Source organism: Gorilla gorilla, chromosome 5, assembly GCF_029281585.2.
Source record: "Gorilla gorilla gorilla isolate KB3781 chromosome 5, NHGRI_mGorGor1-v2.1_pri, whole genome shotgun sequence".
Classification (NCBI taxonomy): Eukaryota; Metazoa; Chordata; class Mammalia; order Primates; family Hominidae; genus Gorilla; species Gorilla gorilla.
The window spans coordinates 20210231-20282319 of NC_073229.2; the positions used below are offsets into that span (position 1 = coordinate 20210231).

A 72089-nucleotide genomic window follows, 5' to 3' on the forward strand; every position below is an offset into this window, starting at 1 on the left:
ACACAGAGGCAGAAATAAGCCTTCACATTTTGAAAATTATATTATGAAAAAGAATTATGTATAACTCTGTGGTAATAAAATGGGAAATTGAAATGCAACTGAATTGAGAACAAAGAAATACAGAAAATTAGAACAGACCAATACCATGGAAGAAATTGAGAAAAGATGTGAAATAAATTGCTTCAAAAAATTCTATAAACCACTTGTTTTATGGGCAAGTTCTTTTGAGCATTTAGGGAATAATAATAATGAATAATTTAAAAACAAGTAGAAATAGGAAAGTCACATCAGGTAATTTTACTGGCAGAAGGAGCAAAAAAGAAAAGAATCTATAAGTAAATCTAAACTTTGAATATCAATGCATAAACTCACACTTAAGTAGGGTTTATTCTAGAAATTAAGGCTGATTAATGGTAGCAAATCAATCTGTGTCTTTGATCAAAGCAGATGAACACAGGGTGCTCCCATTAAGGGTCTTAGCAGATAGACTGTAGGCATTTGGTAAAAGTCAACATCCTTTTAGAATGAAAACTTTCAGAAAGCCAAAACTGGATACTTCTTTAATAAGATAAAGAATATTTCAAACCAACAGCCAACATCATACTTGATGGTGTCAGTTAGAGACAATTCTATCAAAGTTAAGAAGAGGAGGCTCATGCTGACCACTCCTATTTACTGTTGTCAAGAAGCAACAGGGTGAAGACAGAGGAGTAAATATTGGTGAAGTGACAGAAAATTATCCTCAGGGATAAGGAAATTCAGAGCTATTCACAGACACTAACAAATGAGTTGAACATTGCCTAAAATATTTTAGGACAATTAGCTCTTGTAATGAGGCATCTAGCTGCAGCAGAGAGTTATGAAAAATATGCTGAAAATGTTAAACAGAACTGCAAAAATGTTCACAATAGCTTTAAAAATGTGAAATGTCTACAAATTAAACTTATTTTAAGAGGAAATATAGAAGGTATTTATTTAGAAAAAAGCCTTAAAAACTTTATTTTATTTTATTTTATGAGACTGAGTCTCACTTTGTCACCCAGGCTGGAGTGCAGCGGCGCGATCTTGGCTCACTGCAACCTCCACCTCCCAGGTTCAAGTGATTCTCCTGCCTCAGCCTCCTGAGTAGCTGGGATTACAGGCATCCGCCACCATGCCCGGGCAATTGTTGTATTTTTAGTAGAGACAGGGTTTCACCATGTTGGTCAGGCTGGTCTCGGACTCCTGACCTCAAGTGATCTGCCCACCTTGGCCTCCCAAAGTGCTGAGATTACAGGCGTGAGCCACTGTGCCTGGCCAAGAACTTTATTAAGATTAAAAGAAAAAAAAGGCGATAAAATGGAAAGGCAGATCATGTTGCTGAGTGAGAAGATATAGTACATCCATGTAAATTATCCTCAAATGGAACGTAAAGTGTTAATGCAATCTCCATTACAACCCCAATATTTTCTTTAACTTTAAAAAGTGATTACAAATTTAAACTTGAGGAATAATTTGGGAGGAATAACTAAGAAAAATTAATAATAATACCTGAAAATGATGATAAGTGTATTTTTATTATTACATATTAATGTGTATTTTGCTACACAGTTAAAACAGGTTTCTGTTAATGTAAAAAGAGACAGAGCAGATTTAGAAAGATCATTCAAAAATCCAGAAACAGGCACAAGTGCATATCATTATTTAATATAGGATAACTTTGGCGCTTTGTATAAACAAGGAAAGGAAAGATTATTAAATGTACCAGGAAACCTACTTACCTATCTGGAAAAAATTAAGCTTTTTACCTTACTCCAAATATCAAAATAAATTCCAGATGGATTAAAGAGATAAAGTGTTAAAAATGAGACCTTACAAGTAGTAGAAGAAATTTAGCTAAATATTTATATAATTTGGGTGTTTGAAAGGCCCTTTCTAAAAACAACATTGAATGCGGGGATTGTAAACTAAATTACCAGTATCTCTGACTGCATGTGATAAATTCCATAAATCTCCTGAGCAAAATGAAATGTCACTTCACAAAGCAGAAAAATACCTGCCATATGTATTCCAGATACAGGACCAGCATCCTTAAATATAAAGAGCTATTGCAAGCAGTATGTAAAAGACAGATTCTTTGGCCAACAATTCACTTCCTGAAGTTCATCCCAAGGAAATAAGCCTGGAGGTGGTCACCACAGAGCTTGCCCTTTTAAACTCCCTGTAGAGTTGATCAGAGAATCCACCTTTCCCAGGAGAGAGCTTCAGCAAGACCAGAGTGAGGGGGAGTCAGGGGTGCTGATGACGGTCTACTGGAAAGGATCTTTTGGGGGCAACATTGTACACCTCTGGTTGCTGGAGAAAAGGGGACACTGGGGAACTAAAAGAAGGCATCATGTAAATGGGGTGTCATGCTTGGAGGGATGTCAGAATCTAAGGACAAAGACTCCCACTTTGGGGGCCCAATAAAAAATGGCAACACTCAGCCAGAGTGGCATAAAAGGCTGCAAAGAATCCTTGAAACAACCTTATGACTTATGAGTAGTTAGTGTCACCTCTTTTGTTTTTATTTATTTATTTATTTTTGAGACGGAGTCTCACTCTGTTGCCCAGGCTAGAGTGCAGTGGCATGATCTCGGCTCACTGCATCCTCTGCCTCCTGGGTTCCAGTGATTCTCCCACATCAGCCTGGCGCTAAGCCAGGCCCTGGGAATGCAGCAGTGAACTAGGGAACATAGACCCGTCCGCTAGGAGCTCTCAGATGTTCACCAATAAGCACCACAATAATGGTATAATTATACCCGTGGCACCTGCCGTGAAGGGAATTCCAGGGAGCCACATGGGCATGTGGCAGGGGTCCCAAGTGCATTCAGTTAGCTCCCACCAGGGTGATACATTTATTCAAGGACACAGATTGGGCTGGACATGGTGGCTCACGCCTGTAATCCCAGCACTTTGGGAGGCAGAGGCAGGCGGATCACGAGGTCAGGAGATCGAGACCATCCTGGCTAACACGGTGAAACCCCGTCTCTACTAAAAATACAAAAAATTAGCCGGGCGTGGTGGGGGGCGCCTGTAGTCCCAACTACTCTGGAGGCTGAGGCAGGAGAATGGTGTGAACCCAGGAGGCGGAGCTTGCAGTGAGCCGAGATCGCACCACTGCGCTCCAGCCTAGGCAACAGAGCGAGACTCTGTCTCAAAAAAAAAAAAAAAAAAAAATTACACAGATTGCCCTCATATCACCTGCTGTTTTATGTAGCTGGCCCAATTGGGACCAATAATTCTGATTTCTCCATCTTGTCTCTCTAGAAGGAAGTCCCTTCCCATAGCCAGCCACTGCCATGCATGTGGAGTGACGGCAGAGGCCCATGTGGCCTGTGTGCACTGTGGTGTTCTCTGCATCAACATGGACAGAACGTGTGGGAAAAGTAAGAAAAAGAATGCAATGTACACCATAATGCCATTTATCTAAATTAAAGCACATACACATACAAAACAGCCCAGTATGTTATATAAAAAAATCCATGATTATTTGGTTATTTGAGGACTTGTATAAAACACCTTACACTGGGTCTGGGGATAGAAGCAGGGGGATAGCCACGAAATCAGGGGTAAAAGGGAAAAAAAAATACAGCAGGAGAGGAGCCTTGAACAGATTATACTGATAAATGCAATTGATTAAATCTGTCTGTGAGGTCCCCAAAGTAAACAGAAGCAAGAAATCATTTGGCAAAGCAAACAGCCTCTTGTACTGTACAGAGGGTGATCTTTAAATGCTGGCCCTAAGCTTAAGGCAGAGAAGTTTCATGATGGGAAACCAGGTCAGGAAAGATAGAAGCAGAATGGAGGAGAAAAGAAAGAAAGAGAAGAAGAAAGAAAGAAGGAGGGAAGGAAGGAGGGAGGGAAGGAGAGGCAAAGAGAAAGAGAGAGACACAAACAGAAGAGAGAAGAAAGGAAGGAAGAAAGAAAGAAAGAAAGAAAGAAAGAAAGAAAGAAAGAAAGAAAGAAAGAAAGAAAAAGAAAAGAAAAGAAGAAAATACACAGAGAGGCAGAGAAACAGTAGGAGGGAGGGAAGGAGGGAGGAAGGAAGGAGGGAAGGAACAAAGGAAGGAAGGGAGGGAGGGAGGGAAGGAGGGGAAGGGAAGGGAAGGAAGGAAGGGAAGGAAGGAAGATGACCAACCTAAGTGAACTCTGGGAACAATGGTGAATGTTTGTGTTTATATAAACATGTTACTTTAAGATGGTTGACTCCTTACAGACAAAGGCCATATTTTCATCACTTCCTATAAAACCTCTCTACAATACCCAACAAAGTGAGAGGTCCTTGGTGTTCCCAAAGCATTTAAGAGATAACAACAGTAATGTCCATGTGAGATCCTCGCGCTAGTGTGTGGTTTCTGAAGTGCATCCTGCAATGTGAAATGGTAGCTGCTATTCGGTGTTGATAACCTCAGTTCACTGTGGATCCCATCCGACAACGCGTGAAGTCAAGAAAAGCCAACTGTGACCCCACAGAGGGGGAAGCATCTAGTCTCTGCTTCCTGAACAGACTTCCAAAAACGGGGCTGTCGTTTCAGTTACTTGCAGTAATAAAACCACCGCGACCCCATATCCATCCTTCCACATTCCCCACCTCCCATCCTACCCAAGGTCATGAATATCAAACTTGGAAAGGAAAAGAATGAAGGACGTCTCCCCCAGCAATTAAAATTAAGTCCTTTTTCTTGCCTCCAACTAAAATCTTGGACGTGATGGCAGTTGCATTTAGCGGGATCCCAAATGCTGCTTTTATATGCCAGCATTCCATTCGGGGGGCTGATTTGTAGGTTTAAAAATATGCAATGTATGAAAGAGAGACTCATTTATTTATTTCCTCCCTTGACTGACCTTGGGCCTTGATTTATCTCAAAACCAAGAGAATTTTCCTCTTGGTAAAGGAGGACTAATTCTTTCAGTGAGTCCTTGATAGCTTCTGCCATCAAAAACAAACCATAAGCTGAATGTAGAGAAATGCCCAGCATTTAAGAAAGATGACATGGGGAGTAGTAAAAGCAGGAGGAAGAGAAGTGTGAGAAGAAAAAGAAGCAGGGAAAATCAGGGGGAAAGTGATGTTGAACAAATCATGGACAGTTCAAGATTTTTTAAAAAGCAATGCGTTTGGGGATGGATAGCTGTCACCCTTGCCACCTTGGAGGAAAGTTTTGCTGGCTAACTGGCTATTGTCAAGCAGGCCGGGGTGGTGGCCTCGGCGGGCTGGCTGACCTTCCCCTGACTCCAAGAGGAAAGAAATAGTGAGGCTCTGTGTCCTGCGAGTCGGGCCTTCCTGTGACCTGACTGCAACATCTCAGCCCCTCTCCAACAACCCTCCAGCAAAGCTTGCTGGAGCTCTTGGTTTATTTTTTCAGGTGAGTGAACGCCGTATCAAATACTAGTTTCTCAGTTGCTTTTAATTAGGCTTCTGGGTTCCACTCTTTCATCTCGCCTGAAATCTGCATCACTTTTCTCCAGCTATTTCAGGTTCTAAAGCCACGGGTTTGCTTTCATTCAGCTAATTGAAGGCACACAGGAAAGGAGAAGGGGGATAATCCCAATCATTGGACATTTTTTAGGGCTGCGATAAACCACACATTTTTTAGCAACAGAAAACCACTTTCAAAAGGTTAACGCTGCGGCCTCTGCTCAGGGGCTGGAGGGCCTACCCCTGAGGCTTCAAGGTTCATGTCATGTGGGATTCTCTGAGACCCCTGGATGCAGGTAGAGAGCAGGAGGGTAGGTGAGATGCCGTGACGTGACCGAACAGGCCCATCACTGTCCGTTTCTGGTGTCGAGCTACTGGGAACATCGCTGTTGAACTGTGTATCTGCAAAGCTCTGGGGTGGAGGCCCAGCCACACACAACATCAGAGAACAGAGCTGATGCTGATGTCCCATGAAGTGTCAGCCAGCAGCCAGGTGCTTGCTTAATCCCAGAAAGGGCAGTATATATTTTTCAGTAAAATTTTATTAAATCCTAATAGCAGATCTTTTTTTGTGGAGCAAAAAACTCTTGAAAACTATATTCATGAGGTATGTATAATTTGTTGGTTTTACCAAGGCTTTTTAGTAAACAAGCTTTAGATCTTGCCAGAGTATTCAAAATAGGTTTATGTAGAGCAAATATTTAAATTTATCTGTTATTCTATTTTTATAATTAATGAATAGGATTATAGGCATTTAATAAAACTTCTACAAAATAGAGCAGGGTGGGGGGTGAATCCTACTTATTTGCTACCAAAAGAATCAAAATAACATTTATATTTATATCTCAATATATGGTTCTTCAAGTCATTTCAGGAGATGAAACAGTATATGTTACCAACGGCTTTTAATTATAAAAACAAAGTGTTTAAATGGATCCAACACAGTCAGTTGACAATAAATCTAAATTCCACGTTATAATGGCCTTTGTAAGGCAACAAATGGGAAAAGTACTTGTAATTCATACACTGTCAAAGAATACCTGATACCTAAATAGCTCCCACAATCAATTGAAAAAAGACCAACTATTGGGAAAATGACACTTTCCAGACAAGATCACAGAAGTTCAGATAGGTGAGAAGATACTCAGCCTCACTCATGATAATTAAAATGCAAATTAAACTATACTGAGATTTCATTTTCCAACTCCCAGGTTGTTTAAAAAAAAACAACAAACCTAACAGGTTAATATGCTGGTGGCAATGGAGTAGAGGAAAGACATTTATTAAAAGCTGAAGGGCCCAGCACTTTGGGAGGCCAAGGTGGGCTCATGATGAGGTCAAGAGATCGAGACTATCCTATCTAACATGGTGAAATCCCACCTCTACTAAAAATACAAAAATTAGCTGGGCGTGGTGGTGCACACCTGTAGTCCCAGCTACTTGGGAAGCTGAGACAGGAGAATCGCTTGAACCCGGGAGGTGGAGGTTGCAGTGAGCCGAGATCATGCCACTGCACTCCAGCCTGGCAACAGAATGAAACTCCACCTCAAAAAAAAAAAAAAAAAAAAAAAAGCTGATGGGAATATATATTGGTTTCAATTTCTATGGGAATTTGGCAATACGTACTAAAATCATAAATACAAATGCCCTTTGACCCAAACTTCTTTTTCTAAAAGTTTATTCGACAAATACATTCACCTAGAGGAAAAGTTCCTCTATGTCCCCACTTTCCATACTGTGCTCTTTGGAAGGAAGTCATTATCTGCAGCCCACATTTATGGGGTGGGGAGTTAATACTCCCCATCCTTGAGGGCAGAGTATCTACAGAAATTATTTGAAATTTTCTGCACAGAGCATTTGTCTCTTTTCTTCAATTCATTTATTTTTTCAATCATTTGTTGATATCAGTATGAGTTCGTGGTTATTTATTTTATACTTTATCATCCAAAGCTACTTTATTTACTTAGCTGAGTTTTTGATTAAACGGAATGATTGTTTTGGCATCCAGTAAAAATTGGCTTAGAACCCAGAGCTCATCACACAGCTCTGTGACCGAGTAGTCTCTTTGTATGTGCTCATGGAGCACCCATGTCTCCAGTCATTTATTGGTTTGTCAGGTGTGTACCATGCACCCTTTACTGTGCTGGGGGTACAGCAGTGAATGGAAGAGACTGCCTGCCTGCCTGCCTGCCCATGGGAATGATCAACCTAATGTCTGACCGATTTACTGTATACATAGCATGGCACTAGAAAATCTGGGGCAACAACAGAGGCAATATTATTCCTTTGGAATGATAGTAGTCATCTGGGCAGGCTAGAGGGACACCCAGACTCACACAAGACTAGAGAGAAAATAGGTGTAGAATAAATATAAGCCAAAATACCAACACCTGTCTGGTGTGCTGAAGGATGAGGTGAATCAAAGACAGATTTCTTGAGATGGCATGGAATAGACGCTCTTATAAAAGTTTTGTTAAAAGGAATTAGGCAATCATTGGAAGGATGGGGTCAGATGTAGATTTTCCTATGCAGCATTTAAAAAAATAGAACAGACAGACTATCCATAAAACGCAGGAAGAGGAGGAGGCCATAGGAGACTGAGGCTGTAGCTGAGAGGTCACCCATAGAGCAGACACTTCCAGCCACAGGTGGGGCAGAAGGTTTAGTTTTGGAGGATGAATGTGGAGAAAAGTAAAACACTCAACATTTGATGTAAAAGGGAATATGTATTGTTAGGCTCTCTGAGAGGCAAAACAGACCATGAATTCTTAACAGCTTCTTGTGTGTTGGAAAGACCTGTGAAAAGTTTCATTAAGTTTTGGGGAAAAGCAGGTAGGGTAACTCCATAAATCTAATGTCGAGCTGCTGTGGTGTTTCTTTGAATGGTGAAAGATACATTTTTTCCCTTTAGTTTGCCAAATTTTACTGCCCACACTCTTACCATTGCTGCCGGGAGATCTGATATGTTGAACTCTTAATATGATGAATACATGTCTGAGGATTGAAAGAAAAGCAGTGGCATTAAAAATGTCAGAATAACAGCAGTGTAGTTTCAGTGTTCTCCATGAGCTGTCACTCCTAACAATGGGTTCTTGCTTGTCAAACCTCATACATTGCTTTGTAGAAAGCAAATACACTGACTGGGATCTGCCTTGAGAAAAGAAAACAAAAACAAGGTTGAACGATGGGCGTTTTCGTTTTCAGTCTGAGCTTTGAAGGTAAATTTCGTCCTTGATTGTTTTGTTATTTTCTTCGGGCTCAAACTCTTGGGCTCCATCTTTCTTTGGCCAAGTCCAGGTTTCTTGGGTTCTTTCCATTTTCTCCAGGATTATCCACACGTGTGCTTCCTTTCCCACTGTCTCTACTAAACAGATACTGGACGTAGAATTACAAAGTTACATAGTCTTCTTTAAGACTTTAATTTTTTAAAGCAGTTTTAGGGCCATGGCAAAATAGAGAGGAAGGTGACGAGATTTCCAATACACCCTCTGCACAGCCTCCCAGTGATCAGCACCCCCACCAGAGTGGCATACATGTCACAGTCAATGAACCCACCCATATTCACACATCATCACCACCCAGAGTCCATCGTTCACATTAGGTTCACTCTTGGTATTTGGACCAATGTATAATGATATCATCCACTATTACAGTATCATACACAGTAGTCGCACTGCTCTAAAAATCCTCTGTGCTCCACCTATTCATCCCTCCCTCCCCCTAACTCCTGGCAACCACTGATATTTTTACTGTCTTCATAGTTTTGCCTTTTCCAGAATGACACATAGTTAGAGTCACAGTATGGAGCCTTCTCAGATTGGCTTCTTTTAACTAGCAGCATGTACTTAAGGCTCCTCTATGTCTTTTCATGGCTTACTAGCTCATTTCTCTTTAGTGCTGAATAATATTCCATTGTCTGGATGTACCACAGTTTATTTATCCATTCACCCACTAAAGAACATCTTGGTTGATTCCAAGTTTGAGCAATTATGAATAAAGCTGCCATAAATGTCTGTGTGCAGTTTTTTGTGTGGACATAAGTTTTTAACTCCTTTGGGTAAATACCAAGTAGCATGATTACTGGATTATATAATAAGGGTATGTTAGTTTTGTAAGAAACTGCCAAACTGTCTCCTAATGTGGTCGTACTGTTTTGCGTTCCCACCAGCAATGAATGAGGGTTCCTGCTGCTCCACATTCTCACCATTTGATGTTGGCCATTCTAACGGCTGTGTGCTGGTATCTCATAGTTTTAATTTGCATTTCCCTGATGACTGTGATGTGGGGCATCTTTCCATACAGTTATTTGCCATCTGTATACCTTCTTTGGTGAGGGATCTGCTAGGTCTCTTGGCTCATTTTCTAATTGAGTTGTTTTCTTATTGTTGAGTTTTAAGAGTCTTTGTCTATTTTGGATACCAGTCCTTTCTCAGATGTGTCTTTTGCAAGTATGTTCTCACAGTCTGTGGCATGTCTTCTCATTCCCTTGATAATTTTTTCACTTACAGCTTTGCAAATGTTAGTAAATGACCATAATAGGGCTCTGCAGCAACACAAGCAATGTCCTCTCATGAGGCTCCAGGTGGCAGTGATTGCTCTGAATCCCAGCATTGCTGCTGCAGCCTGGCCAGCAAGTGATTCATCACTGTCAATGTTTTCATATCTTAACTTCCTTCTGAGGAGTGTCTGAGAGTCTGGTAAATGGTACCATGAAATCTCCACCCTCAGTCCAGCTGGCTTCGTGTGGACCAGCTGAGTGGTGTGGGGGACCAGGAAACTGGATTTCTACCCAGTTGTCATTCTGTGTCCAACGTATTGGTAGGAAATAGGCATCAACTCAAGAAACCAAATCCCCCTAAACTAACATCAATTAGTTTGAGATCAGCTCTCTCCCCTTCTCCAAGTGTTATAGGTACATTTACAGTTTTAGTTCTGGATTTTGTAAACTGCATTCTCCTGATCATAGGGGACAAGTTCCTATGCCACTTACTGATATGTGATGACAATCATGATTAAGAAGAATAATAGTGACAATTTACATTTCTATGCACATTAGACATACAAAGTGGCCTCACATGTTTCCTCATCTTGTGATTGTGGGACCTTCTTTACAAGCTTTGTCTTTGTAATGATCGTAGTTAACATTTATGGAGCCCTCATTGTGTTCCAAATTCTGTTCCATGACTTTTATTTGGACTAATTCATTTAACCCTTATAATAACCTCTGGCAGGTACTGTTACTATTCCCATTTTACAGATGAGAAGACCAAAGCATGACACCTTGCCCAGAGGTTGTTTGTTTGTTTGTTTTGAGACAGGGTCTCACTCTGTCGCCCAGGCTGGAGTGCAGTGGCGTGAGCAGGGCTCACAGCTCACAGCAGCCTTGGAGTCTTGGGCTCAAGCAATCTTCCCGACTCAGCCTCCCAAGTAGCTAGGAATACAGGCATGTACCATCACACCCAGCCAATTTTTAAATTTTTTGTACAGACAAGGTCTCTCTATGTTGCCCAGGCTGGCCTTGAACTCCTGGCCTCAAGCAATCCTCCCATTTCAGCCTCCTAAAGTGCTGGGATTACAGGTGTGAGCCACTGTGCCTAGCCCTGCCCAGAGCTGAACATACCCAAGGCTGTCCGGTTTCAGTGCCTGCACCCATATCTGCTCTGCTACCCTGCTTGGGTTCAAATCTCGACTTGCCACTTACTCTCTGCATGAGCTTGGACTACTTATCTAACCTTTTTTATCTCAGCCCCTTCATTTAAAAATAAGGATAATAATAATATCAGTTACATAGGGATTTGATTGAATGGCATAATTTTTGTGAAGTTTCTGCTATGTGCTAAGTAGTGTTAGGTATTATTTTCATCCTGGACCATGTATTCTTCTGATAAACATTGAGCACACATTCTCTGCCCGGTGCTAGGCTTACACTGAGGGTCCCAGGGTATATGAGTCTCCTACTGATGCTATAACAAATTGCCTGAAGCTTGGTGGCTTAAAACAACACAAGTCTGATTTATAATCCTTTGGGTATATACCCAGTAATGGGATTGCTGGGTCAAATCTTATTTCTGATTCTAGATCCTTGAGAAATCTCCACACTAGACTGGATGAAGAAAATGTGGCACATATACACCATGGAATCCTATGCAGCCATAAAAAGGGTGAGTTTACGTCCTTTGCAGAGACATGGATGAAGCTGGAAACCATCATTCTCAGCAAACTAACACAGAAACAGAAAACCAAACACCGCATGTTCTCACTCATAAGTGGGAGTTGAACAATGAGAACACATGGACACAGGGAGGGGAACATCACACACTGGGGCCTGTTGGGAGATGGGGGGCTAGGGGAAGGATAGCATTAGGAGAAATACCTAATGTAGATGACGGGTTGATGGGTGCAGCAAACCACCATGGCATATGTATACCTATGTACCAAACCTGCAAGTTCTGCACATGTACCCCAGAACTTAAAGTATAATAAAAATACATATATATATGTACATAAAGAAAAAAAAACATGACTCTGTTGTGTGAGAGTGGAGGTCAGAGTCTGAACTGGGTTCCACTATACTAAAGTCAGAGCATCAGCAAGATGATTTTCCTTCTGGAGGCTCCAGGTGAGGATCCATTTCACTGTCTTTTCCAGCATCTAAAGGCCACCTGAGTTCTTCAGCTTGTGGTCCATTTCCTCTATCTACAGTACCAACGATGGCAGGTTGAGTCTTCACATCCCATTATTCTAAACTCTGCTTCCATGGCCATATCACCCTCTCTGGCTCTGACCCTCCTGCCTCTCTTTTACAAGAACCCTTGTGATTACGTGGGACTCACTCATACAATCCAGAATCATCTGCCCCTCTCTGGAGCCTTAACTTAAGTATACCTGAAAAGTCCCTTTTACCACATAAGATAAAATATTCACAGGTCTCAGGAACAAGGATGTGGATATCTTTGCGAGCCATTCTTCTGCTTTCCGCAAATGGTAAATTAGACACTGTCTGACTTAATGAGGTTTGCTTATGATCACCAAAAAAAGGTTAACAATAAGAGGTGAAATGGTTTGCAGAGGCCACTGAGAAGGCCAGGGTTGCTAAGCATTGTCAGACCAACTATTTTAAGATTTGGGAAATTGAGCTTTTACAAACTACTCAAGGTTCTTCTCTAAAAATATAACATCTCAGATTAAAAAGAAAGAAAAGAGAAAGAAGTTAGTGTTGTTAAAGATGTCTATTATGATACTCTCATTACCTGCCCTTTTAAAAAATGTTCCTGATACTTAAGATGTAGTGTTAATACACTCTGATACATTAACTCTGGAGGTGCTATTTCAGGAAGATTTTGAAAATATAACTAAAATTCTTCCTCTGAAGAGAGATTTTTTGAGCTATCTTATTTCTTCCTAAAATTAGTCACATTTGCTCTCCTGTCAGGGGGTTTAATGTACAGATTACTTCATCACTCAGGTACTAAGCCTAGTACCCAATAGTTATTTTTTCTGCTCCTCTCCCTTCTCCCAGCTCCACCCTCCAGTAGGCCCCAGTGTCTGTTGTTCCCCTCTTTGTATCCATGAGTTCTCATCATTTAGCTCTCACTTGTAAGTGAGAACATGCTGTATTTGGTTGTCTGTTCCCGCCTTAGTTTGCTAAGGATAATGGTCTCCAGCTCCACCCATGTTTCTGCAAAAGACATGATCTCATTCTTTTTCATGGCTGCATAGTATTCTGTGGTGTATACGTACCACATTTTCTTTATCTAGTCTTTCATTAATGGGTGTTTAGGTTGATTCCATGTCTTTCTACTGTGAATAGTGCTGCAATGAACATACACGTCCATGTGTCTTTATGATAGAAAGATTTCTATTCCTTTGAGTATATACCCAGCAACCGGATTGCTGCATCAAATGTTAGTTCTGTTTTTAGCTTTTTGAGGTGTCACCACACTGCTTTCCACAGTGGTTGAACTAATTTACACTCCCACCAGCAGCATATAAGTGTTCCCATTTCTCCACAACCTTGCCAGCATCTGTAATTTTTTGACTTTTTATTAATAGCCATTGACAAGTGTGGATGGCATCTCATTATGGTTTTGATTTGCATTTCCCTAATGATCAGTGATATTTGAGCTTTTTTTCATATGCTTGTTGGCCACATGTAAAAAAATAAAGTTTATAAAAGTGAGAGTCCATCAGCCTTGCTGTACTTTGTAATGACTACAATAGCCCCTCTGCTGTTGTTTGAAATCTCTGCACAGCCAGAATTATTCAGTTCTGCTTGTATATACTTCATGTAACTCCTTGTTTGTCAATTAATGTGATATTTTGACAACTCCTTCCAAAAGAACATTCTTGCTAAAGAAAAAATGTAGCCCATGACCTCTGCTTTCCACGCACTGAATAAATATGCACAGATTTTTCATGAAGCAGGCCTGCCACCGAGGGCCACAGAGACGTAACCACGCCAGTGTTTCCCTTTTGGTAGCTAAGATGCCTGGGACCTAAGAATTGGCTTTCTCGTAATAGATCCCAACTGACTTAGGTAAGAGGTTGTAGCACATACAACACCATGTCCACAAATCAGTGGGCAACTGATTCTCAAGGGTGTTTAGTGTGTAGGTCAGTAAATTTGAGGAAATTGCCATTCAGTTAAAGAATTGGAAGAGATCATAACGATCATTGGCCTCTATTTTATTATTTTCTGAATGGAGTAACTGGGGCCCAGGAGGCTCAGGTGACTTGCCAGGGCCACCCCTCGAGTCAGTGGCAGAGCCAGGATGTGCCTGGGACCAATGAATCACATCACACTTTCCTGGGTTCTAAACTCAGTGGAGGAAACTCTTTGTTTTAAAAGTTAAATTTTTCTCTTTCAAGCTGCTGAACTTCCTGCATCTGTAGGGAAAATAACGTGTGCGTGTGTGTGTGTGTAGCCAAGAAAAAGTAGGATAAACAACACTCCATTTAAGAATTTTGATGATGATGTCAAGGACAAGAAGAAGAGTAGAGAAAGACTTTTTTTAAATTAATTTTTATGACATTCTGGAGAGAAGTAAAGGTTTTAATATGCAAACATTATGCTTCCTCAAGTTCATATCTGAAATGTACATTAGCTCTGTGCTCTCTTCTCCTTGTCCTGCTCCTTAGCCTCTACCTTTCAAATCCCATATTCCCATCCTTCCCTCAAAATAGGCTCCAGACATGCCTGACAGTAGTGCTCATCAGGTGGGCCACCTGTTTGCATTCCCATCTCACTAGATATTTTCCACCTCTCTGCATGAACACATCTCTTCTACACTTGCTGAATTCCAGCTCAAGCATCACCTCCTCAGTGCAGCCTTCCCTGATGCTGGGACAGAATTAATCAATCCCTCCCTTGTGCCACCATTGTACCCATCTTTTTTTTCTTTTTTTTTTTTTTTTGAGATAGAATCTTGCTCTGTTGCCCAGACTGGAGTGTGTGGTGTGATCTCGGCTCACTCCAAACTCCACCTCCCAGATTCAAATGATTCTCCTGCCTCAGCCTCCACAGTAGCTGGGATTACAGGCACCTGCCACCATGCCCAGCTAATTTTTGTATTTTTAGTAGAGATGGGGTTTCACCACATTGGCCAGGCTGGTCTCGAATTCCTGATCTCAAGTGATCCGCCTGCCTCGGCCTCCCAAAGTGCTGGGATTACAGGTGTGAGCTACCACGCCTGGCCCATCATACCCATCTTGATCTCCACTCTAGCACTCATGGCCTTGTATTATGGTTATTTGTTTACTTGTACATTCTCCAGTATCTGACAAAAAGAAGAATCCAAGCATGTTTGATAGATAATTGGATACTGATGTGTCAAGTTTGGAGGTGGGGCCTGGTGGGAGGGGCTTGGGCCACGGGAGGGGATCCCTTGTGAATGCTGTGGTGCCCTCAGCATGGCAATGAGTGAGTTCTCACTCTGTTGGTGCTCTTATAACAGTTTACATGACAGCAGATTGTTTAAAGGAGTCTGAGATCTTCCCCTCTTTCTCTTGCTCCTTCCCTTGCCATGTGAAATGCCACCTCCCTGTTTTGCCTTCTGCCTTGATTGTAAGTTTCCTGCGGCCTCCCCAGAAGCAAAGCAGATGCTGGCACCATGCTGTACAGCCTGCGGAACCATGAGCCAAATAAACCTCTCTTTTCTGTATAAATTACCCAGACTCAGGTATTCCTTTATAGCAATGAATGAACAAAATACACAGAGGTTTCTGAATTTAGCCTGAGGCAAAAAGCAGTGAAGAAAAATGATCTCAGTTGAACAAGCCATCCTTGCAATGGCATGGCTAATTCCGAGGGCAGTTTGACTTTTACAAGCATCATGCAGTGATTCCCTAGGGAATGTGGGCATTCAGGGAGCCTAAAGTTAAGCCGTGGGTGGGCACTGTTGGCTCCCAGGCATTTCTAAGCGGAAGCAGCATCCTGAGGAAGTCAGTCTGTTTGAGGATTTTCTCATGCTTTGTCCTTTCCAAGCCTTAAACGTCATTGTGTATTCGTGCAGCAGAAACACACCAGATAGAAAAAGCTGGGAGCAAAACGACCTAACGAGGGGCAGAAACATCAAGGGGCATGACAATGCCACAAGACCTGAGACAGAATTTCCAGAGTGACTTCACATTCTGAAGATCCACCCAGGCTCAGGGGACTCCTCAGCTCTCAAAATAATGTTTCCTATATATATTCAATAAGAGGCTAAGTGTTAAAACATAGACTCTGGATGCAGACCAACCCGGGCTCATATCTCAACTCTACCACCTGCTGAATATGTGATGTTTGATGTGCAGCCTCTCTAAGCCTCCAGTCTTTTCTCTTTGAAATGGGAGATTACTGAGAATGTTGAGAAAATGCAGCTAAGACATTAAGCACAGTGACTGGCATACAGGAAAGTGACCAAAATGTTAAAAGCTAGAGAGAATAATCTGGTGACAGTCATGAAATAAATTTTCTATTTCTGAACAAGCCAGTGGCTTGAAATACGTCTCTAGATAAATGAACTATATAACCAAGACTACTGAAATGGCAAGAAAATAATCCTTTTCTTATAAGTCATGATTAATGATTAATTTGCCTCTGTTAATTTTTTGGTTATCTCAGTGACTGGTAAACGGATTTTCTTGATATTCCAAGAATTTTGATTATCTGTTGCTGCATTAAAATACTGCCCCTAAACCTCAAAAGCATATTAGTAAGTGAAAGAAGCCAATCTGCAAAAGTTTCATACTGTGTGATCCCAGTTATACAATATTGTGGAAAAAGGCAAAACTATGGAGACATCAAAAAGATCAGTGGTTGCCAAGGGTTAGAGGGAGGGAGGGATGAATAGGCAGAGCACAGAGGATTTTTAGGGCAGTGAAAGTGCTCTGTATGATACTGTAATCGTGGATACTGGACATTATACATTTATCAAAACCCATAGAATTTTAACACAAAGAGTGAATCCTAATGTAAACGGGGGCTTTAGTGAATAATAATGCACTGATACAACCTTCTTAACTGTAATGGCTGTACTACCCTTAGTGCGAGATGTAATAATTGGAGAATGTGTTTGCAGGGAGCAGGAGGCCTGAGAACCCTCTGTACTTTCCAGATGAAAGCCCAGATTCTAAGGGAGAGCAAGTAGATTCCATTCCCAATATAAGGGGTGGCCAAGAGTGTGTGGCTATCTTCAACTGGCTCAGCAAGTTGGTTATGTCTTCAGTGAGTAAGGTGGTTCTGCTGGAAAAGAAGGTAAAAAGACAGAGTTGCTCTTCTTAAGTCAAAATAGGGCAGGTTTCCCAGGATGCTTTGTAAAAGCTCCAAAGTCACATTAAAGGACTCCTGCCATAACCCAGCATGACATAATGTACAGACGAAGGTTGATCAGTGTGTTCAAAAAATTCTGTTGCTAGAAAATTGTAGGAAAGTTGCATCGTTTCCAAATAGTTAGCAAGAAGGGTGATTTAAGTTAATGAAAATTCTGAATTATAGCCTCATAAAAAAGCAATATTATTACTTTCAAGCAAGAGTAGTCATTAGACACAGGCTAATGGTATTTTTAATTAAGTCCTTAATACCGCAGCAAACATCTCTTCCATTAAAACTACTAGGAAGGAATTGGTGGGTACCTCCCATGGCCTCCAGGACAGCTGAGCAGCTCCAGTTCTGGCCACAACAGGGGCCCTGGAGTCTTGGAGAGGTACCAATGGCTCAGTGGCCCAAATGCACCATTCCACCTGGGGTCTCCTGGAAAACCTGCCGGTTCCCTCCCCACTGTGCTCCTAGCCTCATGGAGTCTCTCTTCTAGTCTGTGGGGGAATCTGTACATCATACACTCCAGCTCTTGGCCAGTGCATTTGCCTGTATCCTAACTCTTTTCTTCTCTAATGACTTATAGCTTTTGTACTGAAAAGCCAAAAGTGTTCCTAGACCATTTTTCTTTGTGATTTGACATCACCTCCTTCGAGACAATGAAGATACCCTGGCAGATATCTGCTAGAGTTGAGAGCAAGAGGAAAACACAAATGCAGAGGGGAGAAGCATGCGTGGGTTAATATGTCAACAATACCACATTTCCATGCACAGTTGTGTCAGGCTTTCCCAGGGAGGAAACATGGCCAGCTGGGACACTGTATCATTGCCTCACTAGAAGCCCATATTTCCAAGCCATGGGAATATTCTATCAGAGAGACGTGAGAGAGTGAACAGACCACGAGGGATGCATATGCTGCTGTTCCTAGACCACATGCCAACCCAGCCGAATGGCAGAGACTTGGAGCAGAGATGTAGAGAACGTTGGAATATCCCGTAACATTCAACGCCATGAAAGGAAGAGACGCCAGGATGGACTGGGATGGAAAAATCCACTGGCCACAGAAGTAATGGAACCACAGGGCTGGGGGAGAACTTGAGTGCACCTATCAAAATGGGGTTCATTTCAGAGCTGACAAAAGGCTGAGAGAATCTTGAGAGGAAGAGAAGGGGGAGGAGGAAGAGGAGAGGACGGTAAGGAAGATAGGCAAACTCTGTGCATAGTAGTTGGAGGAATTCTAGCAAATTTTGACACAAGACAGTTTGAAATAATATGCTGTCCAAAAAATGCCTTCTTTTCCAGGGTGATAGGGGCCAGCAGTACGCAGAGAACCACGAAAGCAGGGCTGGGACTTCAGTGGCTGGGGCTAACGGAAAACAGCTAAAAGGTGAAGGACAGCAGCGAGGGCGGCTCCCAGGAAGCGTGTGCCCTGCCGCCTGAATGGCTCACATTCAATGGTAAGGTTGGCACTGCAGCGGCTCCCTGCTTTACAACAAGGGACTCAGTACAGAAGAAAGTCACTGGGAATGCGGAGAGAAGAGAAAGACCATACATCCATCCCACCCTAGACCCTGTTTTTGGAAAGAAAACCTTTCCTTATCCTTTTTCTGGATGGTAGTAGCCAATCTTATCCAAAATAAACGAATGAAGAATCAAGCAGGATGAGCCGCCTTCTCGGTGCCTGAGCAGGCAGGCAGCAACAAGAACTTCATTTAATAAGCTCAAGGTTTGTAGTTAGTATGTGAACTACCTAGAGATGGTTTTCAATTGTTTAGAGTATTTTATTACTGTCAGTAGGTAGATATTCTACCACATTTACACTATTAACAGAGCCCCTTTCTTTGGAGAGAACAAAAGTAAATGTTAGTTAATGCTTCCAACCCAAATCTCAAATTTGGTAATCTGCACACTTTTCCTTCTCTTTGTACTATTTCCATTAGCATGATACGCACCTATGACCCATATCACAGCGCAATCATCACGCATGTCACTAAGATATACTGCATGCTTTGAGAATATGCGGGAACTGATGCCAAATGGTATTTGTAACTAGCTAGTAAGGGGTTTGCCTCTGGAGCCCAGTTACTCAACTTCTGAAAATCACTTCCATGTGAGGCAGGTTTGGGGGCCGAGTTTGACATGAGGGGAGAGAGTCAGCCAGTAATCTGATCTCAAAAGAAATTGTCACAATTATCACCTATGCCGGTGGTCCTGGCCCAGGTTCACACTGACCAGGAACAGAGAAAGAATCCACTGCTCTCCTTCGTGTTCTCAGAGGCATGGATGGGGTTTCACAGATGTAATTAAGGTCCCAAATCAGTTGACAAGATAGGGAGGGTGCCTGGTGGGCCTCACCAGCCCCACGAGCTTTTCACACCTGGGTGTAGAGGCCCGAGGTGGAGGGGGTCTGAAGTGGAAGGAACATGAGAATTCCATGCGCCACTGCAGACTTAAAGATGGGGGGGCCACATGCAAGGAAGGGGCCTCCAATTGCAGAGGGCGCCCCCAGCTGACAACTAGCAGAGAAATGGGGCCTTCAACCCTACAGCTACAGGAACCAAATTCTGCCAGGCACGAGAAAGAGCCTGGAAACAGATTTCCCCCAGAACCTCCAGACGAGAACTCAGTCCAGCTGACACCGTGACCTCAGCCTTTATCCTGGGCAGAGAACTTAGCCATACCGTGTGGATTTCTGATCTACAGAAACTGTGAGATAAGAGATGCTTCATGGTCATAAAGATGAAAATAATAGGCACTCAGGACTCCAAAAGTGGACAGTATGGGAGGGCAGCAAGGGCTGAAAAGTTACCTGTGGGTACAATGTTCACTGTTTGAGTATTGGGTACACTAGGAGCCTAGTGCCCACCAGTAGGCAGTATACCCATGTAACAAACAAGCATATGTGTCCCCCCAAGTCTAAAATAAAATAAAATAAAATAAAATGGAAACAGATCCACAGAAACAGTTGAGAAAGAAGAGAGAAGTGTGTATTGCTTTAAGCCACTAAATCTGTGGTCATTGATTACTCTGCAATAGAAAACAAACACAGCCACCTTTGTGTCTTCTTGTATTTGTCTTTCTCCTTCCACCTCACTCTCATTCTCTATCACTGATGTACAAAAAGCAAAAAGTAAGCCAGACACACAAGAATAATTTTGTCTGTCGAGGTCTAAAAGGAGAGCCCTTCATATGTTTTAAGATAGAAGTCATATTTATATAACAAGTTTTTGGCACTTAAGATTTTGTGTCTTAAGAAAAATATAACAAAACAGCTCGCTGACTGTGTAAAGTGTAAACAGGTGATTCCCAGTGATGTGGCTGGCTCTCCTCTGACACCCACAGCCTCAGCTTCCTGGAGTCAGGAAAGGTGTGGCCGGGACTGGGGTGCAATGAGTGAGGCACTTGCCATCAGTGCAAAGTTTAAGGGAGCACCAAACACTCAGTCATTAAGAAAAGTAACATCTTTTAATTGCAGTAAAACATACACAACATAAAGTTAGCCATCTGAACTATTTTTAAGTGTACGGCTCAATGGCACTAAGTATTCACATTGTTGTACAAATATCACCTCCATCTACCTCCAGAACTCTTTTCACCTTCCAGAACTGAAACTCTGTACCCAGTAAACAATAACTCCCAAGATTAAAGTTACTTTTTCTTAGGCTATATTTTTGAGAGCAGTTTTAGGTTCGCAATAATATTGGGCAGAAGGTGTAGAGAGTTCCCACATATCACCTTCCCCAACATATGCACAGCCTCCCCCCTGTCAACATCCCCAACCTGTGGGGTTCATTTGTCACAGCTGATGAACCCATATTGACACATCATGATCGCACAGAGGCCACAGTTTATAGCAGGGTTCCCTCTTGGTGTTGTCCATTCGGTGGGTTTGGACAAATGCATAATGCCATGTACCCACCCATCGTACTATCACACAGATGTAGTCTCCACACCCTAAGAACCTTATTTGTCCCTTTCCGACTTATTTTTTACTCTTTGCTGATCTTTTTACTGCCTCTCTATTCTTGCCTTTTCCAGAATGTCAAATAGCTGGAATCGTACGGTGTGTAGACTTTCCAGATTGGTTTCTTTCACTTACTCATATGCATTTACATTTCCTAAAGCAATATTTTTTAAAGATCAAAATTAATGCCAAAAAAAATTCAGGATGAACAAAATACCATTAGTGTCTGCCCTGTCTTCACACTTTAGCTCACACTGCTATCTGATAAAGTAACAGGGTCCGTCCCCTAAGAAAACTGGGGCATTTCCCTTTGACCATTTGCTGCCAACATTTTGTGCTTATTTCAGGAGACCTTCTAAGTGAATTACTAAGTCGGCCGTGACAGTCTGGAAACAGAGTCTGGCGGCTGCGCAGACCGTGCCAGAGCGCTGGGTGCATTCTTTCTCGTTCCCACCCCTCCCCTGCTGGACGTTTCTGGGAAGTTTCTAGGTGGTGGGTGGTGTAGATTACAGCTGAGAAATTAGCTCAGATCATGCAAATAAATAAGAGGAATGGAGAATCAGCATGGAGCTCTGTCCTCGGCTTCCAGCACAAGCTCCCATCACAGTTTCCAGAGCTTTTACTGGCGTAACTTCAAAATAAGTTCTTTCTGAATTTCAGCAGAAAAGTGCTTTCAAGGATGAGAGAATTACTTAGTGATTGGGGAAAAGGAAAAGTACTGAGCCTTCACCAGCTGAGTCTTCTTCCTTTCCCACTCCGCACCCAAAGGGTGCCATCTGAGGTTAGGATCGAGGGGCTGCCGGTGCTGGCAGGTGCTCGTTCTCTCCTGTAATGAGGAGGGGCTCAGACCGGGATGACATCTTCAGGGGGAGACAGCCGTGGGGCCAAGGCTCCCCTGAGAGGTGTGTGGGTCATCAGGCTGCACATTTCAAATGAGTGTGAGAGCTCATTGCAGTGAATGGAAAGAAAGGATGAAATTCCTTTTGAGCCTGGTACAGGGAGAGACGTCAGAAAGCTTCATTGCTAATCCCCCTCTGACGGAAGATGGTTTCTGGGCTTCTCAGATGGCAGGGAGTGGCCTGGTCACTGTTGATCTTGAAGGGTGTGGGACCCGTGAAAGTGAGGGAGGAAATGCTCCAGACCTGACAGCAACCGCAGTGGGGAGATGGGGCAGGAACTGAGGGGTTGGGGCCGACAAGGCCGGACCCGGGAGGGGAGAGGAGCCTGTAGCAATCTGAGGCATGCTGTAGCCCCCTTAGAGCGGGCCTGGCCCCTGGCTGGCAGAGTGGCTCCATGCCATCAAATGCCCTTTCTCCCTCGGGAGACAGGGAAGCAAAGCACTTCCCCTGCTTCCAGGGAATGTTCCTGAAGAGGTCAAGTGGATAGATCATCAGGGACCACAGGAAAGACCAATACCTGCTACTTTCTTATGTTGATTCTTCTATGTCCATTATGAATGTGCCAGTTTCAAAAGAAATGCATATCATTTTCATTGTTGATTTTCTGGAAATAGCGCTCAGCTTTTAGGGCAGAAGCTACTTTAGTTTTATAGTATCTTATCAAAGGCATGACTGAAAACCTTGCATCTCTTGTCAGCTTTTATAAGTCTTCATGGGCTGTTGGGGGGATAGATTCCACATCCCTCCCGGGAGTTGTAAGCCACTGTAGGCCGTTCCTCAGAGGCAACTTCCCTGCAGAAAAGGGAGACAGAGGCAGAGCGTGGGTCAGAGCCACACGCCCGTGCTCGGGCACTTTACATTGATTTCATGTCTGCCCTAGACAGCAGATTAGTCTCTGGATTTTACTGATGAGCAGACAAGTGCTCAGAGAATTTTAAGTCAGACAGTGAACGACTAGAGTTGCTGGGAGCCCAGCCTTAGGAGGGCTCAGGCCTCTGTGCTGGCTGCTCCTGGAGAGTTGGATTTCCCAGAACAAGGGCAGCGTGGGGGCGGGAGGGAGAGCGGAAGGGATCCAAGCGACATGGGTGCTTTGTGAATGAAGTCAAGTCGCACAGTGCATTCGTCCAATATTCTAAGACTTCCTTTTGAGAAATGGAATATTTTGTTATGCGTAGTGCTGGCCTGTGTGGGATAAAATTAAAAGGGAAATCTGGGCTTTTGGTTATTTTTCCAGAAATGGCCATTCTGGGATTCTCAGGACCTAAATCAAACTGGGCCTTCCCTCAGAGACAGCAAAGGCCTCAGAGATCTGCTGGTGGCTGATGCAGCTCCCCAGTGCCACCCCACGGCTCCCCGTGACCCAATCCAATCCCACCAATGCCCACAGTCCGGAGGCAAGAAGCAGGACACTTTATCCCCTTTGATGCAAGTGAAAAATGAGGTTCAGAGGGGTTAGCAGATTTCCCCCAGTAGCGGGATTTCAGCCCAAGTTTCCTGACCACAGGTTTCTATTCTAGCATGGTGCACTGAGAACGGGCCACCTGTTCATCTTGAGGGCCTGAGAGAGGGCTTGTTGTTGAATGAGGAATCTGGGATCCTCTGAGTCTCTGTCCCAGGACTGAAGGATCCAAATTTTCTTTCCTGTTCCTGAGAGAAGAGCCCAGTGCAGCTCCCCAAGCCTGCCAGATGGGCCTAGACATAGGGCTGGGAGATCCAAAGAGCCCTGTGACATTGAATCCCTCCAACAAGGTGAACACGATGCATTCATGTTTCTGCAGAAGTGAAAACTCACCCTTGGAGCTGCCCAGGAAGCAAATGCAGTGGCTTTTTCCCCCTGGAAAATCGACCCACGTTGAAGTTTGTCATACAATGAATGTAGCAGCATGCTGCCATTCATTTAATTAAAAATAGCAAAAATGCACTGGGCTCTCAATCGTCTATTTTCCCAACAAGAAACTTCGCTGAGACAATCTTCAAAACGGCACATCCCTCACTGCCGAGATTATCTCTATTCCCGAACATGAATGGCAAAGAAAAGAAGCAAAGGCCAGAAGGAAAAGGGAAACCCTTCAGACCACACAGGTGTGTTTCTGTTTCGTCCTCTTTCACAGGGAAGTTCGTACAAAAACAAACAGCACATAAAAATACAACCTCAAAACTTGTATGTTTGTTCCAGCTCTGTCCCGATTTGCATTCCTGTTTTGATTCGTCTTTGCAACATCCTGGGCCTATGATAGTGATTTTTCTTTTCTTCCTAGCAGATTTTCTACTCTTTTGAAGTTAGGAAATGTCCATGGTTTCTTTCAAGCATCTTTGGGTGAGATTTTTTTTCTTTTTTCTTTTTTTTTTTTTTTAAGAGTCAGAGCAGGAAAAGGCCATTCAGCTTATCTTGTCCACTTCCTGAAATCCAAACAAACTCTCAGAAAACTGCCTCACACCCTATCCATTCAGCATATGTCTCTGTACTTGGACAGGAGATTTCAGAGCCATTTCGACTTTATAAAAACTTTTGGAACTGGTTTGAATAGCCTCCAAAGACTTTGAGAAATAACTTAGAAAGTTTGAGACTAAAATTGGTGTGGTTAGTTCCCTCCTAAGGAAATGATTCAGAAAAAAATCCTTTCTTTTCTCAGAGAATTCCATCCAAGTTGGCTGCCCAAAACTTCCAAGCAAACTGATGGCTGATATTTTCAAACTCTTGTCCAAATTCTATTTACCCGTTGAGTGGAAGATCTCGGCCTATTCTTAGAGCTTCCTTTACCCTAACTGAAAAATGGGCTGCGTGATTTGCATGTGATAAAAATGAAGGCTCTTAAAGGAATCTATAATACTTGCCCGCATCAAGTAAAATGTAGCTTAGACTCATTTACAGAATATTAGCGTTCTCACTACGCAAAACAAACAAAAAAGGTAAGAATTTCAGTGCAAACTTCCCCACCAAAATAGTCAAAGCTATCTATCTTAAAAAACAGTTACCAGAAAGCAGGTGATCTGTACAAACCAACTAATTTTCCAAACACAGTACCACCTCTTAGTGAATACTCAGTGCCCCTCCTAACAGATTTTTTCCCATTCCAATGTGGAAAAGCAAAAACGTCCAGGAAAGCATATTGCTAACGACTAGGGAGCGGGAAACAGACAATGACGAATTTTCTCATTCGACAGACTGTCTTAGACCATACCTGCTGTGGTCTTGGGAACATGACAAACTGTGGGTTTGTGTGAGTAAGTTCTCAAAGCCACTGCCATTCTGATAAAATTAACTCAAATGGCCATGTTGCTGAATCAACGCGGTTACTCTAGAGGCCTGTGAGGGTTGTGTCCAGTGCTTGCCACCAGGAATCTGTTCGTTGTTATCAGTCCAGACAGTAAATGTATTCATCCATCAACTCTGGCTATTCATGTGGAAACCCTAAGCCAACACTCATCAGAGGAGTCAGGCTGGGCCTGGGCCACAGAGTGAGCCCAGCCTTACAATGTGGGATTTTTTTTTTTTTTTAAATCACACTATCAGACCACAAGATTTGCAGCCATATTTTATTGTCAGAGTTGAAAATAAGACCCAATTCCCAAAAATCATGACATCCAATTCCTTCTATCAAAATATGATTGTTTGGTTTTTTTTTTGAATGAATGAATTCCAGTGACATTTATCAAGCATCTTTGATGGAGGAGAGACTATTTATGAGTGAATCATTAAGATAACTTTTGCAAACTCTTGAAGGAGCACATTTTTATTTTTAATCTTAGAAATTTTGGTTACATTTTTTTTCCTGAAATATATTACGAAGTTCCTAACTCTCTTATGAACTGATTTCTTTTTTGTGGTAAAATACACAAAACATAAAATTTACTATTCTCACCATTTTGAAGTTTAGAGTTCAGAGTCATGAAGTATATTCGTCTTGTACCACCATCACCACCATCCATAAGAACTGATTATTTTAAACATAAATTAACCTTGCCTGATGAGTTTTGTGCCATGATTACAAATATCCAGTCCTGTGCTGGGTCATTATAGCACTCACAGGGATGAATGAAGTGTTTATGACACCTTATCCAAAATATGGGGTAACCTCAGGATGCTAAGCTTTCTGAGGTCTGGAGATGTTTTTGTATTCCCCTTAGATTTGTTGTTGTTCTTTGTCTTCTTCCATCAGGTTGTAGGCAGTCATTTTTATCTACTTTCAATGCACTCGCCTGAGGCATCTACCCTTTCCTAATGACTGCGGGGGAAGCCAATAATCAAACTGGTTAGAATTATACTCAACCAGGAGTCCCAGTGTGGAGAAAGACTCCCTGTGAGTAAAGGTCAAAAACATCCTGGCAATGCACCCCATGATGTGCATCTGGGCACTTTGTAAAATATTTTTGCTTCTTTCAGGATCTCAACTTGGTCTCAGAGTGTAATGATTGACATATATCTGACCTGTGGATGAAGGAGGACTTATTCTTGTGTTATCTTGGTTGCCTTAAGCTTCCCTTAACATCAAAAGGCAAACTACACTAATAACATCTGGCAGCCCAGTCCCAACTGTGAAAGCAAGAGAAAATTCAATTTAAAAGACAGAAAATTTAAGCAAACCTCCCCTTTAGGTAGCTATCATTTCCTGCCATAGAAATAAAAGACAGATCCTTTCTATATTTGCTCTCGATTTGTCATGAACATAATATTTTTCTCCTGAAACTACTCCTACATACGTACCCAGGTAGAGAAATAAACCCTGGCCAAAGCCTAAACATTTAGAGCAACCAGAAAGCAGGCAACACTAGAAGGGACTGAATCAGGTGGGTCAGCGACGCGTTCAAATATCTTCTCTTTTCGGTTTCAGTATTTGCTGGACGGACAAGTATTTTCTCTGAGTATCTGCCACCAGCACTTAATTTTGGTCTTTAATTAAGTCAGTGGTTCTCAACTGGGAGTGACTTTGTCTGCCCAGGGGACATCTGGCAATGTCTGGAGACATTTTGATTATCAGTGCTGGGGAGGAGGTGCTCTTGGCATCTCCTCTTGGTAGAGGCCAGGGATGCTGTTAAATATCCGCACAGGACTGCACCCATAACAAAGAAGTGTTTGGCCCTGATGTCCGAAGTGCTGAGGGTGAGAAACCTCACTGAGCCGCCGAACTAAGCGAGCCAGGGAGTAGTAGGAGGAAGAGGTGGGAGCCGGGGGAAGGAGAGGAAAGTGGGCACCCTAGCACTATCAGTAGGTCACAGAGGTGCAGCGAGATTTACGAAATGTTTGTGGGTAGGAAGAGTCCCTAAAAGTTGATTTGTGAAGCTAGAGGACTATTGCTTATTGAGGTTTGATGCTCAGTGTGAATGTGAACGGTCGTGGTAAGGAGTTGGGGCTGCAGGGAGGAGCCCAGCCGAACACTCCAAGAGCTGCCTCTAAGGGCAGGGGACAGACGTTGTCTCGGGTCTGGAAAAGGGACTTGACTCCAGCTTGATCTTTAAAGAATGTGATGCTCAGAAGAAACCCAATTAATCAATAATAATCAAAGAAACACTCAAGCTCTTCATAATCAAGAAAACACAAATTGAGAAATTGGAGTGCCCTTTTCACCCTTCAAATGGCCACATTCCTTTTTTTATTTTTATTTTTTTGAGACAGAGTCTCACTGACTCTGTCACCCAGGCTGGAGTGCAGTGGCGTGATCTCGAATCACTGCAACCTCTGCCTGTTAGGTTCAAGCAATTCTTCTGCCTCAGCTTCTCAAGTAGCTGGGACTACAGGCGTGCACCACCACACCTGGCTGATTTTTGTATTTTTAGTAGAGACAGGGTTTCACCATGTTGGCCAGGCTAGTCTTGAGCTCCTGACCTCAGGTGATCCACCTGCCTCAGCCTCCCAAATTGCTGGGATTACAGGCGTGAGCCACCGTGCCCCGCCAAAATGGCCACATTTTAAAAAGTCTGACAATATCAGCTTGTGTTGTTTGTCTCTCAATATGGTTTTGGTTTTGCAGAGACTGCGTACTCTTCTATTACTTGTGTACTGAAACAGTCATAATTGTTATCTACAGGATCAAGTCCATCTGACAAGTTATAAAATGCCAGTCAGGACCCACTACATTTATTTTGTGATCCGTTCATGTTCGTGAACCGTGGTCTGAAAAACACGCCCCTAGAGGAAGGAAACTTGTATGAGGACGTGGTTTCAGTGTTGTGTTGTGTGAAGGTTAATTTTAGGTGTTCATTTGGCTAGGCCACAGTACCCAGACATCTGGTCAAACACTATTCTATATGTTTCTGTGCAGGTGTTTTTTCATGGATTAATTTACGTCAGGAGACTTTCAGCAAAGCAGAGTATCCTCCATGATGTGAGTGGGCCTCATCCCATCATTTGAAGGCCTTAAGGAAAAGACTGACCTTCCTTGAGCCAGAGGGAATGTTCCCAGCAGATGGTCTTTAGACTCAAAGACAGCTTCCCTAAGTCCCCAGCCTGCCAGCTAAACCTGCACTGTGGGAACTTGCCAGCCCCACAATGGCATGAGCCAAGTCCTCAAACTATACTTCTCATGCTCTCTTAAATGTTGAATTTTGTTATGAAAAATACCTGGGTCACCTAGGATAGGATGCTAACATCTGTCCTTTCTAGATGGTGGTTGTAGTGGGTTGAATAGTGTCCCCCCGCAAAAAAAATACATCCACCCATAACCTGTGAATGTGATGATATTTGGAGTCTTTGCAGACATAATTAAGTTGGGGATTGGAGATGAGATCATCTTGGATCAGAGTGGACCCTAAATCCAATGACAAGTGCTTACCATCACAGACTCCAGTTTTGCTTCGAAAATTCTGAAACTATTCTAAAAAAATATGTTAATGTATTTGAGAGAAAATGAAGACACAACCTAAAGGTGTGATGACTCTATCTGACCTGCACAGCAGCTCTTAACCAGCCCTTGTACCTCTTGGGTAGAATCAATTTATACAGTAGAATGTATACATTCTAGTTTATACATTACAATATGGTCTTAGACCTTCCCGCCAGTCCTCTCACCCCCTCTCCCTCACTTTAGCAATGCTGGAAGCCAGGGGCTCCAGACGGCCCAGCTACAAGATGGAAGTGGCAAGGATCCCGCTCACCCGAGGAGAGTTGGCCTGGAGAGCTGCCTGACCCAGCCTTTAATGAGCAAGAGGTAAACTTTTCTTACGTCACTGAGACCTTGGGGTTTGTTTCCACAGCATGACCTGTTTTTCCTGACTCATACAAGCCCCTGGAAGCATCTGACTCACTAATCCATTGACCTTCTCTAACATCAGCACTTACGGATCCTGCCATCAAAATTCTTCATTCATTATGAGGGCTCAGTCAGTTCTCCTTAGGATTATTAAACCATTAGTAAAAGTGCATTAAAATCAGTTTATAATCTCTTCCAGTGGGATTTCACAAATATCACTCCATAGCCAAATGGTTTACCGTTCTCTTCTGACTCAGAAAAGCATATTGTAATTAGAACACTTTTTGCACAATAATAAAAACAAAACAGCTTTCACAGGTTGCGCTGGATGTCAAACGTGGGTAAACCACTCAATTTTGAGCCCAGCTCGGCACAGGTTTATTTATTTACAGGCACTTCAAAAAGAAGGGGGTAGGCCACATCTACACAGCCCAGGGTGTGGAGCGTGGATGTGTCTGTCTGTTTGTTATGACTAAGTCTTGCTCAGTCCTAATTCTTCCTGGTCAAAAATTGTTATTTTTAAAAGACTCCTTGAATACAAAACCCTTCAGATGTGATGGAGATGTGGCCAAGGGAAGCAGTGAAGTGTAGTGATGTTGTGATGTGAATGCAGGCTCTGAGCCCAGATCCCAAATCCTGACACCCACCTGCAGCTGTGCATGTTTGAACTTATGAACCCATTTCCGCAGGTGGAAAATGGGCGAGTAAGCTTACCCACGGCCTTGTCAGGAACATGAGAAGGCCTCAGTAGGGAGCCTGGCTAGTCCTGCCCCCAGGCTTAGCGGCGGCTCTTCCTGAAGTCCTGCTGACCAGAAGGAACGTCACAAACATCTCCTGCCCACAGGTGAAGGAGGCCTGGGGAAGATGGAGGAGGCGGCCCATCTCTAGACACCTTCCACGGAACACCGGCCCCCACACGCCAACCGTGCAACAGCCCCGTCCTGGCAGCTGATCCCTTAGCTGTCCGGGAATTCCAAGCGCATCTTTGGAAGAGCTAGTTGGGTCCTTTCCGGGGGCATGGAAAGGAGGACCAAGGTCTTATCTGACTGAGGTGAGGAGCAGACACCACGGGGAGTAGGGAAAGAGAAAGCTGCAGCCCAGAAGGCGCTTCCTTTGCAGAATCCCGAGGCCAACTCAGGCAAATGTCAAGAGCAGGAAAAGCCACCAACTTCAATTCAATTAAATGCATAGGACCGACTTTCAAGAAGGAATAATCTGGGTATTGACAAGCTTGAATTCAAGTTAGTGCAAGAAAGACAGGTCTTGAAGGATATTCATTAAACTGTTCCTGGTTATCCCTGGATGGCGGCATTTGGGGTGATGTTCACGTTTATTTTACAAAAGCAATTAAGCTACTTTGAATAAAGGAGGAAAAGGAAATATGAAAGAAGTACCCAAGTTCTGAATCAGAGATCTGACTTCAAATCCCAATTCCACCACCACCAGCTGTGACCATGAGTGGTCCCAGCATTAGTGAGGGCCTCAGTTTCTGCATCCGCGGAATGGGAATAACAGTATCTACCTCCTAGGATTATCGAAGCTTAATGTGGATAATTTAGGATATGCCAAACATCTGGAATCGGGCTCAAAAAGTGGCAAAGAATTTTGAAGATATTTTTCTTTAACACTCCAAAACAACTTTCAGGGAAAGTCATTTTTCATGGAAGGTGCTGACTTTATTGGAAACTGACCATCTCCTCATCACAGTCTACTCCAGAAAAATCAGAGGGAGGTGGGGAATGTTTTACCCAACTTTCTAATGTCTCTAAGACGTGGGTGGCAAGGGTAGGCTGTTAGCACTCCAGAATAACATTGCTATGCACCCATTCAGGGCTTAGCCTCACAGCCAAACTGAGATCCAGACCCCAGAGAAGCTGCGTGAATCAACAGCAACTCTGCAGCCCCCCACCCATGCAACCCCACCCCAGCCCTGGCGTCCCACTCACTGAGGCTCTGGCCCGGTGGCGGTGACTCAAACCTTCTCCATTTTAACTTGGCATCTCAGAGCTTTTGGACAGAGTCCACAAATACATGAGACAAAAATAGTTCAGATACCCTCCCTTGCCAGGCCCTCATTGTTGAGGGATGAGATGAGGGCTGGGCAAGCGGTTACACAGCCGAAACCAGGGCCCTAGAACCCAGCTCTGCCAGCATGGGCGCCCCACAGCTCTGCCCACAGTGTCTGCTCTTTATTCTTGGTTTCTTCTCTGCTTCTCTTCCACTTCCCATTCTTTGTGATCCATCTTTTTCCAAAAGTTGACAGGTTGGCTGGAGACAATTCCCCCTGCCAGCTTTTCTGTCTCTTTCACCTTTAGTTTAAGTTGTCCATGAGGGCTGGTGATCCATTTTCGGTCCTCCATACCTTCCTGGGCAATCCCTCTGGGCCCTCACACCTCCACACCCTCCGCCCTCCCAGCTCCTTCCTCCCAGGGCCTCGAGCTTTTCCCTTTTTTCATCCCCTATGCACTGTTTCACCCCGACATGTATGTTATTGTTTGATTGTGGCATCAGCCATTCTTGGAGACTTTTCCCAGGGCTTGCAATTTTGTAGCAGAGAGAGATTTTCTATCTAAAGCAAAATGCTGGTCTTGTTTAAATAAATAATAAGATAAAAGAATCAGGCACTGTAGGGGTATTTGGCCCACAGCCATCCTGTCTCAGCAGGGTCCTTTTCATTGAGGGAAGCATTTTTCATATCCATAATTTGCCCCTTTCTCTAACCCAGGGTGCACGCTGCCGTGGCCCTTGGTGACAATGTCCCCTGTGGCCTTCCTCCAAAGCTTGCTCCAGCAAGCTCTGACATGGTGTCCTCCCTCCCCTTCTGGGCTGCGGCTTCTCCAACCTCCCCCAGCTCCTGCAGACAGAGGAGAAACAGCAAGTCACAAGATAAGACAAAGACCCTCTAGGCCAGGCCACTCCTTGCTGCCACTCTGGGACAGCAAGGCAAAACGCAGACGTCCCCAGCTCTGGACGCCTCTCCTCCTCTGGACCCTAACTCTAACCCTAAGCCACTAGAACACTCACGGGAGAAAGCTGGACCTGCTTTGAGGCTCACCTCCCTGCATGCACATCCATCCGGCTTCTCTCAAGAAGGAACCTGGTGTCTGAGGGCCGTGAGTCTTCATCCCAGCTCTGGTATTTCTCTCATGTGGCCACATAACCTTGAATGTCTGACCTTCAATTTCTTCATCTGTACAGTGGTGAAGATGATCCCCACTTTGCTAGATTGTTGTGAGCATTACCTAAAAGAAAATAGGTGCTACGGCGGCATGTTTGTTGAGCTAGGAGGACTTGGAACAAAATTAGCTTCTGCACCGGCTGTGCTGGAGCCAGGCAGGCCGCTCCGGTGTGGCCCTGTTTTTCCTGGTTTGTGTCCCAGGAACCTGCCAACCCTCATTGTCCCGGATTTTCCCTTTGACTCCAAAAGCCGTGTCTTTTTTATCAAGCTTCTTTATTTTTGTTATTATCCCGTCAACATACTCCCCTCTGATTCGCCCCCACTAATGACTCGCGCCCTTTCCAAAGTCCCAGCACACCGCGCTTATAATCTCTTTCAGCTGTCCTTAAAAAGGTTCTATTTGTCACCTCCGCCCCGCTCAGGGGCGCCCGGACTCTGGGGCCCGGCCTTCCCGGGCTCCCGGGTTCCTCCCATCGCTTCCCTCACAGGCCTGGCCGCAGGGCCGGCCCAGCGGGTTTCGCACGGGAGGGAATGTTTGGATGGCTAACGCCCAGGGTTGGTCTCCCCTGTGTCTTTTATGGGAACACGTTCCTGCCTGCGCCCCACGGGACAGAGCCGTTTTCCCGCCCCGCCACGCCGCGCCCGCAGGCCCCGCTGCCCGCAGCCTCTTCCCGACGCCCCAGGCCGGGCGCCCCCGCAACCGGCCCACCGCGTGCTGTGCGGGGCTTCCGCTCCTGCGCACGAATGCTTCTGCGAGCTTTCTCGGAAGCAGCTGGGGGGCGGGGAATCTGCTGAGGAACGGCGCTTTATAAATCAAAAAATAATAATAACAGAGCTTACGGTGAGCACCGGAGGCTGGAAACGGGGTGGCATCCGCTCGGGGCGGGGCGGCGTCGCCAGCGAATGACAACACTGCCCCCTGGTGGCCGATGCGGCCAGGCCCGAGAGAGCGCAGGCCGGGTGCGAGCCAGGCTTCTTCACCACGCGGTTTCCCCACTCATCCCGTAGAAACCGTAACTGAGCAAATGACAGTAATTCCCCAGGAAGCGTTAAGGCCAGGAAGCAGCACAGGAGAAAAATCCGAATCCCATTTTTTTAGAGTAGGGATTTATTTGTTGTCCCCAGATAGCAAGCTGAATTTCTGAATAGTTCAGAGCTCACAAAAGAAGCCAAGACCTTTCAGGGCATTTTATAATGTTGCTTTTTATAAACCGAATATTGAAACCATTACTATCACTGTTACTGGGGGATTACTGTTGAGCAGAAATGCTTGTGAAACTCCCAAAAGAAAGGGTCGTTTGTACTTCTTTCGCATTAAGTAAAAATGTCCTGTTTGGTGTGTACACGTTTTCATAATTATTCACACTGTGCACTTTATATATAAACTCAGCACTTAGGTTCTCTGTGAGCCAGAAACCTGGCTTCTGTGCTCATCCATAGACCCACTGAGAGCGTAGAAGCCAAGCCTGGTGGAGCCTGTGTCTACCAGGGCATTTCAGTAAAGCTTCTACCACTCACTGTAAATATCTCCCATCGAGGCTGAGGAAAACTTGTAGCATACTTGGAAATTGGGGTGGAGTATTGTCATCCAAAAAGGCGTATTTCTTTTGGAGTTTTCCATACCCGGCTGTGTCATTGTGAAGCCTCAGCTCTCCCAATCTCCCCATAAACTGGAGGAATCCTAGTGTTTCCTGTCCTACCACATTATGTGTGGGAAACATATATTTTTTTTTTTTTGAGACAGAGTTTCACTCTTGTTACCCAGGCTGGAGTGCAATGGTGCGACCTTGGCTCACTGCAACCTCTATTTCCTGGGTTCAAGCGATTCTCCTGCCTCAGCCTCTGGAGTACGGAGCTGGGATTACAGGCACCCGCCACCATGCCCGGCTATTTTTTGTATTTTTTTAGTAGAGACCGGGTTTCACCATGTTGGCCAGGCTGGTCTCAAACTCCTGACCTCAGGTGATCCACCCGCCTCGGCCTCCCAAAGTGCAGAAAGAGTCTTAAGATGGATTTTTAGTAAGTACTCCAAGCGGCTTTATGAAAGCTACCGTCAGTAAAGTAGAAAACTATATATGCACATATTTAGATATGGAGCTCCCAGAGAGGAAGTGCTCTGACAGGTCAAATCTGCCCCCAAAATAAGTTGATAGAACTTCAAGGAAGCATGAAAGTGGCCTTGCTGTGCATTTCATTTTATGGAGCATAAGTGCCTAATAAATGAATGTGTGGGTCTGAAGAAAGTGATATTTTCTAATGAAGTTATAAGTGTCGCAGTCCGGAAAAGTAGAACCCAAACAAACACAAAAAGGAGCGTGCAAGGCCCACGCCGCGCTGCACAGACTCTCCCCACCTGGTGAATGCTGACCTGGGGCCAGGCCACAGGCAGGGAGAGAAAGGTCGGCGGCATGAACACCAGGTGACCCCGTGAAGTGTGTGCTTCTGAGAGCAGGGGTCCCCCAAGTGAAGTGGGCGATGGCCTCCACCACCTTGAGAGCTCGTCTTCCACTGTTTTTAACACTGCCTTCTGTTTTGCTTTAGTTCTGCTAAGATACACCTAACATAAAATGGACCCTCTTAACCATTTTTAAGTGTGCAGTTCAATGGCATTAAGTACATTCACATTACTATGCAAGCATCACCGTCATCCATCTCCGGGACTTTCTCCTCTTCCCAGATGGAAACTCTGGCCCCACTACACACCAACTCCCCATCTTCTCTCCCCCGTTCCAGTTGCTGTCTTTGTGAATTTGACCACTGGGAACCTCACACAACGTTTATCCTTTTTATCACAGGATTGCTACACTTAGCAGGACGTCCCCCAGGCTCATCCATGTTGTAGCGTGTCAGGGTTTCCCTCCCTGTTAAGGTGAGTCGCGTTCCATCATACGCACCCATCACATCTTGCTTATCCGTTCATCTGTCCATGGATCCATGGACGCTTGGGTTGTTTCCACCTTCTGCCTAATGTGAATAACACTTCTGTGAACACGGGTGTACAGGTAACTCCTTGAGACCCTGCTTTCGATTCCTTTGGGTATGTACCCGGAAGAGGATTGCTGGATAACGTGGTGATTCCGTTTAATTTTTGGAGGAGCCACTATACAGATTTCCGCGCGGCCGCACAGCTTTTCCATCCCACCCGCGGTTCCGAAGGGCCCACTTTCTCCACGTCCTCCCCAACGTTGTTGTTTCTGGGTTTTTGACAGAGGCCATCCTGATGAGTACGAGGTGGTAGAGCTGCCTGCTTTTTGATTAATGTGACGATCACACCCTCTGCCTGGGAGTTTTACAGACTGGTGATGACTTTTTGTGGCATCTCAGGAAAGAACATGACTTCATGGACGTCCTTAGTCAGAATCTACTCAGTGTATCTACTCAGTATAGGCTCACATAAGCCCTCACCTCCCCAGGGAGTCACAACCTCTACTATACTTCTTCCTTCTGCTCTGCCCCCCACAAACGGCCCTGCCAGCCCTCACCACCTAGAGGAAGATTGGGAGCCGGTAGAGGAAAGACACCCTAAATCCCCGAGGTCAAGCAAAGCCCTGGGGAGGCGCCGTGGGATCCCTGCCTCGGGCCTGCCTAGACAGTATGTGAATGAGTATCCCAGAGATTCTCCCCGCTGTGACCTCGAGGGCCAGCCTGCCTGTGTGGCCGTGAGCTGCTTTCTTCCCAGAGGAACTTGCTTGCGGCAGCAGGACTCCACAGCCTCAGGGGCAGCTTGGGTATGTGTGTGTTCCTGTGCCATGGTTATATGTCCGTTTGGGTGTGTGTGTTTCTGTGTGTGTGTGTGTGTGTGTGTGTGCGTGCGGGGGTGGGGGGGTGTTTGGCAGGACCAATGTGTCTTGTATACTCAAGGGCGGATTCTTTCAAGCCAGCCTTCTTTCTGATGCTCTGCTCCCTGCGTTTCCACTCGTGCTGTGTGGCCGGTTAATATTTGTTTATCGTGCGCTTCCCATTAAAATGTCTTTAGCCCAGCCGGGTGTGGTGGCTCACGCCTGTAATCCCAGCACTTTGGGAGGTTGAGGTGGGCGGATCACGAGGTCAGGAGATCGAGACCATCCTGGCCAACATGGTGAAACCCCGTCTCTATTAAAAATACAAAAATTAGCTGGGCATGGTGGTGCATGCTTGTAATCCCAGCTACTCGGGAGGCTGAGGCAAGAGAATCACTTGAACTCAGGAGACAGAGGTTGCAGTGAGCCAAGATTGCACCACTGCACCCCAGCCTGGTGACAGAGTGAGTCTCCATCTAAAAAAAAAAAAAAAAATTCTTTAGGCCATGGCAAAGTGGGGAGCTGCATCCGTTGGGTGAAGGTCCAAATCACCTCCCCATCCCAAGGGGTCACTTCTCTAGAGGGAATATGACACACGCAAGAACCAAAACCCCAGAGGAGCTGCCTGTCCAGCTTCAAGAAAGGTTCAGACAGATGTCCAAGGTGGTGGATGGAACTCCGTTTCCCCTTTTCCTCTCTTTGCAAAATCTAGCCACATCATGGCCCAATGATGGAGAAGAAGCTGGGAACCTGGCAAGGATCTCTTTTCCTCCAACTGTGGCCTTTCTGGCTAAGCCGCCGGTTGGGCACTCATTCCCAGCTCCACACGGCAGTGGCCTTGCTGCGTTCTGCCTTGCTCTTTTTCTGTCTACACTGCCCTCACCCTTTTTCTGTCTTCCATGTTCCTGCTGGGCCTCAATTTTTCTTGATCTGGCTCAGGGTCTTCAACCAGCCACATTTCCCAGTTCATCCGGGATCTTTTTTTTCCTTCTCCAAACCTCTCTCTGCATGGTTGGGCAGGTGGGAGGATCCTGGAGCTCTGGGTTTCCATACCTGTCGCCCACACAGACATTCCCTTGGTCTCCAGGGTTCAAGCAGACGGCGGCATGACCCTATAGGATGAGCGGTAGCCAAGCGTGGCTGGCCTTTGCCTTCTAAGAAAGGTGGAGTTTCCTGGCATCTACAGTGCCTTCGCCACTCTTGAGGGATATCCAGCCCCTCTGCTCCCGGGTGGGACTGCCTCCCAGCACTAAGTCTTCTGACTGCCACGGATTTCACTGAGCCAAGTGGACTGAGGGTTGGCCTGCTGCAGCTGAGGGTGTGTGTGCTGTCACCAGCATAGGAGTGGGAGTGGCTGGCACATCACAGGAACGTCTTGGGTCTTCTGGCAGGCATCCCTGAAGGTGGCTTGGACCCCAGTGTGGCCCTCTTGGGGTCCCCAGGTGTGCTTGGCCTTTCCTTCACTTTATTGGTGAGGGGGTCGTCAGTCTTGGAATGGCTCTATACCTCCTCGGAGACACGCACTCACTCCACCTGCTAGCGAGCCTGGTCACAGAGCCCGCCTCCGCTGCCTGAGGGTGAGTTCCTGAGGCTCGGCACAGCAGGAGCCCTCTGTGGCAGTGCCTCAGTGTCGTGCTGCTGTGGCCTGTTTTTTTCCAGGTGTCGCCGGGGTGGTCCTGGGATCTTAGGAGTCGCAGAGGGCCGACCAGGATGAACAAACGTCAATCAGAGCCCCAGTGATGCACTGCGGGATCCCTGTCTCAGTCCTGCCTAGGTGATGTGTGGATGAGTCTCCCCTGAGATCGTCCCACTGTGACTTCGAGGGCTGGCCTGCCTGTATGGCCATGGGCTGCTCTCTTCCCAGAGGGGCTTCCTGGCAGCTGCAGAAGTCCGCAGCCTCAGGGGCAGCCTGGGTGTGTGTGTGTTTTTATACGGTTTTATACGGTTTTTAGACGGTTGTATGTCCGTCTTTGTGTATGTGTATGTGTATGTGTCTGTGTGCATGTGTGTGTGTTTGTGTGTTTGTGTGGGGGGGGGGTTGCGTGTTTGTCATGTCAGGCAGGACCAATGTCGCTTGTATACGCGAGGGCAGATTCTTTAAGGTCATGCTTCTTCCTGGTGCACAGCTTTCTGCGTTTCTGCTTCAGCTGTGTGGCCGGTTGGCATTTGTTGATCTTGCATGTCCTGTTTGGGTTTGTTTAGGCCTCGGCAAAGTGGGGAGCTGCCTCAGTCCAGCAGGGGTCCAAATCACCTCCTCATTTAGAGGGACCATGTCTCTAGAGAGATGACATGCCAAAAATGAAAACCTCACAGGAGCTTTTTGTCCACCTGCAAGTGAGGTACAGACACGTTTGAGACGGTGGATGGACTTTTTTTTTCTCTTTTCTCTCTTTCCAAAATCTGGACACACCATGGCCCAGTGATGGAGAAGAAGTCGAGGACCTGGCAAGGATCTTCTTTCTTAGGAGTGGCGGAGGGCTGACCAGTCTCAATAAAGCACAGGGGGAGCCCCTGTGACCCAGCGTCTGGGTGGCAGCCTGTGGACAATCTGCAGCTCATCTGGATCACGCAGCTCAGCTGAACTCACAGCCCGAGGTCCAGCACTGCCCAGGGGCTGGCAGCCGTCCTGCTTGGGTGGGGCTCTGCAGGATGGGCAACCACACGACGGTCTCCCTGGGAGCCTGGGAAAAGGGAGGGTTCACAGATTACAAGGGGACAAGACCCTGTTGGACAAAAATGACCAAGTGGGAAGCTGCCTAGCTCTGACCAGGTCTGGGAACACATTGGGATTGGAAGTCATCTAAATATAGCCTGTTTATAGACTGCGATCTGACTTTCTCAGGCACTGTTTGTATGAGAGCTGGTAACTATAGCACAATTTTTCTAAACTGGTCATTTTCAACACTGACTTTTTATTTGCATTTGAAATGATTTTATTATTGGCACCAGAGAACTAGAATCTCAGACTATTGCTGTGGCTGAAAGCTACGCACAGCTTTCCATGAAATCTTAATTTATCAGCCTGTTTGGGTGTTTGAACATTTAAAGCAAGCAAGATAAAAGAATCTGAAGGGATTGCTTCTTTTCACATCTCGTCATTCATCCGGCTTTGTTTTTAACTGCTCAGTTCAGTTCACTGAAAGTCTGTATTAATGCTTCACCCATCCACAGAGGTGTAAATATGAATGACAGTGGGAGGAAGATAATCCCATAGTCTTGGGACAGTGGGGCATCCAAATACCTGCACAACAAAGGAGTAAAGAAACTTAGTAGGAAATCCAGGTTACACTTTTCCCCCTCACTGCAGGCATTCCCCAAGTTTCAGGAATCAACGCCTGCATTTGCTTTCATCCTTTCTCTTAGTCAGTGGTCCCCTCAACCACGGCTATCTCTGAGAATCCCCTGGGCAGATTTTCAAAGTTCCATGCCCAGCCATGCCCAGGGTGCACCCCAGACTGGCCGTCAGGTCCCGACCCTTGGGGTGGGTGTGCAAAAGCTCCCTAGTGGATTCTCAAGTTGTACTGGGTGGAGACTGCCACCTAGCAGGCCATAGTACACGGAGCTCCAGAGTGAATGTAACCATGCAGACAGGGAACAAAAGCAACAAACATTTTAAAAGAAAATAATGGAGCAAAGATTCTTTGACTTTGGGCAGTGACTAGTGGATTTCTGAGAGAGTCGTGATATTTTAGGCAGTTCTAAAGTAAAAGCACAGAATATAACCACAAAGACCTGAAAGCCAAAACCGAAAGGAGAGTCTTCTGAAGCCCTTTCCGGCCATCTGGTTTCCTCCTCAACACTCAGTGCCCATGAACTTTCCTCCTCCATCCTCGTTAAGTACTGCTCTCCACGTATGAATGTAGTTAATTCACCCCAAAGAGTAAATCACCACTGAGAACCAAAGTGATATGTTTTCTGGAGTGTTCACACATGACCCCTCCTCTCCACACTCATCAATACACATGCACACACCACACACATGCACAAACACACAGATGTAGACCCATGTCCCCACACATGCTTGCACTCATACACACAAGGGTGCACGCACGCATCCACATGCACACCATGCACACATGCATGCACACACACACACAGGCACACACACACACATGCACGCACAAACATGACTAGGACAGCAGGCTGCTCTCCTAATCACCGTGGTATAAATCGCCTTTTTTCTTCAAGTCTCAGAAGGTTAGTTTCCTTTTTGCCTTTTTAAAACCATCTGCTCTTCCCCTTAAATTAGCTATATCCCAGGGCTCATCTCCTATAACTTCTCCTAAAAACAAGTCTATAAGACTTATTTCAGAGAACTTAAAAAAAAAACAAAAAACAGGGAAATAGACAAGGTGGTAGGAATGACAAGTGTGGGAGAGAACAGAGAGTCAAAAAAGATGGAAATTTCTTTTCCCGTGGTTCCAACACTCCTAATTGCCTTTTCTAGGAGATGAGAAATATTCACCTACCTCTGGCTCCAGTGTGTTTCCTAGTGGCTGGCTGGGAAGCCCAGCAGCTTCAGGTCTTTTATTTCATTCCTGCAGGTAGAACTCACTCCTCACCCCACCCCATTCTCTTCCATTCACTCGTCCCTACGTCCTGCAGGATGCGTGTGTCACAAAGATTCCCTTTTTAGCATCTCTGCTTGCAATGTTAGGCATTTACTCCCACTGGGCTTACAGTTTCTAGTTAAAGGATCAACTCTACCAGGGCAGCAAGCATTTTGGCCATCAACCAAGAGGGGAGGGAGGATTGAGTGACCTGGACCTTTTCCATGTGCTCCCAGGATAAGGGAGGACAAATGGAAAGCTTCCTTCCTATAAACGCTACATGGGCCAAGATAGTGCAGGGGAATACTTCACAGCAAAGTAACTCTCAACACTTACTAATTAAGCACGTGGCAGTGCCATTTATTAAGTCTGGTAGGAATGGTTGGAGGCTCCACAGCTTAAAAGAAAAAAAGTAGTAATATTGAATAGTTCTATTTATGTCAAACTATGACAACATATCAATGTCAAAATGTGCAGCCAGTCTGTCACCATTTGAGGTTACTAATATGTCTGCAAGGCCCTTTAAGAACGGTTGTTCCCAGCAGTGGAGAACATGTGGCCCAGTCTAGGAAGCTTCAGCCCCAGTTCTGCCAAAAGGAATGCAAGGCAATTGTGCAGCCACTCTGTGCCTCAGATCTCATCTGCAAATTGAGGGGAATAACATCGGCCTTAGGATTGGTGCATCCCTTAAGAATATTTCAGGGCTGGGCATGGTGGCTCATGCCTGTAATCTCAGCACTTTGGGAGGCTGAGGCCAGTGGATGGCTTGAGCCCAGGAGTTCAAGACCAGCCTGGGCAACATGAAATGACCTCGTCTCTACAAAAAATACACAAATTAGTCAGGTGTGGTGGTGCATGCCTCTAGACCCAGCTGCTAGGGAGGCTGAGGTGAGCGGATTGCTTGATCCCAAGTCAAGGCTGCAGGGAGCCAGGATCATGCCACAGCACTTCATCCTGGGTGACAGAGCAAGACCTTGTCTCAAAAAAATAAAAAAAGAATATTTCAGGATATTGCTTAACAACAATGTTAGCTGAACAGTAAGTGCATGAAAAGGTACTCAACATTAAACCACATTGAGATAGCACTATACTCATACTAGAACGGTTAAAGTTAAAAAATTGAGTATATCATGTGTTAATGAGGAGGAGGGGCAACAGGAACTCTTCTATACCAATGGCAAATTGGCACAACCACTTTGGAAAACTGTGTGGCCATATGTACTTAACCATGACCCAGAAATTCACATCTAGGTATTTACCCAAGAGAAATGACTGCTAAGTTTATGCAAAGACTCAAATGCGAACGTTCATGGCAGCATTATTCAAATAAGCAAGAACTGGAAAGAACCCAGGGGCCCATCAGCTGCTAAATAAATAAAGTCTGGGATATCTATACAATGAAACTACTGAGCAATAGAAAGGAACACAGCATTAACACAAGCCACAGATGAATGGAGCTCAAAACCATTCTGCTCAGTGAAGGAGTCAAACACACAGCATTACATATCGCTTGATTCCATTTATATGAAAGTCTAGAAAAGGCAAAGCTATAGTGGCGTAAAGGTCCTTAACAGTTGCCAGGGGCTGGGGCCAGGAGAGGGGATCGGCTACACAGGGACTCAAGGAAATTTCTAGGGTGATGAAAATGTTCCAGATCTTGATTGTGGTGATGGCTGCTCTATAAAATAACCAAAACTCACCATACCGGGCACTACAGTGTGTGTTAACCATACCGTGTGTGTATTTCAAATGCCTGAATTTTATTATATGTAAATAATGCCTCAATAAAGCCAGAAAAACATTTAAATGAATTTTCCCTCACGCAACATCCATTTTAATACTATCATTATGGTATTATCTTTGGGCAGACCATATTTGCTGACTTCCACTCATGGCTGGTGTTACCTACTTCTGGGGCACTTGGTTGAGTTTAAGGATCACCTTGGCGTGGCTCTACCACTTCTGTGCTTTCTAAGGGGGTGGCTGTGTCTTCCACTGGCCAGAGGAGCAATAGTAGTATGACAGCCTTCTGTTTCCAGCAGAAGAACCAGCAGCTGCAGGACTGAAGCTGCCCTTTGGGTCAGTGCTCAAGGAAGAGAGGCTGGTGGTAGAGAGGTGTTAGACACCCCTTACTGTTCTCAGAGAGCTCTGGCCACTGACTTGGATGGCTGGAGCCTCACAGACAGACATGGTGGAAGCCAAGTGAAAGGGTAGGTCCTGAGTCAGAGATTCCCAAAGCAGATCTCAAATCCAATGGGACACATGCAGGAAGGAAAATCACTCAGAGGAAGCAACATTCATCCTCCCATTGCATTAAAAATAAATACAAGACACCATTCATTCAAATAACTGGGCCCATTGTGTATTCAAATAACCACTGACTGACCTTCTCTTCCACTTCATCGAGTGGTGCAGAATTAGCAGAAGCGACCTGGCCAACTGGGCATTTTGTTCACATGTACATAGGCCCAACCTCAAGGACATTGGGGTGGTATCTGTTTTGAGTTATTTTGAAAGCAAAGCCTGAAACACACGTGTGAATGCAGGTAGCTTCCATGGAAAGTAATTGCAGGAAGCAGTGGGAAACAGGAGAAGACCAAAAGGGAAGAAAGTCAACATGGACTACCTTATCGGGCTGGCTACTGCAGTGGGCAACGTGGCTCAGCTCTGCTGGGGGGCTTCTGAGGAACTGGAAAGAATACGCCTCATAGTTCTCTCTCCCAAGGGCAGAAAGCTAGGCAGTTCCCACTGACTTCCAGCTCCCCTTGGTTGAGGATCCCCATTCCAGGGCTGTGTGTGCCTGGACAAAGCTACTATCTGAGGCTTAGGAGAAAGTCCCGGGGCTGAAGAGAGACCCCTGAGGCACACATGTAGGGGGCATGGAAATCAGGTTGGTGAAGTGGTGTGGCACCAGCTGCAGCACCTAGGTCCAAAGGAGGGTGGCTGGGGGTGACAACCTTTCTGCTAAAAGAGATGCAAACCCAACATCTCTGGAGAGGAAGGGGTGGAATGGACAGTTCACTCTGGGAGATGCTTTGGGTGCCCCTCAGCACTGCTCGGAGGAAGGGGGGTGAGCTTTCAGCCATGCCTAGGTTGCCATTGGCCCTCTGATTCTCTTGGACCTTGGTGGTGTGGGTCTCCTCAACCCTGGAAGAAACAGAGATATGAGATTGTTGCCATGTGCCTGTCATCCTGAGACTCGGACCACACCATTGCGCAAACAAACGTGGAGGTTTAATGGTTTAACTTTAATCATATCCAGTTCCCGCCAGGCAAGCTGGGGGCACACTTATTGCCCTTCTGCCTTGCACCTGCAATGAAGGCCCTGGATCTAAGTGAAAGACAAGGTGTATTTGAGACAATCTGATACTTCAGCCTTATTCCTGGGGTAGGTGTGCACGGTATGCATGTGTGTAATAAGAGCTCCAGGGGTGACCAAACACTTGCCAAATGGCCTGGGGGACACTGCTTTTTGAATTTTTCTTTGGAGACAGGCAAGAATCAGCAGGTTTCTGCCATTTTTGAAATATCAGCTGACAGTGCCCTGCCTGCTCTGTAAAGGTCATTCCAGCTGGAGGTTTGAGTAAATGTCTCTAACTCTCTGAAAAGCTCACATCCTGGAACAAAACTCTTGCCTTCCCAAAGGAGGAGAACAAAACCCCCCAGCCAGCTCACAGAGGGCAAATCAGAGGCAAGTGGAGGGATCTCAGATAAGCTCTTAATAACAAAAACCTTTTATTAACAATGGTGTTTCCCCGTCTCACAAATTTCCAGGACCTGGCTGAGCACGTTGGGTAACTGTGAGGCCAGCCTATCCCCAGAGTGTATTTGACACTCAATAAAAAACCTGCACTAATTTAAACAGCTCCAGAATAGCTGACAATATGGACAACATTTTAGACTGGAAGGAAAAGTAAAAAAGGAATGAAACAGTTTCATTTTGAATGAACAGATTGATTTCCAAACATAAATGATAGATAAAGTCAAGCTCACAGACACGTCTACAATGAGTAATTATCTGGTAGACATTGACCTAGCCTGGGAAAAAGCTGGGATATTATGTTAGCTCAAATGTGCTTCGTTGCCTTCCATTTGGAATGGTGGCCTTTCATGACAGGTGCAAGGCAGTGGCAGATTGTGAGTGTGTGTGTGTGTTGTTAAACAATTTTCCATCTTTAAGCCAACTTTACTGGATTCCAGTATTTTACCTATGAACTCATGATTATTTAGCTTAACCTTTATTTACATTTGCTCTGAGAGTGAAACACTGTGCATGTGTGTGTGTGTGTCTGTATAGTGGGTGGGTGTATGTGTGTGTGTAGTGGATGGGTGGGCATAGGTGTGAGTGGATGTGTGTGTGGTGGGTGGGTGTATGTGTTCATGTGTGTGTGTAGTGGGTGGGTGAGTGTAGATGCACGTGGGTGTGTGTGTAGTGGATGGGTGGGCATAGGTGTGAGTGGATGTGTGTGTGTAGTGGAAGGGTGGGCGTATGTGTGTGTGGGTGTGTGTGTAGTGGGTGGGTGGGTGTACATGTGCACATGTGTGTGTAGTGGGTGGGTGAGTGTAGGTGCACGTGGGTGTGTGTGTGTGGTGGATGGGTGGGCTTAGATGTGAGTGTGTGTAGTGTGTGGGTGTGTATAGGTGTGCGTGGGTGTAGGTGTGTGTGAGTTTATAGAGAATAGAAAATAATAGCAGGGAGCATAGACATAGGGAGATTGTCTGATGCCATAAGGGCCACTTTAGTGTCGGCTGCTTTTGTGACCACAGCTACCATTGCTGCAGTGACATGGGTCAGAGGAGTAACTTTCCAGCAACCTCTAAGCAGAGGCATTTTTCACAATAGAGAGATTTTCAAAATTTCTCAAATGATCTCTTTCACACGGTCTTTCCTGTGCCCCACGGTTTCAATGGCATTCTCACCAGGTCAGCGCCCACAGGCTCCAGGTATGCCTGTGAACAGACATTGGAGGAGAGTAATGGAATGGCTTTTGGGTTAGAAAGTTCTTAGGGTAAATCTCAACTTGGCTGCTTTCTCACTGAATAAACTTAGCTGTAACACTTAGCTGTAAAAGACTGCTTCCTTATCTAGAAAGTTGGTATTACAGCAGGACATACCATTTTGCAAAGTTTGTTATAAAGTTTAAATTAAATAGTGAGGGTGAACCTCTCAGCACAGTGTCAGACACAAAGTGTCTGTTCAATTAATGGTGATAACTATGAACCCATGGTATACCAGATGATTTTTTACAAACATAAGCACCAGTGCTTGAAACTGTCCTTGATTTGTTTGTCTTGGGGGCCAGCCTGCCTCTTTGGGCAGCACATTAGGACTTTATTTTAATACGGTACATGACAGCATGAAACTCAGCAACAGTACTCTGCCATGGATTGTTTCCAAAGGAGCATGGCCATGAAGGAGTTAATGCAGTTTTGCTTCCAAGGAGATGCCCTGGAGTGGATCCCATAGGCACTGCTATTGGGAGAGTGCTGGTATTTTGTTTTATATTGTAAGCTGGGTCGCTCCCCAACTGTATCACAGACTACTTTGGGGTTAATGCTATAACAGGATTTGAGGAAACTATTAATGTTAAATGACTATATGAGAAAAGAAAAAATAGTTCAAATCAGTGATCTAAGCTTCCTCCTTAAGAAACTAGAAAAAATACAGCAAACTGAACCTAAAGAAAGAAAACAATAAAGAACATAATTCAATGAAATAGAAAATTAATACATAAAACCAATGATGCAAAAGCTACTTCTTTGAGAAGATCAGTAAAATGATTAAACTTCAAGTCAAATTAATCAGGAAATAAGAGGTAAGTCACAAATTAGAAGTGAGAGAGGTGGCATCATCATAGATTCTACAGATGTTAAAAGGATCATAGAAAATATTATGAACAACTTTATGTCAATAAACCTAGGTAAAAATCAGTTAAGTTCCTTAAAGGACAGTAACTACCAGATTCACTCAAAAATAAATGGATACCCAAAATAATTCTGTATCTATTAAAGAAATTAAATTAAATATGTAGTTTAAAAACCTTCCCACAAAGAAAACTCTAGACAAGATGGCTTCACTAAATAATATCAATTCTACATACACTCTTCCAGAAAATTGAAAAGAGGAAATGCTGCCTAATTTTTTCTGTCAGGTCAGCACTGCCCTGAAGCCAAAAGACAACAAAACTATAGTGTAATATCTTTCACAAACATAAATGCGAAAATTCTAAATGTAATTTTACCAAGTCTATTCTGAGAACACATAAAAGGAGATAAACCGTGACCAAGTTGAGTTTATTCCTGGGATGCAAGATTGGTTTAATATTTAAAAATCAATAGATGTAATTCACCATATTAATAATCTAAAAAAGAAAAGCCATATGATCATCTAAACAGATTTTAAAAAGTACTTGACAAAATCCATTGCACAGCACGGATGAAAACTCTCAGAAAACCAGGAATAGAAGGAAACTTCTGTAGCCTGATAAAGACCATCTATAAGAAACTTTCAGCAAACATTATGTGTAATATTGAAGGAGTGAAAGCTTTCCTGTAAGATCAGGAATGAGATGAGGTTATTTGCTCTCACTACTTCTATTCAACATTGTACTAGAGGCTCTGGCCACCATAATAAGAGAAGAAAAGAAATAAAAGGCATTCAGATTGAAAAAAAATAAAATTGTTCTTATTCATAAGTGACATGATTTCTATGCAGAAAATTTAATAAAATATACAAAAATGTGAGAATTATTGAACTCAGCAACATTGCAAGATATAACATTGCAAGATCAACATACAAAATCAAGTATTTCTTAAATAGCAAAAAAAAATCAGAAACTAAAGTTTTAAAAATACATTTACTGTAGCACTAACAAATATGAAATACTTAGTGATAAAATCTGACAGCAAGAATGAAAGATTAGCACACGAAAACTGTAAAACACTGGTGAGAGAACTTAAAGAAGATCTAATTAAATGTATAAATACACTGTGTTCATTTGTCAGATGACTCAGTATTTTCAAGGTCTCAGTTCTCCCCAAGTTAATTTGTAGGCTTAATGCAATCCCAATTAAACTCTAAGCAGATGTTCTTTGTAAAAACTAACAGACTGGTTCAAAAATTTATATGGAAATGTTAAGAACCTGAAATAGCTAAAACAATTTGAAAAAGAACAACGTTATAGGACAAAAAATATATGATTTCAAGATTTTTTATAAAATTCCAGTAATCAAGACGGAGCAGTCCTAGCATCTAGGCAGACAAGTAGATTTATGGAGCAGAATAGAGAGTCCAGACCACACATATGGTCTTTTCTAACTGATTTTAGAGAAAGGCATAAAGTTAGCACAAAGCAGAAAAGATTTTCTCTCTGGAAATACTGTTGGAACAATGGATAGCCGTAGGTAAAAAAATAAAATAAATAAGTAAATGACTTCTATCTATATTTTTCACCATGTGCAAAATTTAACTCAAAATGTGTTATAAACCTAAATATAAAGTTTAAAATAATGAAACAGCAAAAACCATAGGATAAAATCTTTAGGATTTGGAGTTAGGCAAAGACTTCTTAGCTATGGCACTGAAAGCACAAGTCACAAAGGAACAAGCTGATAAATTTGACTTTAAAATTAACTTTGCTGGTTGCAGTGGCTAACTCATGTAATCCTAGCACTTTGGGAGGCAGAGGTGGGTGGATCACTTGAGGTCAGGAGTTCAAGACCAGCCTGGACAGCATGGTTGAAACTTCATCTCTACTAAAAATACAACAATTAGCCGGGTATGGTGGCGGGCACCTGTAATCCCAGCTACTCGGGAGGCTGAGGCATGAGAATCGCTTGAACCCAGGGGGCGGAGGTTGCAGTGAGCCGAGATCACACCACTGCACTCCAGCCTGGGTGACAAAGCAAGATTCCATCTCTAAATAAATAAATAAATAATAAATAATAAAATTAAATTAAGTTTTCCTACTTAAAGGATACTATTAAGAAAATTAAAAGAAAGCCACAGATTGATATAAAATATTCACACATTGTATATCTTATGAAGGATCTATAGCCAAAATATTAAGAACTCTCAGAACTCAATAATAAGAGAGGAAACCACTCAATAAAAGAGGACAAAAAATCTTATCAGGCACTTTATCAAAGAAGATAGGCAGGTGGAACTTAAGCAAATGGAAAGATACTCAAATTAAACAGTCATTAGGAAACATGAAATAAAATAATGATTTACCACTACAAATGTATTAGAGTGGCTAAAATTTAGAAGGCTGACCATAAGAAGTGTTGGCAAAGATGTGGAGAAACTGGTGACAATGCCAAATGGCACAATTAGTGTGGAAAACAGTTTGTCAGTTTCTTAAGAAGTTAAATATTCCTTTATTGTATGATTCAGCCATTTTACTTGTAGGTATTTATCCAAGAAAAATGAGGGCGTGTGTCTATACAAATACTTGCCCATGAATGTTCACAGCAGCTTTATTTCTAATAGCCAAAATTTGGAAACAATCCAAATGTCCATCAACAGGTGAATGCATTAAAAAGGTGGTATTTCCATGCTATGTATTAGTACTCAGCAATACAAATAAACTATTGACATCATATGGATGAATCTCAAAATAATTATCTTACATGAAAAGAGCCAGACAGAAAATGAATACATGTATATGATTCTATTTATATGAAATTCTAGAAAATACACACTAATTCATAGTGACAGAAAACACTTCAGGATTTGTACTGGAATGTGGACATGGATGTGATTTAGAAGGGGGCAGTAAAGAAGCCTTACAAAGAGGCTTGAGGAAAGTTTGAAGAGTAGTGGCTATGTGCGTTATCTTGATGTGATCATTTTGTGGATATATACATGTTTCAAAACTTCTCAAATTGTACACTTTATGTACAGTTTACTGTATGTTAATCATATCTCAATAAAACTCTTAAAATCATGAGTATATTGGCTATCTTCTTTATGAATTGCCTATATGCATATTTTCAAGGCACAATGTGTATAGATTTTTATAAATCTTTTTTTTTATTTTGTTTATTCTGCTTATTTTTAAAAGTAAAATTTTGGCCGGGGGCAGTGGCTCATGTCTGTAATCCCAGTGCTTTGGGAGGCTGAGGCAGGTGGATCACAAGGTCAGGAGATTGAGACCAGCCTGGCCAATATGGTGAAACCCCAACTCTACTAAAAATACAAAAAAAATTAGCCAGGCGTGGTGGTACATGCCTGTAATCCCAGCTACTTGGGAGGCTGAGGCAGGAGAATTGCTTGAACCCAGGAGGCGGAGGTTGCAGTGAGCAGAGATTGTGCCACTGTACTCCAGCCTGGGTGACAGCAAGACTCCATCTCAAAAAAAAAAAGTAAAATTTTATGTCTGTTGATTCTAATAATGAAAAATTAGGACTTGTATTTTGAATGTCTTGTTTTTTCTCATTTTGTTAGTAATTACCTTTTTCTGTAATTCACAGACATATCAGTTTGAAATGCATTGAAAATTAAAACAAAGAGCACAAACTATAGATTGAAAAACACTACTCTAGCATAATTGCTCTCTATTGATCAGAATTGTGTCTGCAAGAGAGTCTGAAAAAGGAAGAGGAGCAACCAACTCCTTTCACAATATCTGGGGTCACAGCATCGAAGTGGGTGTGGCCCAGAATGATGAAATAAGGACTTTGAATATCCATTGCTTTGTTAATTTAAAAAAATCCAATAACTTCAGCAAAAATTGTCAAAATCAGCTTTTTCAGAACTCTGGAAATTAATAAAAGGCTTACAACTTTGCAAGGTATGTTTAGTCAAGAAGAACAGCTAACTATCATAAGAATGGTCAGTTTTGTGGCATTTTAACTCACACTATTCCCATTCTCCTCTCCCTACTTCCATGGTTGTCTTGAAAACCAGCAGCCACTATAGAGGGGAACATGATGGATTTGAAGTTTCTCAAAAAGTTCCATCATGAGAGTATTGTCACTGTTAGACCTAACAGCTTCTGGGAAAATCCCCAATGGAGCACTTGTTATTTGGCCTGACTCAGAGCTCACTCAGTAGGAAAAGCCCTATCCCCAAGGCATTTGTCAAAAACAATCAATGGCAATTGTTCAACATCTCAACTGCCTGAAGTGATGTTACCAGTTGGCACAAACAGAGACTGGCCAAAAAAAAATTAAAAGAAAGACGTGAGAAATAAAATATTCATAAGGGTTTTGAAAAACTCTTTTGTATTCCAGGGATCTAGAAAGTTATGCATCTTTGTAGGGCTGTGTACATGCCTACAAAATATCTGAGAAGGCCCCAACCTCTCACCTCTAGCTGACCTTGAGGCCCCATGAAAACAGAAAATGAAGATCTAAACTGTTATTGCATTGAATATGTGCCCCAACACACAGAGAAAATACCCTTAACAAAGGGTGGAAGGCTTATTGTTTAAGAAATTTATTAAAATCACTGTTCAATCAGTAAGCTAATTGAGCAGAGACTTAAGTGGCCATATATGACAAGGAATGCAGACTTTTCAGAATTAGTCCAAGAAAGCACTAAACAGATATTATCATCAACAGCAATAACAACAAACCCTGAGAAGGGAGAAATCTGATTTTCAGAGTAACCACATTATATTATTTAAAATGTTATTCATTCAACAAAAAACTATAAAACACTGAAAGAAAAAGGGAAGTATGACTCATATAAACGAACAAAGTAACCAATAGAAATTATCTGTAAGGAAGTCAGACTTGGGGACTTACTAGAAAGCTATTATAAATTTATTCAAAGAGCTAAAGAAAACCATGTCTAAAGAATTAAAGGAAAATGTGAGGATTATTTCTTGCCAAACAGAACATATTAATAAAGAGATAGTGGCCAGGTGCAGTGGCTCACGCCTGTAATCCCAGCACTTTGGGAGGCTGAGGTGGGCGGATCATGAGGTCAGGAGATCGAGACCATCCTGGCTAACACGGTGAAACCCTGTCTCTACTAAAAATACAAAAAATTAGCTGGGTGTGGTGGCAGGTGCCTGTAGTCCCAGCTACTCAGGAGGCTGAGGCAGGAGAATGGCATGAACCCAGGAGGCGGAGCTTGCAGTGAGCCGAGATCAGAGCTTGCAGTGAGCCAAGATTGTGCCACTGCACTGCACGCTGGGTGACAGAGCGAGACTCCATCAAAAAAAAAAAAAGAGAGAGATAGAAATTATTTTTTAAAATTGGTCATTCTGGAACTGAGAAGTTACAATAGCTGAAGTGAAAATTTAATGAGATGGCTCAACAGCAGATCTGAATTGGTGGCAGAACATATCAGCAAACTGGAAAATAGATCAACTGAGATTATCCAGTCTGAGGAACAGAAGGAAAAATGAATGAAGAAAAATGAACAGAGCCTCAGATATCTGTGGAGATTGTTCAAGCATGCCAACATATGCTTAATGGGAGCCCGACCTGAGAGAGAGAGAGAGAGAGAGAGAGAGAGAGAAAGAGAGAGAGAGAAGAGAGAGAGAAGAAGAAATAATATTTAAAGAAATAATAGCCAACAACTTCTAAAATTTGATGGAAAACATTAAGATACTCAAAAGACTTCATGTAGAATAAACTCAAAGAGATCCACACCTAGGAACATCACAATCAAGCTGCCAAAAGACAAAGACAAAGAGTCTGGAATGCAGCAAGAGAAGGCAAGCAACTCATCACATACAAGTGATCCTCAATAAGGTTAACAGCTGACTTATTTTCAGAAACCACAGAGTCTAGAAAGCAGTGAAATGGCACATTCAAAGTGCTGAAGGAAAAAGACTGTCAACCAAGAATTCTACATCTGGTGATCTGTATATCAGAAAGAGTAAAACATTCCAAGATGAACAAAAATTGAGAGTATATATTACTAGCCAAACTTCCCTACAAGAAATAATAAAGAGAATCCTTCAGGCTGAAATGAAAAGACACCAGACAGTAACTCAAATTTATATGAAGAAATAAAGAACACCAATAGAGGTACATAGGTAAATATACTGTCTCCCGATTTAAAAGACAGCTGTGTAAAGTGATAATTATAAAACTATGTTAATGGGCTTATAGTATGTAAAAACATATTAATAGTTTGCTTGATAATAAGAACATAAAAGAGAGAGTTGACATAGAGCTATTTGGTGCAAGGCATTATTTATTATTAAAATTAAGTAGATGTTAATCTAAAATAGATTGTTGTAAGTCAAGGTGTTAATTGTAATCACCAGAAAAACCTCTAAGAAAATAATTCAGAAAATATAGCTAAAACTGGCCAGGCATGGTGGCTCACACCTGTAATCCCAGCACGTTGGGAGGTCGAGGTGGGCGGATCACCTGAGGTCAGGAGTTTGAGATCAGCCTGGCCAACATGGTGAAATCCCATCTCTACTAAAAATACAAAGATTAGCTGGATGTGGTGGTGCACACCTGTAACCCCAGCTACTCAGGAGGCTGAGGCAGGAGAATCGCTTGAACCTGGGAGGCGGATATTGCAGTAAGCCGAGATCATGCCACTGCACTCCATCCTGGGAGACAGAGTGAGACTCTGTCTCAGAAAAAAAAGAAAAGAAAAATGTAGCTAAAACTTTGAGAAACCAAAATGGTGCACTAAAAAAAAAAAAAAAAAAAAATCTGTTTAATAAAAAATGAAACAGTAATAGAGAAATAGAGGATGGAAATGATATGACATATGGAAAACAAATAGTCAAATAACAGATGTATATCCTGCTTTATCAGTACTGACATTAAATGCAAATGTGTTCAATACTCCAATTAGAAGGTGGATATTGGCAGAATGACATTTAAAAAATATGATTACCTATATGCTGTCTGGAAGTGACAAACTTTAGATTAAAAGTCAGTTTGCATGAAAAAATATACATACAAACAGTAACCCAAAGAAAACTGGAGTGGCTATGCCATTATTAGACAAAACAGACTTTAAGACAAAAACTTTTGCTAGAAAAACAAAGGACTTTTCTTAATCATAAAAGGGTCAATCCATCAGGAAGACAACAATTATAATTTATATATGCATAACAATAAAATTCCAAAATACATGAAGCAAAAACATGCAGAATTGAAAAGAGAAACAATTCACAATAACAGTTGGCGAGTTCAACACACCACTTTCAATAATAAATAAAACAAATAGAAGATCAACATGAAAATAGAAGAATTAAACAGTACTGCGAACCAACTACACTTAACAAGCATCTGTAGAACACCACATCCAATAGCAGCAGAATACACATTTGTCTCAAGCCTGCAAGCAACACTCTCCAGGACAGTTCACATGTTAGGCCAGAAAACAAGCCTCGATAAATTTAAAAGGATTGAAATTATAGAAATTATGTTCTCTGATTCCAAAGCCATTAAACTAGAAATCAATAACAGTAGGAAATTAGGAAAACTCACAAACGTGGAAATTAAGCAACGCACTCCTAAATAACCGAGGAGCCAAAAAAGAAATCACAAGGAAATTAGAAAATACTTTTGAGATGAATGAAGATAAAAACAAAATATGTCAAAACTTACAGGATGCAGCTAAAGCAGTGGTTAAAGGGAAACTTATATCTGTAAACACCTGTATTGGAAATGAGCATGGTTACCATTATGGAAGTAACTTGCAAGTTAAATCTATTCAGTTGTACTACCATATCTGAAAACCATTTTGGAACTGTTCCAGAATAATTTTTAGGGTAGCCATTATAGTTTTAAAAACATCTTGAATGATGATAGTTGTTTACATTTGAATGTCGTATGTAATTTTTGAAAGCATAAGTAATTTGGAGATGCATTAGTGAATAAGGTGATTAGTGAGGCTCATGATCCCTTTGTTGGGCTAAACACTAAGAGTGGTCATTAAATAAATTATACGGATTTCCAAAGAGGCGTTTACAAAACAGAACACAGGATGGTTCCTGAAGAGGAATTTCAAATATGCGTGAAGTAGAGAAAACATAATCGGATTAAGTACCTAGCCATCAAGGATGACTATTTTGAGTACAAGTCATGCAAATGTATAGGTTTTAGGCATATTTCAAAGTAAGTATCTTCAAAATCTCATTGTTTCCAGGTGGTTATCATTATATCAGCCTCTATTGCAATAAACAGAAATTGGAAATGATGAGTAGGCAAGAATTGGTCTAGGAGTTTGGCCCTTTAATTCAAGTTTATATTGATTAAATCAGTTTCTATTTGATCTTAATTGAATTTTTCTCCACAGTTTTAACAGTAGACTTTCTATTCATAAGTGTAGGTATGTATACGTATGTGTGTAAGTGCATATAAGAAATACAATAAACTTTTTAAAGACAGAGAATCCATGTACCATATATACCCTCTAAGCCTGATTTTTTTTTTTTTTTTTGCTTCCCTAGGTGTCTCTGTACTGTTACTACACAATAGGTAGCAATCACTAATAAAAATGACTGTTAAGTTCCTATGCAATATAAACTACTGTATAAAGGCTAAGCAATAAACGATTTACTACTTACTCTGAGCAAATGGAAACCTCATTTTGCCAATATAAACAAGACCTCCTCTTATCCTATACTTTATAGTGGTATTATTTTGAAAATCATAAGTCCCAATAGATTGTCACAACAGGAACAGGCATTATCTGATTTGTTCCTCTTTATGGTATCAACAATGTTCTAATGTTGTGAAGCACCTTAACCGAGCAACATCTGATGTTTTAAAAAACATTTGGATGTTAGCCACATTTGTAAGACAGCACAACCTAGAGTGATAGAACTGTTGAGTGAGGCAGAAGGAAAGTGAAAACCGTTGCAGCAGAAGAGTGACCCAGACCGTGGAATCTGACTTCAGGGAAGTTGGCAGAAGGTAGGTTTGGCAGGGTAGCGAAAACCATGTTTCATCTTGGAAATCTGTGAGCTACTGCACACAAGACAAGCTGCTAAGTTAATCATGAAACAATAAGATTTGGGACAAATAGGAAGGTGAAAGAATTTTTTTTAAACTATTTTAAAAGCATTTCTAAAAGCAGACCATACATGATCTTTTGAAACCTTAGGAATACTTCATCATTTTTTGAAATATAAAGTTCAATTTAAACATGTGGGTTAGCTTGAAATTATCCAGAATATTAAAATTAATTTGAAAATAATTAAAATTCAGAAAAACTTCAGGTGTGCGTCCAAGTTCTGGGTAGTATTAATATGATATAAAAATTGCTGAGAAAATTTACTGTGAACAGGTGTGTGAAATAATTGAGGGGGGAAAAAGTTCAGACATTAATTAGCAAGAATTATGAATTTTCATGTTAGGTTGTTCTCAAGTTGATGTATTTTAAAGCATATGTATATAAAGGAACTATTTTAAAATTGTGGATACACATGGAAAACAAAACATTATTCATAACATTCTGTACTTTTGTTATCAATCACCTGATGAGACATGGAAAGAACAAAAATGTCTAAATCAAAAGAAAAAATAATTCTAAACAGTTTGGAAGTTTATTCAATAAGTCTTGCTAGTAGTGTTGAAATGTTCTCATTTCAAATTCAGCAAAATAAAGATACGCACTCAAAGAATGTCTCTGTTGAGACTTGGGGGGAAAAGGGATGAATATGCCAAAAATAATACCCTAATTTCTGTACTCAAAGAATTTATGGTGGGGAGGGAAGCCAGGACAAAATTAAAAAGCATAATGTTAGAAAATAATGTGACAAATGCTATTAAAGTAACCCATATTAACAGAAGATGGATAAGGACATCAGGACTTTACCCTGGGTTGGGAAGGATGGTGCGATTTTGGTGTTTGTCAGGTAAGATTAGTGGAAAATATTTTAGACAAAGAGAAGAGGATGTATAAAGCTTGAGAATTATAAACAAGACTATCGTACTGATGTTGTCAGGATTTGACAATACTCAGAAGAGTACCACCATAACAAAAACCTAAAAGGTGGGAGAGACATTGGAACTAGGCTGTGGAAATAAGCTGGAAAGACTTTGAGAAAAGTATTAGTGAAAGCTTGAAGAGGCTCGAAGAGTGTTTCATGACATCTTAATGATCTTTGAGGAGGTTGTGAGTGAGAGTTTGAAGAAAAGTAAAGAAAATTTTATTTGAAACTGGAGAAAAAAGATTTTTGTTATATTGGTGGTAGAAAGTTTAGCAACACTGTCATCTGCAATAATAGAGAAAGTAGAAAATTTACCTAATTAATTGTGTGATCTAACTAAGGATGTTTCCAGAGAGTGCTGAAACTCTTCCAGGTTTCTTTTTGCTGCTTATAATAAAATGTGAGAAGAAAGAGATAAACTAAAGGAAGGACTTTTAAAGAAAAAATATATTTTAAAAAAATTCCAACCTCTAGGGACAACAAATGATGGTACAGTTAAGAAATGACTTCCAGGTAAAGATCAAATCCAGGACACTCCGAAGAAAACATGGTCTAAACATGAAGCCAAGAATTTAAAATTATTTGTTAAGACTTTAGAAGTATTCAAGACAGTGCATTAGAGAATTATTCAGTCAAACAATAGGGCTTCCAAGGTGTTTAAGGGTGTTGGCCCTCAACAGGCCCAGCAGAAGTCCAAGGTAAAGAAGAGCTTATCTTGAATGGTGAGTGCAGTCCTTCTCTGATGAAGTGAACCTCAGTAAAATTCGCAGGAGGTCTAGGAAGTTTTGATTTACGTTGCTCGAAGCACCACCAGTTTGGACTGACACAGGCAACAACCACAAAGAGAAAAGAGGCCTTTGTCCTCCCAAACTATTCCACCAGCAGGAAGTAAGTTGAGAAACCTACACTGCCACACACACAGACTAGCCTTCACGGAAAAGGGAGAATGACTCAGAAGGTGAAAGCAAGAGTCCAGAGGGTGGATCCAGGAGTGGGTGTCCTTCTCCTTGCATGGAGAAGGACATGTGTCATTGGGGGAGCTGGGGATAGACAATGATCACTGACTTACAAAATAGTCCCCAGTGATTCTCACTTCCTGTTTTTCTTACCTTGTATAGTCCCCTCCCACATTGAATAGGGCATTGTGGAAATCAGAGAGTGTGACGGCTGCTTGGAGTTAAGACATAAAAACGTGGAGATTCCTGTCTTACTCTCTCCTCGATCACTTATTCTGAGAAGCCAGCTGTCACACGGTCAGCCCTATGGAGAGGTCCACCTGGTGAGGAAGGGAGGCCTCCTGCCAACCATCTCAGCATCAATTTGCCAGCTATGCAAGCGAGCCATCTGGGAAATGGATCCTCCTGTCTCAGTCACGGTCTTTGCTGGCATTAGTTGTGATAAAGAGAAATAACACTACAAATTGTTCCGAAGCCTTTGTTAGTGCCTGAATATTCTAAAGGCGTTCAAATCTGAAATTTCAGCAATCATGGTGTCCGAAAAGATCCACATCTGTAGGCCAACTTGGGCCAGGGATGCCGTATTAGGACACTGCTGGAGGCGTAGGACATCGTTCCTGTGTCTTTAGTGTGGAGCAGGATGGGAAACATGTGGCAAATGACATTGAAAAGTAAGGCCAGCTGTATGAACAGGGATCTTAAACATGACGCTAAGAAATTCAACATTTTTTGAGCCTAAGTTTCTGACCTTTAAAGTTATCTGATTAGATTTGTCTTTTAAAAATAAAAAGATCATCAGTGTGGAGGAGACTGGAGAAGAAAAACACAGCAGTCCAGTACACCAATGATGAAGTCCAGTGAGATCTATGAAGTATGAGTGTGTCCCAGCCAGGGCCCCCAACAACAAAATGGGGGATGAGGGATGGAGAAGAAGGAGCCAGACGGTTACTTGAGGAGGGTATTTGCTCATCACTAGTTCAGCTCTCCACAGAAAATCGTGAGATCTTAGTTTTAAGAGAAATGGGAACTCAGAAGGGCCAGTCCCCTGGAAGGGATGGGCATGGCCCTAGATCCTTCCTTGCTGCTTCATAGCTGCTTGAGGGGCCTGCATCATCAGACTGTTAAGAATGACAGCAAGTGCTCGTATGGAATGGTTCTGTGGTGACTCATGGGTGCCAGCTGACTCTAGAAAGCAGACAGGCACTATAGGTAAAGGGCAGGGATTCAGACAGGCCTGATGGGCTTTCTGAGATGTGTATTTTGGGGGAACAAGCCTTCACGGGAGTGAAGGAAGAGCAAAGAGATGTGCGGCCCATTCTCAGGGACTTGTGTGTTCCTCAACCAGCTACCTGAGGGGCCAAAGGCAGAGATGAAGAGCTTTTTTCAGGAAGGACTGTGAGGTGCTGTGGCGAACAGGATGAGTTTGTCCATGGTTTGTTATAAAATGCTCTGGCACAGAAGTTAGTTAGCATTTAAAGAATATCAACCTCATCAAGAAGGTACACTCCAGCAGCTGGTAGGTAGCATCTAAAATTAGCATAAGCAGACTGGGTTTTACAATCTCATCTTCTCTCCTTATGTCTAACACTGGAAAATTATAAAAAATAAGTTTTTTTAAAATTTGTGAAATATTAATAGTGTTTAAAGTGTGTGAATGGACTAGAAATGTTGTACAGATACCTGCACCCTGAAATGAATAATAAAAATGTAATAATAATAACAACATAATTTTAATATAATAAGAATCTGGCAAGCTCGGGAGCCTATTGTCTTGGGAGAGGTCCCAGGCCTTAGAATTCCATGGAGTCCTATGTCCAGCCATTTATAGGGGATGCTGTCATCTGATCCTACTAGACAGGTAGCTGGACTTTGTGATCAGAATTGCAAGCTTCACTCAGAACAGATATTGCCACAGCTGTGTCACCTGGAGCTTATTAAAAAGGAGGAGTCTGAGGCCCCACCCAGAACTTCTAAATCAGAATCTTTTCATTAGCAAGATCCACAGGTGATTCTTAACGCACATTGAAGTGTGAGAGACTGTTCCTGTGGGCAAAGGGCATGAGCTTTCGGGTCAGACTCACCGGATGAAAATTTCAGTTCCTCTACTGATTTGCTATACGTCCTTGGGTCTGTTACTCAACTTCACTATCAGGGGCTTATTTGTAAATTGGGTTTAACTGTCTCGCTGGCTTGTTAGTATTAAAGGAGGTAATATGGAGAAAGAGCTTAGAAACATAGTAAAGTACTTAAACATCAGTAGCTATTAGTGATTTGATAAATAATATCCTAGTATAATTTAGTAGAATATGAAAAGAGAGTGCAGGATATCATCAGGGCTGACCCAGCCATGAAGTGTGAACTGGTGACTGAGAAAAACATGGTCTCCTGAGTGCACAGGGCAGGAGTCAACCTTTCATGCAAGATGCTGTCAGAGGGGGCTAAGAGGCCAGAGAGCGGAGGCTTCACTAGGCTCCCCCAACAGTGTGTCTAACTGTGGCTGTCCCGACTACTCCTCATTTGGGTGTGCCAGGCAGAAGTCAGCCTGGCAGAATTCAACCTTGCCCTCATTGTACCAAACACCACCTAGCAGGCAGGTGGTGGGGGCTGGGGGGAGATCTGTTGCCTTCACTTCCCATGGTTCCGGAGAAGATTCTAATAGTTGTGATAGACGGTTGACCTGGGTCTGTCCGAGCAAGGCTGAGTGGTGGGCACCTCTGCGCTTCTGCCTGGCTTATGCATGCAGCATTAGCCTGACAGGGACTCCAGGAAATACAGCATCACTGCTTCCTTGAGGGCCAGCCTCTTGGGGGATGCCAGGAAGCTGCACCCTTGTCGGGGGGCTGTGTCTGCCAGGGTGGACTGGGAAAGTGGCCAGGGAGGTGCCCAGGGGGTGGGGGTGTATCCTGCCAGAAGAGCCCATTCTCTCTGACGCACTGGATGCTAGACTTGTATTAGAATATTTTGGAGGTCTCTAGTAATAACCATGTGAGCTCTGAGGTCCTGAGCCAGCCAAATTCAGATGAGTATCTTTCATGAGATCCTATGTCCCCACAGTGCTGTTTGGAGAGCGCTGATTACAAGCTCTCGGGGAAACCCTAAATTAGGAGTGGGAGACAGGAATGACTGAAGGGCGAGGACCGAGAACCAGTCTTCCTAATGGCTCAGGATCATGGGGTGGGACTGGTGTCCCCTTTCCAAATGGGGAGTGGGGAGGCGAGTGGTGAAGGGGTTCAGCGCCTCCCTCTGTGGGCATGGTGAGGGAGACCCCCCCCAATCCACCTTACCCCGGGAGAGGCCAAGAAGGGCCAGGGAGGAAGAAGATGGCTGACCCTTCTCTCTGAGTCGCAGGCCCTGAAACTCCACACTGAGAATCTGTTCCTGGGAAAGGGCGTAATCATCTGCTAGAACTGCACCAATAATGGAGGGAGGGCCAAGAAGATTTCCTCACTTTGGGGAAGATATCAGGATGCCTCATCTAGAAGTTTGAGTGGGAAAAGACTAGATTCAAGACGAGATTGCTTCATGTGAGAACACAAAGCTCCATCCCTCCCCACTGCTTGCAACATGGGCAATGGAAAATCCAGCGGGCCTGCCTCAAGCCCTGCCAGGGTGGGGGGTCTTGTTGCCATTGGGAGAGCTGACCACAGCTGGGCTGAGAGAGGAGTGTTGGCCTAGATCCAGGTGTCAACCACAGACTCACATGCAGGCCTGGGACAGAACAGTCCCATCTCCAGACAAGAAACAGGCCCAGAAAGTGATCCTGTGGCCTGTGGTGGCCGCTTTATACCGAGGTCCTTCAGTGTTGGGACTTTGGAAGCAGACACTTTTCAGTGCTTAAGGAATAATCACTAACGGACATGAATGGGGTTGAATTGTTACTACTTGCCTTAATAATTTATTAAACACCCTCTGAAACTAGACACTTTACATAAATCTCAGTCAATATTTTTGTATTAATAGGGGAAAAAAAACACCCTGAACCTTGTCTTGGTACATTGGAACCACCATGCTTTCAAATGGGAGAGTTGTTTTCCCCCGACGTGGCTGGCCAGTGTCACTGTGGACTGCGCTGGGGCCCCTATAAGTGTGAGGCTCTTTTAGGTAGCTTGGGTTCTGAATGTCACAGGAATTGACACGTTAGACCTGAAGTAAAGGAGTTTGCATTGTATTTGCCAAGTCCACGTCTGATATGGTTTGGCTCTGTGTCCCTGCCCAATCTCATGTTGAATTGTAATCCCCATTGTCGGAGGAGGGGCCTGGTGGGAGGTGACTGCATCATGGGGGTGGATTTCCCCCTTACTGTTCTTGTGATGAGTGAGTTCTCACGAGATCTGGTGGTTTGAAAGTGTGCAGCACCTCCCCCTTCGCTCTCTGTCTCTCTCTCTCTCTCTTCTGCTCTGGCCATGTGAAGACAGTGCCTGCTTCCCCTTCACCTTCTTCTATGGAGTTGCAAGTTTCCTGAGGCCTCCTCAGAAGCAGAAGCCTGTACAGCTGGCAGAACCATGAGCCGATTAAACTTCTTTTCTTCATAAATTACCCAATCTCAGGTAGTTCTTCATAGCAATGCGAGAACAGACTACTTCAATGTCTTTGAATGACTGAGCCCATTAATAAAAGATAAATAAGGTCCATGTTTATTCTTCAATATAATACATATACGTGATTGTTATACATCTTTAGAAAGCAAAGAAAAACAGCTAAAGGAAAGTACGTTCAGAAATTTAAAATATACATGATAGGCACAATCACCATGTTATGAATACTTTTTTAAATTTCTTATCAACACCAATAAACCTAGTCAGAAAGACTCACCGACATCTATCAGTTGAGACGACAGCAAAACACACATTAGGTAACATATGAACGCTCACACAGCAGATGCTTTCTGCTCTTCTGAATGGGTAGTAGTGGTTGAGTTATAAGCCTTCACGGAAGGTGAAACTGCCCATAGAAAGACCACTTATACAAAGCACAGCGCACTAAAATGGAGCAAAAAGAAATACAGAACACTTCTAACTGAGAAACTGCAGACTCCAAGCTATGTGAGGAAGTCATCTTAATCCAGGAACCCAACATCTAATAAATCCAGCACCCACTTCCCTTTAGGACAGACGGAAAGTTGCCTCCTGGTAAGAAAATTTCTTAATCTCAAAAAGGCTTTCAGGGAGCATGGTGATGGATAAGAAGACAAACTCGGATTCGAACTTAAGAAAAAGGAAAGAAGTAAAAATATGTAAAAGAGAGTGCAAAAGCAAAGGCAAAGCTTTGTGGATACTGAGAAGTAGGCCGTGGTGATGCTGCAGCACACAGGGATGACAGGACGGCCAGGGGACAGGAAAGAACCGAGTCCGAGGACCACAGCCCTCCGGGGGCCTGATGCTGCCTCTCACTTCTGCTTTTACAAGCGGATTTTCAACCGGGGTTCTGTTATTTGGCCCCCAGCACACGCATGCACACTGGCACCCGTGCTGCGTGGCTGGGGGAGGGGCAGAGGAAGCAGAAGGGACAAAAAAGGAATGAAATAAAGAGCAGATTCTGTTCCTAGTATCAAATCCATATTTTGATTCTTAAAAGAGAAAAAAAAATTGCTAAGCTAATTTCCATAAAATGGATAAAAATTAAGTATTCACACATCTTTCCAAACATACATCAAAGCAAGCCACAACAATGGCAACATGCCTACATACATTTTTGAGGAAAGAAAGCAAATTAATATCAAGTTAGGGGAAATAACTGAAAACAAACTTATGGCACTCAACAGACATGAGTGTTACGAGCTTCAACCTAGAAATTGTTTCCCCAAGTTAGTTCAGATGAGAGTCTCGTCCAAAGTTTGTAATGTAGCAAATGGGGACATGTGCCCTCCTCTCCCTGATTTTTAAATAGCAACAGATTCTGGGTAAGTGTTGGTGTCTTCCAAATTACCAATGTGGCATACCTTCTCCTTAATAACTTGCGAGGTTTATTTCTCTCCAGGCAGTGGGAAGTGCTACATCGGTGCTTAATTTCCTCCATTTGCTAAAGAAAGTGGGAACTGCCTAGTGAGTGAGCAAAGCCATACCATCCATTAAGAGGGTGGAGGAGAAATACAGCCTCCTAAATCCTAATGACCTGTTGGAAAAATTGATCTCCATAGCCTTGGTCTAGCCAGACTCAGCTTTTCTGAGTCCATGCTCGCATCTGGCTTGATTCCTCAGCTTTGCAAAGCCCCCTTTCCCCATTAGAGCAGCAATCTACCTAGTCACCAGCTTTCGCTGGAGCAGCCACACAAGGACATGGAGCAGGGGCGGGATGAACACTAGACTGATAATCTCCCATTTCAAGTAACTCTAGACTGTAATCATGAACTCTGCAATGCAAACTACCCTCAGCACTCATATAAAAGGCACCCTGCTGGCATGGAGATGCCTTCCCATTCCAAATGTGGAAATTTAACTACAGAATCAAACAAGATCCATTTTCAAAGTACAGTCTCCTTTCTAAACCTCAAAACAAAACAAAAATCACACCCACTCACTGCAGGGTCATCAGTGCATTAACTTGGCAAAGAAATCATGCCTGTATTTGGCCTGAGCTGTCTCTTCCATGTGTGGCAGGGTCTGGGGACAGTTTATCTGCCAACCTGAGTCAGAAGGGAAGGTGCATGCAAATTGCACGTCGTGCAAAATATCTCATGCTTGATTTGGTAGAGAATGCACACCACAGGACAGAAAACGCCCTTCCACGAGGGGCTTCAAATCAGACCCCTGTGTCCTGTTTAGCATTTGAGTGAATGCCAGCTCTCTGTGGTCTAACTAAGTATTAATGCATGCACTGGCTGGTATTTTTCCAGGCTCAATGAATATCATCAGCTAAAGATAGCATAGTAATATAACACTCCAGTCACAGGGTTTTGTGTGTGTGTGTGTGTTTGTGTGTGTGTGTGCGTGTTTTAAGCAAACTAAATTAAACATTTAAGCATAGTCACATAACAGGAACATAAGAAACCAACCTCGGATAAATGCAAGGCCAAAGGAGAAAAAGAAACGCATCATAATGTAAGAGCAAAGGCTGGAAAGGAGTCAGTTTTATAACTAATACGACCACAAAATTTGCATGTGGCCTTCACCGAATCACGTATTTCCTTCTATCTCTACTTCCTCCTTACCTTAAAGATGAGAATAAGGATGTTGCACACATTCATGGCATGCTGTAAGGATTCCTTCAGTGGATCTGAGAGATAATGGGGGAAAGCTGACGCAAAGTGAAACTGCCATCCCTCATGAGGCCACCAAGTAATTCTTATACCTTTCATTGCTATTGTGACAACAGTAATTGAGACCATCCTGGCCAACATGGTGAAACCCCATCTCTACTAAAAATACAAAAATCAGCCGTGCGTGGTGGCGTGCGCCTGTAATCCCAGCTACTCGGGAGGCTGCTGGAGAATCGCTTGAACCTGGGAGGCGGAGGTTGCAGTGAGCCGAGATGGGGCCACTGCACTCCAGCCTCGCGACAGAGCGAGACTCCGTCTAAAAAAAAAAAAAAAAAAAAACAAAGAATAAAGGCATTAACACAGCTGATTCAACACAACAGTTATTTGGAAATAGAAAATGTGAGGAAAGCTCATGAAGCTGGTTGGTGAGCTTGGAGTTGAGCAGGTAACAGGAATTTTGTGGGGCTTTTCCTTGCCTCTCCTTCATGTGGAAATGACACACTCGTTTCGCTCTTTAAAGCCCAGTGCATTTCTGGGCCCCATAAGCTGTCTACAGTAGGGCCATTTCCTTTCTTACATATCTGCCATGAAACGGCACACGGGCTAGGCATAGGAACCTTCCAACTGGAACATTCCAACATTCTCATGTCCAGCAGGTGAGCTTGCAGAGTTGCCCCCACCTCTGGTGTCCGGTTGAGATTTCTTCACCACCATTGAGTCCCAAGAGACAGCACAGGCGAGAGACTGTACTTGGTCTTTGCCACTGTTTGTATGTGTTTACCCAGAAGCTTGAATGTTATTTCCCAAGTCACTTCAACGTTGAAAGCTCAGTGCTATCTTGCTCCAGGAGGTGCAGATCCGTCCCTTTTAGTTGACAAACGGGGCTTGAGGAAACCTGTTGTGACTGTTGACGTTATTCCAAAGGTCAGAATTTCAAAGACCGACCATAAACAGATACTTTTTGCATCACCTCTCAAAACCAGTGTGTTTTGTGGGGATGAACTGTCAGTCAGAAGGGTGCAGGGAGTATAGATGTGAAAAACAGAATCCGCTACATGGAAGAAAATGCGCGCTGGGGACAATTCAGAATAAATGAAAGACACAGTGGCTGATGCCTCTTGTTGGAGAATTCAAAGACGGCTTCTGTTCCAGCAAACAAATTATTTATCCACTGTAGTCACGTGACCACAGACCAAATCAAAATGACAGAGTCTGTGAATCTAAGTCTTCAAGGGTGCATGGGAGTCAGAATTCTTTCTGGCCATCTAATTGCCCCTTCCAAAGGCATAGTCTAATGGCTGGAAGTAGCTTTCTCCCTCTAAATGCATCCTCCAGTTTTAAAATCTCCAATCAATCTTAAGTGTCATGGCTGTAGTCATTTGAGAAATAGCAGACATAATGCACCCCCTGCCCCAGTGACTAAGATCAAAAAATTTTTTTAAAAAAGTAAAAAATCTCAAGATGGCAGGGAAACATCTTCCCAACATCACTACCACTGGGTGCAGGGATGTGTTTGCGCCCTGAGACCAGACCGCAGCGCTGGGTGTCCCTTTGAACGCAGCAGAGGCACTCCAGTTCAAGTTCACATTCAGGGTCGAGGGCTCCCCCTGCTAAGACTACCAGTCATCATAGGGGTCAAGGCATCAGAACTGCTGATTTTTCAAAAAATTTTCTCGAAGCAGCAGCAACCACAGCAGTTTTCCTGCAAAGCAAACAAAATATGAATCTTGTTAATTCAGCAGGGTTTTTAAAATTATAATTAGTTGGTTATGCCCCTTAGGAAAACCACGGATGATTTTTTTAAATAACATATGTGTGTATATGAGCAGGGGAAAAAAAAAAGAAACCTCTTGATGGATTCCAACACCAACCAGAGTTGGGCTTTTTATTTTTCAGTTTGTGCAAGACATTTTTTTTTCTTTCCAACTTTTATTTTAGGTTCAAGGGGTACATGTGCAGGTTTGTTACATGGGTACATGTGTGCAAGATATTTTAGTACTATTTGCAATATTGAAGGACAAGGCCTCTTTGTTTCATCTGAAGTACAGCCACTCCGTCCATCTGGTCAGCTTGATCCCAGCATCAAAGTGAGAATGTGGCCTCAGGTGTGGGGACGTTTCCATGTGCTTTATGACCACGTCTGACCTGGAGCCTGCACATGGCTACCTGCCATCATTCCTGTGGATCTGAGGAGTACCCTAAATTTATATCCCATAAGTTGGCAAAAGATATGACTGAGGTAACCAGAAACAAAATGCCACCAGGTTGATTTTGGGAATGTTTCCTCTAACAAATTGCAGGAGACATATATGCCTCAGTTGACATTGTGAATTATGCCTTATTTATTGGCCTGGAACTCTTTCTTTTTCCACAGGAATAATCTTTAGCCACCAGATTTTTAAAATCAATATTATCTCAAATTTTGTTTCCATCATAATACATCCTGCCATAAACCCATCTCATCCTGGCAGGGAATATTATCGTGAAGAATAATCTTTTTTTTCCTAACTTCTCAAATGAAGCTGCTCCCAGAGTTAAAATCTTACATTAAGTTTTATTTATTTATTTATTTTTTTAAGTAAGAAGGTAGGCAGGGCATGGTGGCTTATTCCTGTAATCTCAGTGCTTTGGGAGGCAGAGGCAGGAGGATCACTTGAGCTCAGGATTTCAAGGCCAGCCTGGGCAACATAGTGAGACCCCATCTCTACAAAAAATTTAAAAATTAGCCAGGCGTGGTGGTGAATGCCTTTTCTCCCAGCTACTCAGGAGGCTGAGGTAGGAGGATCACTTGAGTCCAGGAGTTTGAGGCTGCAGTGACCTATGCTGATGACACTGCACTCCAGCCTGGGTAACACAGCAAGACCCTGTCTCTAATTAAAAAAAAACAAAAACAAAACAGAAAGCAAACTAGGAAGCATCCAGATTGTGTGTATCTGAAATGATTCTTCCTTGGCCTGTGGTGTGACTCAGGTGAATTTCTGAGGCCAAATGGGGCTGAAGAGTGCAGGAAAGGAAGGCAGCCAGCTCCATGGCTGTCAGCAGCCCTTCTCAAGTGGTTCCAGCAGAGGCTGTGTCCAGCTGCCCCAGCATGGCCAGCCCAAATGCTGCTGTCTGCGTCCTCTGCACAGCCGTCACTTCGTAGGCTGCTGTGGTCTTCCATCACATTGGGTTCGAGGCACCCATGTCTGTGTGGAAGGACTCTACTCCCTCCCATCACCATTTCCTCCTCATTCTTCCCCCACCAGACCCTGGCAGCAGGCCCGCCTTGGAATGCAACCCTGTCACCCAGTGAATTCATTCCCACCAGGCCTCCAAAGTGGCTCCGGTCCTTATGGTGGGAAGGTGGTTTGCGGCAAACCCTTGGGGTTTGTGGTCGCTAGGGACAAAACTGCTTCTGGGGGTAAGGGTGAAGGCGAGGGAGAGAAGGAGTGGACACAGCCTGGTTGTCTGTGGATCCAGGAACTCACGGTGCAGGACTGGGGCACCTCGCTGAGTGCCATAACCTAGGCCTGGGGGCACGAGGGTCCTTTCTTGCTCCAAGTTGTCCTCACAAGAAACAACTCTCTGCTGCCTTATTGAGACTTTCATGTCCTTGCTGTTTTTGACAAAGAAGAATAGTCTTTGTAAATGGAATGCACAAGCCTTCCTGTTCACTTTTTGTGGATTTCTAAATAAGTGACAGGGCACATGTAAGCGTCCCTTCCTCCGAAGGCCAAGTGTTTTCCTAGCACTGATGTGTGGCCTTTACTATGAGGTACTGATTCATTTCTACCCCCTCTTATTCTACAAAAAATTCAAGGCAGCTTACAATAATATGTACAATCAAAAAGACATGCAAAAACCTCAGGCCCAGAAACATACCTATCAGAAGAAAGGATTAAGACCAGGCCGGGACCAGTGGCTCACGCCTGTAATCCTAGCACTTCGGGAGGTTGAGGCGGGCAGATCACCTTGGGTCAGGAGTTTGAGACCAGCCTGGCTAACATGGTGAAACCCCGTCTCTACTAAAAATACAAAACTTAGCCAGGCGTGGTGGCAGGTGCCTGTAATCCCAGCTACTCAGGATGCTGAGGCAGGAGAATCGCTTGAATCTGGGAGGTGGGGGTTGCAGTGAGCCAAGATCGCACCATTGCACTCCAGCCTGGGTGACAGAGCAAGACTCTATCTCAAAAAACAAACCAACAAACAAACAAAAAACAGTGAGCAGCAAGAACTCACTCACAAGTCATCAACGCTGTGCAGTTACATGCATGGAGCTGTGAAAATGGCTGTGGACTCCCCGCCCAAGATTAGGGAGCTGACTTGCTGCAGGGTCTAGGCCCCCGGCAGGGACACGAATGTTGGGTTTTCTTAGAGTCCTTCATAAGTACATGTGCCTCTTAGTCTTCTCCTTTAGGGCTACATTGGGCTAGATTATTGATATCAAAGAAGGTATTCATGTGTAAACCCATCTCTCAATAATTCCAAAAACACCTGAGCTGGGTGGAGGTCCGCATGTGTCAGCGTGTATGGGAGGTGGTATTCTTTGGGCTCGTAGGGCAGGCCAAGATCAGAAAGCAGCTCAGGGGATTAAAAAACATGGGCTTCAGCTTCAGAAACACCCGAGGGAACCACACTCCACCCTTTATGAGCTGCATGGCCGTGGGGGTGTCTCTGAGTCTCTGAGACTCTGAGACTCAATTTCCCTATCTGTACAGAAGAGGGTGTCGCTTCCTCTGATCCCACACATTGTCGTAAGGACTACCCCTAGGCGGTTACCAGCACCCCCTGGGCTGGTTATTGATCCCTCCCATGCACCAGGCTCTGGTCTCGGGGCTTTGCTTGGATGATCTCATGGGAGCCATTCAACAAGCTCAGGAAGTGAGACTCTCCCCAACCCGCAAGTCAGGCACTGAGCTTCCTCCAGTAAGAAAGAGCAGAGCCAGGGTGCAAACACAGCAGTCTGATTTCAGGGCCCTCCACGCCAGCCAAAACGCTGCTCTTCTTCCTGCATAGTCTGTGAGCAGATGCTCCATTTCTTTCTTATTCCCATCTCTTAAGGCCTTCACAGACACCTCTTCAGGAGACCCAAGACTAACCTTCCAAATGGGTGCCTCCTGTAGACTATTTGGTCACAAAGTCCTGGGCATCAGAGCCACGATTCTTCTTCTTCTTCTAGGGAAAGCAGAAGGCATACGGGAAGGATTAGGACTGCTTCCTTCAGGTCCTGACTCATGAGCTCACATGAAAAGACAATCACTTGCTACTGAGTAGAAGGCGCTCTTCAAGAGAGGTTCTTGAAGCCTACATTCCCGACACCCCCCTGGCAGACACACCGGCCAACCTCAGAGTCCATCTCAGAGTCCACTCTCCCCTGAGGCCCCTGTCACGCGACCCTTCCTTCTCACTTAGAGTCAGGGCCAAACAGCTCAGCACCTCATCACGCCCAGGTATGTTTTGCCAAAACTCACGCGTGTATAGCACAAGAATGCTCTATCACTTGCGATACTGGGGCTACGATGACTGCAAAGATGAGTCAGACACAGAAATGGCTTCTTCCAAAAGTTTTCAAATTGAGTAGACAACGGTAATGTGAATTCCACAAAGAGATTCAAGAAGACAGAGAAAGAGTCTCCAGTTTGAGGACTGGAAAAGCTGGGGCATTTAATACAGGCCTTAGACAAGTACTGACTTGTGGGCTGCTCTAGAGGCAGCAGTGAAGATGAGGCTCAAAATAAGAGCTGGGGATGTCCTGGAGCAGGCCCTGACTGCAACCGGGTTGGGTCTAGTGTGGACAATGGGGAACGCGTGAAGATTTTTTCAGTCAAGGTCTGAGCTGTAATTAAGGAACTAATGATTTGATAGATTAGGGAAGAGGGTGAGTAGAGGTTGATATCAGCTCATGGGTTGTTTTATTAGTTCACTGAGAGGGCATGAGCCAAGGTCACAACACTGAGAATGGGAAGGAAGGGTCAGAGGCTTCTTAGCTCTGGGGGAAAGAAAACATGTCAAATTTGTGTCCTGTTCCTTCCTCTGGCCCCAGAACCCTGGCTAATTCTGCAGTAGGTGCTGAGTTCTAGTAGATTCCTAGTTTGGGAGTGCTTTGCCCCACCCCAGCTGAGAGCTGCTTCTGATGGAAACAGGTTATGCACAGAGGGTTGGGGACGTAAGAAAGGCTGCAAGCCATCACATGTCACCTTGAGCATAATACAGAGGGCAGAGAACTCTCGGATGTTAACTTCTAAGAAAAAAAAATCCTTCTTAAATTTAGTGACAGTCAATATGCTACTTAAGTGGTTACAAAATAGTAAGTGCTTTTAAGCTTGAAGCAAAAGAGACAAATAAAAATATACGAAAGACTCAAAAATAGAATTTAGATTGAAATGGTAAACAGTTTTGGATCAGAATTAAATTTTCAACTTAAAGGTAAATTCTGATTTTGTAGAACCAATATGAATCTAAAAATAAGCCTTCTGGAAAACTTTCGTCTCAATATTTCCTTGAAAAGTAAGATATACTAAGTTTGAATATTGACTTTCAGTAACACTAAAACTGTATGGTACAAGAAAGGCTCTGGAAGCATCGCTCAGGTCCCCTGTACCCAGCAGCCCATCACCGGCAGGAGAGCAGAGCAGCGAGGCTCTGCCCGGACTCCAGAGCTCAGCCCTGTCCTGAGTGTTCTCAGCTACAGACACTAATGTGCCCATTTTGTGCATTGCTATGAGGAGTCAGTGAGTTATTTTTTGTAAAGCAGTTAGAAGAGTGCCTCCACAATACTGTATAATTGCAGCTGTAATAACTAGATTTATAAAATGAAATTTATTTTTCATTTAAAAAAACCCATCATCACTCTTGAACTATCTATTCACCTCAGGTACCAGCAGATGGATGGATACAAAAGGTGATTTTACTTGTTGTTATATGGTTTAAAAAATATTCTTAAACACTTTTTAAACTGTACAACGTCATTAATTATCTGCTGTGGTTTCTATACTATCCTGCCATGTCAAAGTGTATTTGGACACCAATAAGCTTGGATAAAAATACATCGGTGGAAAATTGGCTCAAAATAGGTTAGTAACCCTAATAAGCAGTTTATGTAGTCTGGGTGAGGTACCCACTAGGTAATAAGTCTATTTTTACTTGACATCAGTACCAATTATCAAGGAAAGGTATATTCAGACACAAATAAAACTTAGTGCCGATGCTGAATTTAGAAGTAAAGTTAATTTCAATAAAAACTGGATGTGGAAAAAGTGAGTACCTAAGGCATAGTCATTCCAAGGTTTGTTGGTCAG

At 43.5% G+C, this 72089-nt stretch overlaps 1 protein-coding gene and 2 long non-coding RNA genes across 4 annotated transcripts in view; 1 reads left to right on the forward strand and 2 right to left on the reverse strand.

Annotated features, from left to right (window-relative positions):
- Positions 1-24418: 24418 nt before the first annotated feature.
- Positions 24419-33360, reverse strand: LOC101150709 (uncharacterized). The gene is made up of 2 exons (XR_008680835.2): positions 33304-33360; positions 24419-32527 (listed from the first exon to the last, which is right to left on the reverse strand). It is a non-coding gene; the product is annotated as an uncharacterized lncRNA (long non-coding RNA).
- LOC134758695 (uncharacterized) lies at positions 32757-39315 on the forward strand. Its single transcript, XR_010134146.1, has 4 exons — positions 32757-33494; positions 35259-35332; positions 35673-36191; positions 38445-39315. It is a non-coding gene; the product is annotated as an uncharacterized lncRNA (long non-coding RNA).
- A 22920-nt stretch (positions 39316-62235) lies between these two features.
- Positions 62236-72089, reverse strand: part of MYLK4 (myosin light chain kinase family member 4) — a 102172-nt gene continuing 92318 nt past the window's right edge. The window contains exon 12 of one of the 2 annotated variants that reach the window (XM_055390907.2): positions 62236-66514. In XM_055390907.2, the coding sequence (XP_055246882.1) occupies positions 66473-66514 (42 nt within the window). In that variant the 3' untranslated portion in view covers positions 62236-66472. Of the gene's footprint in view, positions 66515-69915; positions 69964-72089 lie in introns of those variants that run through there. The other variant, XM_055390906.1, reaches the window with a different exon arrangement.